The sequence below is a fragment of the Rhinolophus sinicus genome, chromosome X (assembly GCF_036562045.2).
Source record: "Rhinolophus sinicus isolate RSC01 chromosome X, ASM3656204v1, whole genome shotgun sequence".
NCBI classification, from domain to species: domain Eukaryota; kingdom Metazoa; phylum Chordata; class Mammalia; order Chiroptera; family Rhinolophidae; genus Rhinolophus; species Rhinolophus sinicus.
Genome location: NC_133768.1, coordinates 83,032,382 through 83,104,470, shown reverse-complemented (window position 1 = coordinate 83,104,470; position 72,089 = coordinate 83,032,382). Strand labels below are relative to the sequence as shown.

Here is a 72,089-nt window from a genome sequence, read left to right as displayed (position 1 = left end):
AAAAATGTAAATCAAAACCACAACAAGCTATCTCCTCACACCCATTAGCATGGCTACTATGACAAAAACAGAAAATAACAAATGATGGCAAAGATGTGAAGAAATTGGAATACTTGTGCCCTGTTGGTAGGATTTTAAAATGATGCAACTGCTAGGGAACACAGTATTGTGGTTCCTCAAAACATTAAAAATAGAACTACCATAGGATCCAGCAATCCCATTTCTGGATATGTATCCAAAAGAATTGAAAAGAGAATCTCCAAAATAAATTTTCACACCCATGTTCATAGCAGTACTATTCAAAATATCCAAGAGGTGGAAGCAACCCAAATGTCCGTTGATGGAAGAATGGAAAAACAGGGGCAGACAGATAGCTCAGTTGGTTAGAGTGCGAGTTCTGGGCAACAGGGCTGCCAGTTCGATTCCCACATGGGCCAGCGAGCTGCGCCCTCCACAACTAGACTGAAGTCACAGGGCTGCTGCTCAGCTCCCGGGTGGCCAGATGGCTCAGTTGGTTGGAGCGAGGGCTCTCAACCACAAGGTTGCCAGTTGGACTCCCACAAGGGATGGTGGGCTGCACCCCCTGCTGTGCCCCCTGTAACTAAGATTAAACATGCCATCTTGAGCTGAGCTGCTGCTGAGATACTGGATGGCTCAGTTGGTTGGAGCGCATCCTCTCAACCACAAGGTTGCCTGTTGGACTCCTGCAAGGGATTGTGGGCTGCGCCCCCTGCTGTGCCCCCTGCAGCTAACAACAGCAACTGGACCTGGAGCTGAGCTGTACCCTCCACAACTAAGATTGAGAGGACAACAACTTGACTTGGAAAAGTCCTGGAAGTCCACACTGTTCCCCAATAAAGTCCTGTTCCCTTCACCCCCTCAAAAAGAAAGAATGGAAAAACAAAGTATGGTATATACATACAATCAAATATTATTTAGCCTTAAAAAGAAAGGAAATCCTGTCACATGATACAACATGGATGAACCTTGAAAACATTATGCTAAGTGAAATAAGCCAGCCACAAAGAGACAAATGCTGTATGAGTCCACTTATATGAGGTATATAAATTCATAGAAACAGAGAGTAGAATAGTTGTTGCCAGGGGCTGGTGGAGAGGGGGAAAAGAAGTTTCAGATTTGCAAGACAAAAAAGTTCTGAAGGTCTGTTTCACGACAATGTGAATATACTGAACACTACTAAAATATACATTTAAAAATGGTTAAGTTGTTAAATTTTATGTTACGTATTATTTTTTTTTAAATTAAATTTATTGGGGTGACAATTGTTAGTAAAATTACATAGATTTCAGGTGTACAATTCTGTATTACATCATCTATATATCCCATTGTGTGTTCATCACCCAGAGTCAGTTCTCCTTCCATCACCATATATTTGATCCCCCTTACCCTCATCTCCCACCCCCCACCCCCCCTTACCCTCTGGTAACCACTAAACTATTGTCTGTGTCTATGAGTTTCTGTTTCTCATTTGTTTGTCTTGTTCTTTTGTTGTTTTTGGTTTATATACCACATATCAGTGAAATCACATGGTTCTCTGCTTTTCTGTCTGACTTGTTTTGCTCAGCATTACTCTCTCAAGATCCATCCATGTTGTCACAAATGTTCCTATATCATCTTTTCTTACTGCGAATAGTATTCCATTGTGTATATATACCACAACTTCTTTATCCATTCATCTATCGAAGGACATTTTGGTTGTTTCCATGTCTTGGCCACCGTAAACAAAGCTGCAATGAACATTGGAGCACATGTGTCTTTATCTCTAAATGTTTTCAGATTTTTGGGTAGATACCCAGGAGAGGGATTGCTGGGTCATATGGCAATTCTATTCCTAATTCTTTGAGGAACCTCCACACTGCCTTCCATAACGGCTGCACCAGTCTGCATTCCCACCAACAGTGTATGAGGGTTCCTTTTCTCCACAGCCTCTCCAACATTTGTTATTATTTGTCTTGTTGATGATAGCCATTCTGACTGGGGTGAGGTGATATCTCATTGTGGTTTTGATTTGCATTTCTCTGATGATTAGTGATGTTGAGCATTTTTCATATGTCTATTTGCCATTTGTATGTCCTCTTTGGAGAAATGTCTCTTCAAGTCCTCTGCCCATTTTCAATTGGGTTGTTTGTTTTTTGTTGTTGAGTTGCATGAGTTCCTTGTATATTCTGGATACTAGCCCCTTATCGGAGGCACTGTTTGCAAAAATCTTCTCCCATTCAGTTGGTGGCCTCTTTATTTTGTCAATGGTTTCTTTTGCTGTGCAGAAGCTTTTAAGTTTCATATAGTCCCATTCGTTTATTTTAGCTTTTACTTCCATTGCCTTTGGAGTCAAGTTCATAAAATGCTCTTTGAACCCAAGGTCCATAAGTTTAGTACCTATGTTTTCTTCTATGCAGTTTATTGTGTCAGGTCTTATGCTTAAGTCTTTGATCCATTTTGAATTAACTTTGGTACATGGTGACAAATAGCAGTCCAGTTTCATTCTTTTGCACGTGGCTATCCAATTCTCCCAGCACCATTTATTGAAGAGGCTGTCTTTGCTCCATTGTATGTTTTAGCTTCTTTGTCAAAAATTATCTGTCCATATTTATGTGGTTTTATTTCTGGGTTCTCAATTCTATTCCATTGGTCTATGTGTCTGTTTTCTGCCAATACCATGCTGTTTTGATTATTGTAGCCCTGTAGTACAAGCCAAAGTCAGGAAGTGTGATACCTCCATTATTGTTCTTTTTCCTTAAGATTGCTTTGGCTATTCGGGGTCTTTTGTGGTTCCAAACAAATCTGATGATTTTTGTTCTATTTCTTTAAAATATGCCATTGGGATTTTGATGGGGATTGCATTGAATCTGTATATTGCTTTGGGTAATATGGCCATTTTAACTATGTTGATTCTTCCAATCCATGAGCACGGAATGTCTTTCCATTTCTTTGTGTCTTCTTCAATTTCTTTCAAAAATGTCTTATAGTTTTCAGCATATAGGTCTTTCACATCCTTGGTTAAGTTTATTCCTAGGTATTTTATTCTTTTTGCTGCAATTGCAAAAGGAATTGTTTTTGTATTTCTTTTCTGAGATTTCATTGTTAGTATATAGGAAGGCAATGGACTTTTGTGCGTTGATTTTGTAGCCGCAACTTTACTGTATTAGTTGATTGTTTCTAATAGCTTTTTGGTGGAGTCTTTAGGGTTTTCTATATATAGCATCATGTCATCTGCAAAGAGTGATAATTTAACTTCTTCATTCCCAATTTGGATGCCTTTTATTTCTTTCTCTTGCCTGATTGCTCTGGCAAGGACTTTAACACTATGTTGAAAAGCAGAGGTGATAGGGGACATCCTGTCGTGTTCCTGAACGTAGAGCAAAGGGCTTCAGTTTTCTCCATTAATTATGAGATTAGCAGAGGGCTTGTCATATATGGCCTTTATTATGTTAAGGTATTTTCCTTCTATACCCATTTTATTAAGTGTTTTAATCATAAATGGATGTTGTATCTTGTCAAATGCTTTTTCTGCATCAATTGATATAATCATATGATTTTTGTCCTTTATTTTGTTTATGTGATGTATCACATTGATGGATTCGTATGTTGAACCATCCTTGTGCCCAGGGATGAACCCCACTTGGTCGTGATGAATAATCTTTTTAATGCATTGTTGTATTCGATTTGCTAGAATTTTATTTAGGATTTTTGCATCGGTATTCATCAGAGATATTGGTCTGTAGTTTTCTTTTTTGTGCTGTCCTTACCAGGTTTTGGTATCAGGGTAATGTTGGCCTCATAAAATGAGTTAGGGAGTACTGTCTCTTCTTCAATTTTTGGAAGAGTTTGTGCAGAATTGGTATTAGATCCTCTTTGAAGGTTTGGTAGAATTCACTAGTGAAGCCATCTGGTCCCGGACTTTTGCTTTTGGGAAGGTTTTGGATGACTGATTCAATTTCGTTACTGGTGATCGGTCTGTTTAGATTTTCCAGTTCTTCATGGTTCAGCCTTGGAAGGCTATATGTTTCTAAGAACTTGTCCATTTCTTCTAGGTTGTTGAATTTGGTGGCATATAGTCCTTCATAGTATTCTTGGATGATCCTTTGTATTTCTGTGGTGTCCGTGATAACTTCCCCTTTTACGTTTCTGATTTTGTTAATCAGTGTCTTCTCTCTTTTTATCTTAGTAAGTCTAGCCAAGGGTTTGTCAATTTTGTTAATCTTTTCAAAGAACCAGCTCTTTGTCATATTAATTTTTCTATTGTCTTTTTGTTCTCTATTTCATTTAGTTCTGCTCTAATTTTGTTATTTCCTTTCTTCTGCTGACCTTGGGTTTTACTTGTTCTTCTTTTTCTAGTTCTTTAAGGTGTAACATGAGGTTATTTATTTGGGAGTTTTCTTGTTTCTTGAGATAGGCCTGTAATGAGATAAATTTCCCTCTTAAAACTGCTTTCGCTGCATCCCAAAAATTTTGGTAGGATGTATTTTCATTGTCATTTGTTTCTATGTATCTTTTGATCTCTCCTCTAATTTCTTCTTTGACCCAGTCCTTCTTTAAAAGTATGTTGTTTAATCTCCATGTATTTTTGTTTTTTCCCGCTTTCTTTTTACAGTTGATATCCAATTTCAAAGCCTTGTGATCAGAGAATATGCATGGTATGATTTCAATCTTCTTAAATTTGTTGAGACTGATTTTATGTCCCAATATATGGTCTATCCTTGAGAATGTTCCATGTACACTAGAAAAGAATGTATAGTCTGATGTTTTAGGATGAAGTGCTCTATAAATGTCAATTATGTGTTACGTATTATTTTACCACAATAAAAAACAAACAAACAAAAAAACAACTACCGGACAATCAAGTCTAATGCATCTTTTGGAGCAAAAATTAATATAAAGCCCAGTATTATATTATATTATGTTATGTTATGTTGTGTTTATTATGTTATATTGTATTATGTTATATTATATTATACCCGGTCTTATATTATAGTAAAGTAAGACTTGGTCTTATATTAATTTGTGCTCTAAAAGATGCATTAGAGCTGATTGTCCAGCTAGGTCTTATTTTTGGGGAAACACGGTAGCTTTGTGATTTCTACCAGGCAGCCCTGGGCCAGTCACAGGCAAAACTGAAATTGGCCTGCATGGGAGCCCCTCCCAAGAGATACCAGAAATAACACACCCAGAGGCCAGCTTCAGACCACACCAGAGCACTACTTGGTTAGCCACACAAGCAGCACACCCAAAGGGTGGTCTCAACAGGCACAAGAACCTGCAGCAGCAGATCCTCCACTGAGGAATCACCCCCTACACAGCAGCTCGTACACTGTGGGCATAGCCAATCCTCACAGTCATCCTGGGAGTCAATCTCACCCATTGCCAAAAGCAATCAAGGCTAAACTACAACAGGAGAATACACACAATACACACAAGGGACACTATTGGAATGCATGCAGAGGATATCAGGGAGACTGCACCATTGGACCACACAGGACACATACTACAGAAGGCCACCCAGAAAAGACTAAGAGACATGAGAGATCTACATAATACATAGAAGTAAACACAGAGAGGCAGCCAGAATGAGGAAACAAAGAAACATTTCCCAAATAAAAGAACAGGAAAATCCTCCAGAAATAGAACTAAATGAAATGGAGGCAACCAACCTACCAGAGACAGAGTTTCTTTTTTTTTTTCTTTTTTATAATTTATTGGGGTGACAATTGTTAGTAAAATTACATAGACTTCAGGTGTACAATTCTGTATTACATCATCTATAAATCCCATTGTGTGTTCACCACCCAGAGGCAGTTCTCCTTCCATCACCATATATTTGATCCCCTTTACCCTCATCTCCCACCCCCCACCCCCCTTACCCTCTGGTAACCACTAAACTATTGTCTGTGCAGAGACAGAGTTTAAAACATTGGTTATAAGAATGCTCAAGGACATAGTGAGAATTTCAAAAAGAGATAGTGAAAGTAAAGGACATAGAAACCATAAAAAGAACCAATCACAAGGGGGGTGGGGGGTGGGGAGTGGGAGATGAGGGTAAGGGGGATCGAATATATGGTGATGGAAGGAGAACTGACTCTGGGTGATGAACACACAATGGGATTTATAGATGATGTAATACAGAATTGTACACCTGAAATCTATGTAATTTTACTAACAATTGTCACCCCAATAAATTTAATTAAAAAAAAAGAACCAATCACAAAGAATACAATAATTGAAATGAAGAATACACTAGAAGGAACCAACAACAGATTAGATGAAACAGAGGATCAAATCAGTGATTTAGAAGACAAGGTAGCACAAAACATCCAATAGGAAAAACAAACAAACAAACAAAATAATAATAAACTAAGATAATTTAAGGGATTATTTGAACAACATGAAGCATAACAGCATTCTCATCATAGAAGTACCAGAAAAAGAAGAGAGGGAGCAAGGGACCAAGAACCTATTTGAAGAAATAGTGATTGAAAACTACTCTAACCTGGTGAAGGAAATAGACATACAAACCCAGGAAATACTGAAAGTCCCAAGCAAGATAAACCCAAACAGGCCCACACCAAGACACATCATAATTAAAGTGCCAAAGGTTAAAGAAAAAGAGAGTACCCGAAAAGCAGCAAGAGAAAGAAAACTAGTTACTTGCAAGGGAGCTCCCATAAGCCAATCAGCTGATTTCTCAACAGAAACTTTGCAAGCAAGAAGGGAGTGGCAGGAAATATTCAAAGTGATGAAACACAAGGGCCTACAACCAAGACTACACTACTAAGCAAGGCTATCATTTAAAACTGAAGGAGAGATAACGAGCTTCCCAGACAGGAAAAAGCTAAAGAAATTCATTACCACCAAGCCAGTATTACAAGAAATGTTAAAGGCCTTCTTTAAGCAGAAGAAAGGAGAAAACAAACAAACAAATGAAGATCAAAACTATGAATAATAAAATGGCAATAACTATGTACTTAACAATAATAACTTTAAATGTAAATACATTAAATGCTCCAATCAAAAGGCTGAGTGGATAAGAAAACAAAACCCATGCATATGCTGTCTACAAGAAACCCACCTCTGATCAAAAGACATATGGAGACTGAAAGTAAAAGGAGGGAAAATATATTTCACACAAATGGAAATGAGAAAAAAGCTGGGGAAGCAATACTTATATCAGACAAAACAGACTTTAAAACAAAGACTATAACAAAAGACAAAGCAGGACATTACACAATAATAAAGGGATCAATCCAACAAAAAAACATCACCCTAGTAAACATTTGTGTACCTAATGTAGGAGCACCTAAATATATAAAGCAAATACTAATTGACATAAAGGCAGAGATCAATAGTTACACAATCATAGTAGGGGACTTTAACACCCACTGACACCAATGCACAGAGCTTCCAGACAGAAGATTATCAACATGGAAACAGCGGCCTTAAATGACACACTGATCCAGATGGATTCCATTGATGTTTTTAGAGCATTTCATCCCAAAGCAGCAGAATATAGTCTTTTTAAGTACACATGGAACATTTTCCAAGAAAGACCACACGTTAGACCACAAAACAAGTCTCAGTAAATTTAAGAAAATTGAACTCATATCAAGTGTCTTCTCTGATTGCAATGGTATGAAACTAGAAATCAATTACAAAACAAACAACAACAAACCACACAAAACTGAAAAACAAACAAATGCATGGATGTTAAATAACATGCTACTAAATAATGAATGAGTCAACAATGAGATCAAGGAAGAAATAAAAAGATACTTCGAGACAAATGAAATGAAAATACAATGACCAAAGATCTATGGGACACAGCAAAAGCAGTCCTAAGAGGGGAATTGATAGCAATGCAGGCCTACCTAACGAAACAAGAAAAATCTCAAATAAACAGTCTATCTTCACACGTAAGAGAACTGGAAAAAAAATAGCCCAAAGTGAGTGTAAGGAAGGAAATAATAAAGATCAGGGCAGAAGTAAATGAAATAGTGGCTAAAAAAGTTACAAAAGATCAGTAAAACCAAGAACTGGTTCTTTGAAGAGATAAAGAAAATTGGCAAACCTTTAACCAGACTCATCAAGAAAAAAAGAGAGAGGCTCCAAACAAATAAAATCAGAAATGAAAGAGGAAATGTGACAACAGACATCACAGAAATACAGAAAAATTTAAAATAATATGAGCAAATATACGTGGTCTGACAATTAAGTTTGCGAACTTGCTGCAACGATGTTGCTAACTTCTTTGATATCAGAGGGATTATTCGTTATGAATTTGTACCAACTGGACAAACAGTTAACCAAGTTTACTGTGCATTATTTGGAAGTGCTGAAAAGGCTGCGTGAAAAAGTTAGATGACCTCAACTTTTTGCCAACAATTCATTACTCTTACATCACAACAATGCACCACCTCACACGCCACTGTCTGTGAAGGAGTTTTTAGCCAGTAAACAAATCACTGTATTGGAACACCCTCCCTACTCACCTGATCTGGCCCCCAGTGACTTCTTTCTCTACTCAAAGATAAAGGAAATATTGAAAGGAAGACAATTTGATGACATTCAGGATATCAAAGGTAATATGATGACAGTTCTGATGGCCATTCCAGAAAAAGAGTTACAAAATTGCTTTGAAGGGTGTATTAGACACTGGCATTGGTGCATAGCTTCCCAAGGGTAGTACTTTGAAGGTGACCATAGTGATATTTAGCAATGAGGTATGTAGCTCTTTTTCTAGGATGAGCTCAGGAACTTGTCTGACCTCATATGCCAACAAATTGGACAATCTCAAAGAAATGGATAAATTCCTCCAAGCATCCAATTTTTCAAGGCTGAATCAAGAAGAAACAGAAAATCTGAACAGACCAATTACTACCAATGAAATTGAATTGCTAATCAACAAGCTCCCCAAAAATAGAAGTCCTGGAGCAGATCGCCTCACAGGTGAATTTTACCAAGCATTCAAAGAAGAATTAAAACCTATTCTTCTGAAACTATTCCAAAAAACCCAAGAGGAGAGAAGGCTCCCAAGCTCACTTTATGAGGCCATCATTACCCTGATTCCAAAACCAGACAAAGACATTACTAAAAAAGAAAACTATATCCCTAATCAACAGAGGCAAAAATTCTCAACAAAATATTAGCAAACAGAATTCAGCAATACATTAAAAATGTCATACACCACAGTCAAGTGGAATTCATTCCTGGGATGCAAGGCTGGTTCAATATCTGTAAATCAATTAATGTGATACATCACATAAACAAAATGAAAAATAAAAATTACATGATCATATCAATAGATGCAGAAAAAGTGTTTCACAAAATCCAGTATCCACTTATGATAAAAACTCTCAGCAAAGTGGGAATAGAGAGAAGATATCTCAACATAATAAATGAATTTAGTAAAGTAGTGGGATGTAACATTGATATTCAGAAATAGGTTGCTTTTTTTATACACCAATAATGAACTATCAGAAAGAGAAATTAAAAAAACAGTCCCATTTACAATTGCATCAAAATAAAATAAAATAGGAGTAAATTTAATCAAGGAAGTAAAAGACCTGTGTTCAGAAAATTATAAGACATTGGAAAGATAAATTAAAAAGATACGAATAAATGGAAACATATACCATGCTCATAGACAGGAAGAATTAATGTAGTTAAAATGTCCATGCTACCAAAGCAATCTATAGATTCCATTCAATCCCTATCAAAATACCAATGGCATTTTCCACAGAACTAGAATAAATAACACTAAAATTTATATGGAACCATGAAAGACCCCGAATAGCCATTGCAATCCTGAGAAAGAAGAACAAAGTGGGAAGTATCACAATACCTGATATCAAAGTATACTACAAGGCCATATTAAACAAACCAGCATGGTATTGGCCTAAAAACAGACACTTAGATCAATAGAACAGAATAGAGAGCCCAGAAGTAAATCTATGCCTATATGGTCATTTAATTTATGAAAAAGAAAGCAAGAATTTACATAGGGATACATAGGCCAATCTATTCTATAAATGGTGCTGGGATAACTGGACAGATACATGCAAAAAAAGAAAAAAGAAATTGGACCAATCATATACAAGAATAAACTCAAAATGGATTAAGGACTTAAATGTAAGATTCGAAACCATAAACCTCCTAGAAGAAAATATAGGAAGTAAACTCTCAGACATTAACCTTAGTAATGTATTTATTGATATATCTTCTTGAGCAAGGGAAACAAAAGAAAAAATAAACAAATGGGATTCCATCAAACTAAAAAGTTTTGCCACAGCAAAGGGAAACCATCAACAAAAAGGCATCCTACTGAATGGGAGAAAATATTTGCCAATGATATATCTGACAAGGGGTTAATATATATTATATGCTGAGTTATATATATCATATAACTCAACACCAAAAAAACAAACAATCCAATTAAAAAATGCACAGAAGACCTGAATAGACATTTCTCCAAATAGGACATACAGATGGCCAATAGATATGTGAAAAGGTGCTCAATATCACTAATCTTCAGAGAAATGCAAATGAAAATCACAATGAGACACCACCTCACTCCTGTTAGATGGGCTATTATCAATAAATCAACAAACAACAAGTGCTGGGGCAAGGATGTGGAGAAAGGGGATCCCTCATACACTGTTGGTGGGATTCCAAATTGGTGCAGCCACTATGGAAAACAGTATGGAGGTTCCTCAAAAAATTAAAAATAGAACTACCTCACTTCATAGACTTTGTAGATGCATGACCAATGCACTGTACAACTGAAATTGAAGTAGAATAATATTGTATGTCACCTATAAGAAAAAAATATATATATAGTCATGGGAGGTGGAGTATAACATAAGGAAGATAGTCGATGGTATTGTAACAGCTATATAAGATGTCAGAGGGGTAGTAGCTTGGGGGAGGGAGGTTATCACTTTGTGAGGGGTATAAATGTCTAACTATTATGTTGCTTTGTACACCTGAAACTAATAAACAAATTATCCTTTAATAAACATTGTATTCTATGTTGTAAAAAAAAAAAATAGAACTGCCATATGACCTAGCAATTCCACTCCTGAGTATTTATCTAAAGAAATCCAAAAAACGCTGATTTGAAAAAAAAAAATGTATGCACCCCTATGTTTACTGCAGTGCTATTTGGAATAACCAAGATATGGAAACAACCAAAATGCCCATGAATAGACGATTGGATAAAGAATTTGCAGTACATTTATACAATGGAATATTACTCTGTCACAAAATAGAATGAAATCTTACCTTTTGCAACAACGTGGATGGACCCAGAGGATATTATGCTAAGTGAAGTTGGACTGAGAATGACAAATGCCATATAATCTCACTTATATGTGGAATCTAAAGAACTACTAAGCTGTACACCTTAAGCTAATATAAAATAATACTGAATACCAACTATTATTTAAAGATATATAGTCATGGGATGCAAAGTACAGCATAGGAAATATGGCCAATGATATTGTAATAGCTATGTATGGTGTCAGGTAGATAGTAGCCTTGGGGTTCTCACTTTGTGAGGGGTGTAAATGTCTAATCATTATGTTGTTTTGTACACCTGAAACTAATAATAATTAAAAACAAAAACAAAAAGAAAAGAAGAAAGATACAATTCAATGACCTAAGCTTCCATGTTAAGGAACCATAAGAGAAAATTAAACCCAAAATGATTAATATTAATAATGATAATAATAATAGTAAAAACAGAAATCAATGAAGAAGAAAACAGTGAAACTATAGAGGAAAATCAATGAAATCAAATGTTTGTATTTAAGGAAATCAATGAAATTGATAAACCTCCAGCCAGACTCATTAGGGGGAAAAAAACTAAAAGACACAAATTACCTACATAGGAATGAGAGAAAATACATTACTATAGATTCATACAAACATTAAAATAATTGTAAGGAAATATTGTGAATAAATTTATGCCACTAAAAATGACAATGTAAAGTATATTTTGACATACCAAGATATATTTTTTCCTCTAAATCTGGATCTGAATATCATGGCTGGTGTTACCATTTGGGTTCTCCAGAAATAGGTGGTGAAATGGAGTAAGGGTGAAAGATGATTGTTAGAGATTCACACCTGTAGAAGGCGGATAAAGAGGGATTGGGCCAATGGAGAAGCTGACGTATGATGTAAGCGAAACAAAAGACTTGTGTTACCCCACAAAGAGCTCTGGAATGAATATTGGTCCCATCAGAGTGGTCCTATGTCAAACTTGCTCAGGTACTAGATATGGGCTGCCCCAGGAAGGATGTAACTTGGGCAAAGAGAGACTCTGCAGCTGAGGCACACCCTGAAGAAGCTGACAGCTGCATAGTCTGCTAACTGCCCTTTCCAGAGTTGAGCAGCAAATTCACCCTTGAAAAGGGATCTAGGTAGTGTATCTCTTTGTCTACCACAATACACCATTTGTGCCACTTGGATACATTTCTCTATAAATAGTTGAGGAGCAGATTCTACAGGACTCTAGAGGGTTGCCTCCTCATGAGGGCAAACTTAAAAGAGAGCAGTTAGCATTACAAACTACAACCAACATTATAGAAGTCGGTCTTGGGTTCACAATTGATAGTCATCATTTCATCTTCCTCTACTATCCATTCTAAATTTCTTTCACCCTCCACTTACCACCTCTGCTGCCTCAGTGGCTTACCTAGCAGTGGGCATGGTTTTGATTTGTATTTCCCTAATGCCTAATGATGTTTCACATCTTTTCATATTCCTATCTTCATTCATATATCTCTTTGGGGAAATATCTATTTAAATTCTTTCTACATTTTTACTTGGTTTATTTGTCGTTTTATTGTTGAGTTGTAAGTATTCTTTATACATTCTGGTTATTATAGACATATCATGGTGATCATTTATTTTTTATTGGCTTTTATTTTTTTTAAGATTTGTATTAAAAATATAGCTAACATACAATATTATATTAGTTTGAGGGGTACACCATAATTATTCAACATTTATATACCTAAAGAAGTGATCACCACAAGTCCAGCCACTATCTGACACCATCCTATGCTATCACAATATTATTGACTATATTCCCTATGCTGTGTATTACATCCTCATGATTTATTTATTTATTTATTTATTTATTTATTTATTTATTTATACCCAAACAGACAACTCTTTATTCCACCTGCCATAAGCAACAAATTGCTGGCAGGTCCAGGGAATTTTCCACCCTGCCCTGTTGCCTCCATGGAGATGTTCCCTGTGGCTCAGAGCTTGAATTGAAGATAACAGATACTCCACTGGGCAGTGCCTGGCTTTGTGCACCTATGTGGTCTTGGCCCATGTCCCAGGACTAATGTCTCCCACCTGGTTGGAGAACAGTCCTGAGAGGCACGTTGATCTGAATACCATCAAGTCTGGCCCCTGGGACAGAGGCTGGTTGTCCTGAGGTCTCCTAACCATCCTCATGTGGGTGAACCATTTCTCCAAGGCAGCAGGCTGGGCACTTCTGGCATTCAGATGTCCTCCAGTGAAGCGAACTCCCACACCATGTCTGCCCGCAAACTCCCCATCTCTCAGACGCCCATGGAGGAAGCAGCAGACAGGCTAACAGCTAAGTGGAACCAAGAGGCGGGAAGCGCAGGTACGATGTGCCAATGGCCACATCTGTGATCATTATCTGAAGAGGCAGGACAGCAAAGTACTGGGGGAGGAGAAGTAGATCATATTCAGGCTAGAAAAGGTGGAACAGAAAAGACAGAACCCACGTGGGGAGACAAGAATGACTTATTTATTTTATACCTGGAAATTTGGACCTCTAATTGTCCTTCAACTTTTCCCCCCTTTTTCAAATTTTCAATTAGAGTTGACATTCAATCTTATACTAATTTCAGGTGTACAGCATAGTGGTTAGACATTTATATAATTTAAGAAGTGATCCCCTTGACTACTCTAGTACCCACCTGGCACTATACATAGTTATTGCCATATCATTGACTACATTCCTTATGCTTTAGTTTACATCCCCATGATTGTTTTATACCTACTAGTAATTCTTAATCCCTTCATCGTTTACGCCCTGCCCCCTACCCCTCCCAGGCATCACCCCCAACAAATCTAGTACCCATCTGACACCATACATAATTATTATAATATTATTGACTATATTCCTTATGCTGTACCCTACATCCCCATAACTACTTTGTAACAACAAGTTTTTACTTCTTAATCCCTTCCCCTTTCTTCACTCACACCCCCAACTCCCATCCCATATGGCAACCATCAAAATGTTTTCTGTATCTATGAGTTTGTTTCTGTTTTGTTTATTTTGTTCTTTAGATTCCACATATGAGCGAAATCACATTGCATCTGTCTTTGTCTGTCTTATACTCCACTCATCTCCATGCCATTGCACATGGCAAGAACCCATTCCCTTACATGGTCAAGCAATATTTCATTATATACATATACCACCTCCTCTTTATCCATTCTTTCATTGATAGACACCCAGGTTGCCTCCATATCTTGGCCATTGTAAACAATGCTGCAGTAAACGTATGGATGCCCATGTCCCCTCAAAATAGTGTTTTGAGTTTCTTCGGATAAATATCAGAAGTGGGATTATTGGGACCTTCTTTGTCTCAAGTTATAGTCTATGTTTTTTTCTGATTAGTTCATTCATTTATTCTTTTCTTTAGATTCCACATGTAAGTGAGATCATATGGTATTTGTCTTTCTCTGTCTGACTTATTTCACTTAACATAATGTTCTCTAGGTCCATCCATACTGTTGCAAATGGTAAGATTCCATTCTTCTTTATGTCTGCGTAATGCTCCATTGTATAAATATACCACAGTTTCTTAATCCAATCGTCTACTGATGGCCATTTCAGTTGTTTCCATGTCTTGGCTATTGTGTATAGTGCTGCAATAAACATAGGGGTGCATAATTTTTTTTGAATTAGAGTTTTGGATTTCTCTGCATATTTACCTACGAGTGGAATTGCTGGATCATAAGGTAGTTCCATTTTCAGATTTTTGAGATATGTCCATACTGTTTTCCATAGAGGCTGCAAAAATCTGCAATCCCACCAACAGTGCATGAGGATTCCCTTTTCTCCACATCCTCACCAGCACTTGTTGTTTGTTGATTTATTGATGATAGCCATTTTGACTGGGGTGAGGTAGTATCTCATTGTGGTTTTTATTTGCATTTCTCTAATGATTAGTGAGGTTGAGCATTTCTCATATGTCTGTTTGCCATCTGTATGTCCTTTTCAGAAAAATGTCTCTTCATGTCCTCTGCCCATTTTTTAATTAGGTTGTTTGTTGTTTTGGAGTTGAGTGAGTTTTTTTTTTATAAATTTGGGATATGAACCCCTTATCGGATGTATCATTGGCAAATATCTTCTCCCATTCAGTAGGATCCCTTTTTGTTTTATTGATGGTTTCCTTTGCTGTGAAAAACTTCTTAGTTTGACGTAATCCCACGTGTTTATTTTTTCTCTTACTTCCCTTGCCCAAGGGGATATATCAGTAAAAATCTTACTCTGGGTAATGTGTGTAAACTGTCTTCCTATATTTTCTTCTAGGAATTTTATGGTTTCAGATCTTACATTTAAGTTTTTAATCCATTTTAAATTTATTCTTGTATATGGTGTAAGGAGGTGGTCCAGCTTCTTTTTTTTGCATGTGTCTGTCCAGGTTTCCCAGCACCATTTATTGAATAGACTGTCTTTACCCCACCGTACATTCTTGCTTCCATTGTTGTAGATTAAATGGCCATATAGGCATGGATTTATTTCTGGACTCTCTATTCTGTTCCATTGATCTATGTGTCTGTTTTTATGCCAGTACCATGCGGTTTTGATTACTGTAGACTTGTAATATAGTTTGATGCCAGGTATCGTTATACCTCCCACTTTGTTCTTATTTCTCAAGATTGCTGAGGCATTCTGGGGTCTTTCATGGTTCCATGTAAGTTTTAGGATTATATGTTCTATTTCTGTGAAAAACGTCTTTGGTAGTTTGATAGGAATTGCGTTGAATCTGTATATTGAGTTAGGCAGTATGGACATTTTAACTATATTAGTTCTTCCTATCCATGAGTATGGTATGTGCTTCCATCTATTTGTGTCTTCTTTAATTTCTCTCTTCAGTGTCTTATAATTTTCTGAGTACATGTCTTTTACTTCTTTGGTTAAATTTATTCCCAGTTATTTTATAGTATTTGAAGCAATTCTAAATGGGATTTTTTTTTCTTAATTTCTCCTTCTGATACTTTATTATTGGTATATACAAATGCAACTGATTTCTGAATATTAATTTTGTATCCTGCTACTTTACTAAATTCATTTATCAGTTCTAATAGTTTCTTGGTGGAGTCTTTAGGGTTCTCTATATATAGTATCATGTCATCTGCATATAATGACAATTTTACTTCCTCCTTAACTATTTGGATGCCTTTTACTTCTTTTTCTTGTCTGATTGCTGTGGCTAGAACCCCTAGCACTATGTTGAATAGAAGTGGAGAAAGTGGGCAACCTTGCCTTGTTCCTGATCTTAAGGGGAATGGTTTTAGCTTTTCCCCAATGAGTATGATGTTAGCTGTGGGTTTATCATATAAAGGGCCTTTATTATGTTGAGATAGGGTCCCTCTATTCCCACTTTCTTAGGAGTCTTGGCTCCTAAGAGCTAATGGCGGCTGGATTTTGTCAAATGCTTTTTCTGCATCTATTGATATGATCATATGATTTTCATTTTTCATTTTGTTAATGTGGTGTATCACATTAATTGATCTGCGGATGTTGAACCACCCTTGCATACCAGGAATGAATCCCACTTGATCATGGTGTATGATCTTTTTAATGTATTGCTGAATTCTGTTTGCTAATATTTTCTTGAGTATTTTTGCATCTATGTTCATTTGGGATATCGGCCTGTAGTTTTTATTATTATTATTATTTTTGTAATGTCTTTTTCTGATTTGGGGATCAGGGTGATAATGGCCTCATAAAAAGTGTTTGGGAGTCTTCCCTCCTTCTGGATTTTTTGGAATAGCTTGAGGAGGATAGGTGATAATTCTTTTTTGAATGTTTTGTAAAATTCACCTGTAAAGCCATCTGATCCAGGGCTTTTGTTTGTTGGGAGATAGTTGATTACTGATTCAATTTCCCTGTTGGTAATCAGTCTATTCAGGTTTTCTGTTTCTTCTTGAGTTAGCCTTGGAAGGTTGTATACTTCTAGAAAATTGTCGATTTCTTCACAATTGTCTAACTTGTTGGCATATAATTGCTCATAGTAATTACTTAATTTTTTTTGTATTTCTGTGGTGTCTGTTGTCACTTCTCTTCTTTCATTTCTGATTTTCTTAATTTGGGTACGCTCTTTTTTTTTAATGAGTCTGGCTAAAGATTTGTCGATTTTGTTTATTCACTGAAAACCAACTCTTGGATTCATTGATCCTTTGTATTGTTTTTCTGGTTTCTATATCATTTATTTCCTCTCTGATCTTTATTATCTCCTTTCTTGTACTTCCTTTGGGCTTATTTTGCTGTTGTTTTTCCAGATTACTTAAGTGTGAAGATAAACTGTTGAATAGTGATTTTTCTTGTTTCTTTAGGCAGGCCTGCAATGTTATGAATTTCCCTCTTAGGACTGCTTTTGCTGCATCCCACAGATTTGGGGTCGTGGTGTTTTCATTTTTATTTCTCTCAAGATGTCTTTTGATTTCTTCCTTGAGCTCATAGTTGACCCATTCATTATTTAGTAACATGTTATTCAGCCTCCATGAATTGGTGTGTCTTCCAGTTTCTTTCCTGTAGTTGATTTATAATTTCATAGCACTGTGGTCAGAGAAGTCAATTGGTATGATTTCAATTTTCTTAAATTTATCAAGACTTCTTTTGTGCCCTAACATGTGGCCTATCGTGGAAAATGTTCCATATGCACTTGAGAAGAACGTGTATTCTGCAGCTTTGGGGTGAAATGCTCTGAAAATATCGATTAAATCCAACTGGCCTGAGCAGAGAACGGAGCCTTAGGCACTGAGACTAGCCGCCCCCTCCCTCCCCTCCCAGAGCTCGCCCCGCCCCCACCTGCCCGGTGCTAGAAGCGAAACAGTAGTAGTGTCAGATCAAAACAACAGAAAATTTGCTATTTTGAGAACTGTGTACCGCAGACACAAATTCACAGCCCAACTACTTCCGGCAAAGGGGAGAGACCTGTGGAAGCAGGACCGGCTGTGGTGGTGGTCGCCGCCATTGCTCTGGGCCACCTCTCACAACTCACCCCGCCCCTGACCCCACCTAGCTGGGTGGATCCCTGCAGGAGTAAACAGAACTGCTGAAACATACGGGCTCTGAATCAGGAGCTGGAAGAGCTTTGGAACATCGAAAGCTCTCCGCATACCCACCGGGACACTGCGCCTGTGACCTAGACAAACTATTAACAGAGGAGAAGCCCGTCTCCCAGGGAATCCCCCATTGTGTGAGAAGTTGGAATAGTGCAGAGAAAACATAGCACTACCGTGTGGGAGAAGAAAATAAGTTGCAGTTGGAGAAATAATAAAACATTCTACCAACAAGTACTGGCAAACAAAAGAAAGACCGCTTCCTATCAACCTGTTGCAGAAGTCACTCCTGTAGATGTCTAGGAAGAGAAATAGTAAACCAGTAATTGCCATGAATAACCAAGGCAACAAGATAGCTCAGAAAGAAAGTGAAAAATCTCCAGAGAAGGCACTTAAAGATACAGAAATATGTGACTTAAATGACAGAGAATTCAAGATTGCAGTTCTGAAAAAACTCAACGAGATACAAGAAAACACAGATAGGCAGTTAAATGAACTCAGAAACTCAATCAAAGAACAGCATGAGCATTTTACGAAAGAGATTGAAATCTTAAAAAGAACCAAATAGAATTTCTGGAGATTAAGAACTCAATAGAAGAAATTAAGAATGAAATAACCAGCTTAGGTAGTAGAGTTGATCAGATGGAGGAAAGAATCAGTGACATCGAAGATAGAAACCTGGAAATGACACAGATGGAAGAAGAAAGAGAGTTGAGACTTAAAAGAAATGAAAGAACTCTACAAGAACTTTCTGACTCCATCAGAAAGAGCAATATAAGAATAATGGGCATACAAGAAGGAGAAGAAACAGAGAAGGGAACAGAGATTATGTTCAAACAGATTGTCGATGAGAACTTCCCAAATTTGTGGACAGAACTGAACCCTCAAATCCAAGAAGCAAATAAAACACCTAAATACCTCAATCCCAACAGGCCTTCTCCAAGGCACATTGTATTGAAGCTGTCTAAAATCAACGACAAAGAAAGAATCCTCAAGGGAGCCAGGGAAAAGAAGACGGTAACTTACAAAGGAAAGCCCATTAGATTATCATCAGATTTTTCAGCAGAAACTCTACAAGCCAGGAGGGAGTGGAACCAAATATTCAAACTATTGAAAGAGAGAAATCATGAGCCAAGAATAATATATCCAGCAAAGATATCCTTTAGATATGAAGGAGGAATAAAGACCTTTCCAGACATACAGAAGCTGAGGCAATTTTCTAATACACGAGCTGCACTACAAGAAATACTAAAGGAGGCTATTCGACCACCATCAACAGGGACAATTTGTGGCAACCAAAACTCAAAAAGGGGAGAGTAAAGGCCTGAACCGAATATGGGAATGGAGAAAGTAAGCGTGCTGAAGAAAATGGAATACTCTAAATATCAAACTTTCTTTTACATAAACTTAAGGGTAACCACTCAAAATAAATCCAGAATTGAAATATATACTGAAATAAAAGAAGAAACAGAGGAAACATCATAGAATACCACCACACAGAAATAATAGACAACAACAAAAGGCAAAGAAACAATGGAGACACAGCCTTACCAGAAAACTAAAGATAGAATGACAGGAAATCCTCACATATCAATAATCACCCTAAATGTAAATGGACTGAACTCACCAATAAAAAGGCACAGAGTAGCAGATTGGATCAAAAACTAAACCCAACCATATGCTGTCTCCAAGAGACACATCTCAGCTACAAGGACAAGCATAGACTCAAAGTGAAAGGGTGGAAATTGACACTCCAAGCAAATGGTACCCAGAGAAAATCAGGTGTAGCCATAATGATATCAGATGAAACAGACTTCAAGGTGAAAAAGATAACAAGAGACAAAGATGGACATTTCATAATGGTGAAGGGACTGTACAACAAGAAGACATAACAGTCATCAATATTTATGCCCCCAATCAGGGAGCACCGAAATACACCAAGCAACTACTAACAGAACTAAAGGGAGAAATTGACCAAAACACAATTATACTAGGGGACTTAAATACATCATTGACAGCTATGGATAGATCATCCAAACAGAAAATAAATAACGAAATAGTAGCCCTAAATGACACATTAGATGAAATGGACATAATTGACATTTATAGAGCACTTCATCCTAAAACATCAGACTATACATTCTTTTCTAGTGTACACGGAACATTCTCAAGGATAGACCATATATTGGGACATAAAATCAGTCTCAACAAATTTAAGAAGATTGAAATCATACCATGCATATTCTCTGATCACAAGGCTTTGAAATTGGATATCAACTGTAAAAAGAAAGCGGAAAAAACAAATACATGGAGATTAAACAACATACTTTTAAAGAAGGACTGGGTCAAAGAAGAAATTAGAGGAGAGATCAAAAGATACATAGAAACAAATGACAATGAAAATACATCCTACCAAAATTTTTGGGATGCAGCGAAAGCAGTTTTAAGAGGGAAATTTATCTCATTACAGGCCTATCTCAAGAAACAAGAAAACTCCCAAATAAATAACCTCATGTTACACCTTAAAGAACTAGAAAAAGAAGAACAAGTAAAACCCAAGGTCAGCAGAAGAAAGGAAATAATAAAAATTAGAGCAGAACTAAATGAAATAGAGAACAAAAAGACAATAGAAAAAATTAATGTGACAAAGAGCTGGTTCTTTGAAAAGATTAACAAAATTGACAAACCCTTGGCTAGACTTACTAAGATAAAAGAGAGAAGACACTGATTAACAAAATCAGAAACGTAAAAGGGAAGTTATCACGGACACCACAGAAATACAAAGGATCATCCAAGAATACTATGAAGGACTATATGCCACCAAATTCAACAACCTAGAAGAAATGGACAAGTTCTTAGAAACATATAGCCTTCCAAGGCTGAACCATGAAGAACTGGAAAATCTAAACAGACCGATTACCAGTAACGAAATTGAATCAGTCATCCAAAACCTTCCCAAAAGCAAAAGTCCGGGACCAGATGGCTTCACTAGTGAATTCTACCAAACCTTCAAAGAGGATCTAATACCAATTCTGCACAAACTCTTCCATAAAATTGAAGAAGAGACAGTACTCCCTAACTCATTTTATGAGGCCAACATTACCCTGATACCAAAACCTGGTAAGGACAGCACAAAAAAGAAAACTACAGACCAATATCTCTAATGAATACCTATGCAAAAATCCTAAATAAAATTCTAGCAAATCGAATACAACAATGCATTAAAAAGATTATTCATCACGACCAAGTGGGGTTCATCCTCAGGGCACAAGGATGGTTCAACATCCGCAAATGCATCAATGTGATACATCACATAAACAAAATAAAAGACAAAAATCATATGATTATATCAATTGATGCAGAAAAAGCATTTGACAAGATAAAACATCCATTTATGATTAAAACTCTTAATAAAATAGGTATAGAAGGAAAATACCTTAACATAATAAAGGCCATATATGACAAGCCCTCTGCTAATCTCATAATTAATGGAGAAAAACCGAAGCCCTTTGCTCTACGTTCAGGAACACGACAGGGATGTCCCCTATCACCTCTGCTTTTCAACATAGTGTTGGAAGTCCTTGCCAGAGCAATCAGGCAAGAGAAAGAAATAAAAGGCATCAAATTGGGAATGAAGAAGTTAAATTATCACTCTTTGCAGATGACATGATGCTATATATAGAAAACCCTAAAGACTCCACCAAAAAGCTATTAGAAACAATCAACGAATACAGTAAAGTTGCTGGCTACAAAATCAACGCACAAAAGTCCATTGCCTTCCTATATACTAACAATGAAATCTCAGAAAAGAAATACAAAAAACAATTCCTTTTGCAATTGCAGCAAAAGAATAAAATACCTAGGAATAAACTTAACCAAGGATGTGAAAGACCTATATGCTGAAAACTATAAGACATTTTTGAAAGAAATTGAAGAAGACACAAAGAAATGGAAAGACATTCCGTGCTCATGGATTGGAAGAATCAACATAGTTAAAATGGCCATATTACCCAAAGCAATATACAGATTCAATGCAATCCCCATCAAAATCCCAATGGCATATTTTAAAGAAATAGAAAAAAAAATCATCAGATTTGTTTGGAACCACAAAAGACCCCGAATAGCCAAAGCAATCTTAAGAAAAAAGAACTATAATGGAGGTATCACACTTCCTGACTTTGGCTTGTACTACTGGGCCACAATAATCAAAACAGCATGGTATTGGCAGAAAAACAGACACATAGACCAATGGAATAGAATTGAAAACCCAGAAATAAAACCACATAAATATGGACAGATAATTTTTGACAAAGAAGCTAAACATACAATGGAGCAAAGACAGCCTCTTCAATAAATGGGGCTGGGAGAATTGGATAGCCACGTGCAAAAGAATGAAACTGGACTGCTATCTGTCACCATGTACCAAAGTGAATTCAAAATGGATCAAAGACTTAAGCATAAGACCTGACACAATAAACTGCATAGAAGAAAACATAGGTACTAATCTTATGGACCTTGGGTTCAAAGAGCATTTTATGAACTTGACTCCAAAGGCAATGGAAGTAAAAGCTAAAATAAACGAATGGGACTATATGAAACTTAAAAGCTTCTGCACAGCAAAAGAAACCATTGACAAAATAAAGAGGCCACCAACTGAATGGGAGAAGATTTTTGCAAACAGTGCCTCCGATAAGGGTCTAGTATCCAGAATATACAAGGAACTCATGCAACTCAACAACAAAAAAACAAACAACCCAATTGAAAAATGGGCAGAGGACTTGAAGAGACATTTCTCCAAAGAGGACATACAAATGGCAAATAAACATATGAAAAAATGCTCAACATCACTAATCATCAGAGAAATGCAAATCAAAACCACAATGAGATATCACCTCACCCCAGTCAGAATGGCTATCATCAACAAGACAAATAGTAACAAATGTTGGAGAGGCTGTGGAGAAAAAGGAACCCTCATACACTGTTGGTGGGAATGCAGACTGGTGCAGCCGTTATGGAAGGCAGTGTGGAGGTTCCTCAAAAATTACGAATAGAATTGCCATATGACCCAGCAATCCCTCTCCTGGGTATCTACCCAAAAATCTGAAAACATTTAGAGATAAAGACACGTGTGCTCCAATGTTCATTGCAGCTTTGTTTACGGTGGCCAAGACATGGAAACAACCAAAATGTCCTTCGATAGATGAATGGATAAAGAAGTTGTGGTATATATACACAATGGAATACTATTCGCAGTGAGAAAAGATGATATAGGAACATTTGTGACAACATGGATGGATCTTGAGAGAGTAATGCTGAGCGAAACAAGTCAGACAGAAAAAGCAGAGAACCATGTGATTTCACTGATATGTGGTATATAAACCAAAAACAACAAAAGAACAAGACAAACAAATGAGAAACAGAAACTCATAGACACGGACAATAGTTTAGTGGTTGCCAGAGGGTAAGGGGGGTGGGGGTGGAGGTGAGGGTAAGGGGGATCGAATATATGGTGATGGAAGAAGTGACTCTGGGTGATGAACACACAATGGGATTTATAGATGATGTAATACAGAATTGTACACCTGAAATCTATGTAATTTTACTAACAATTGTCACCCCAATAAATTTAATTAAAAAAAAAAAATCCAACTGGCCTAATGTGCCATTTAAGGCCATTGTTTCCATATTGATTTTCTATCTGGAAGACCTGTCCCATGTCAGAGGTGTGTTGAAGTCCCCTGTATGCTAGCGTTACTGTTGATCTCTGTCTTTATGTCAGTCAATATCTGTTTTATATACTTAGGTGCTCCTATGTTGGGTGCATAGATGTTTATTAGGGTTATGTCCTCTTGTCAGATCGATCCTTTTACTATTATATAGTGCCCACCTTTGTCTTTTAATATGTTCTTCATTTTAAATTCTATTTTGTCAGAAATAAGTATTGCAACTCCAGGTTTTTTCTCATTTACATTTGCATGAAATATTTTACTCCAACCCTTCACTTTCAGCCTGTGTGTGTCTTTTGATCTGAGGTGAGTCTCTTGTATACAGTATTTACAAGGATCTTGCTTTCTTATCCACTCAGCCATCCTATGACTTTTTTTGGAGCATTTAATACATTTACATTTAAAGTGATTATGGATAGGTGCATAGTTATTGTCATTTTTTAAATTTGTAGTCAGATTGTTTTCATCATTCTTCTATCTACAGAAGCCCTTTTAATATTTCCCACAATGCTGGCTTGGTGGTAATAAATTCCTTTAGCTTATTCTTTTCTGGGAAGCTCTTTATCTCTCCTTCAATTTTAAATGACAGCCTTGTTGGATAAAGCAATCTAGGTTGTAGGCCTTTGTTTTCCATCACTTTGAGTATCTCCTGCCACTCCCTCCTGGCCTGCAATGTTTCTGTAGAAAAGTCATTTGATAGCCTTATAGGAGTTCCCTTGTATGTAACCCACTGTCTTTCTCTTGCTGCTTTTAGGATTCTCTCTTTGTCTTTAACCTTTGCCATTTTAACTATAATGTGTCTTGGTGTGGACCTGTTTGGGTTTATCCTGGTTGGAACTCTCTGCACTTCCTGGGCTTGTATGTCGGTTTCCTTCACCAGATTAGGGAAGTTTTCGGGCATTATTATTTCAAATATGTTCTGGGCCCCTTGCTTCCTCTCTTCGCCTTCTGGTATTCCTGTGATGCGCATGTTGTTGCGCTTGATGTTATCCCAGAGGTCTCTTAAACCATCTTCATTGTTTTTAGTTCTTTTTTCTTTCTGTTGTTCTGTTTGGGTGATCTCTGCTAACTTGTCTTCTAAGTCGCTGATTCGATCCTCTGCCTCTTCTAACCTCCTGGTAGTTCCTTCAAGTGTGTGCTTTATTTCAGTTATTGTATTCTTTTGTTCTAATTGGTTGTTCATTATGATTTCTCTATCCTTCTTTATGTCACCACTAAACTCCTTAAACATTCTTATCATCAGTGTTCTGAACTCTGTCTCTGATAAGTTAGTTAACTCTATTTCATTTGGTTCCAATTCTGGAGGTTTCTTCTGTTCTTTTATTTGGGACATGTTTCTTTGTTTCCCCATTCTGGCTGACGCTCTCTGTTTGCTTCGATGTATTAGGTAGATACCTTAGGGTTCTTAGTTTTTGCTGGGTTATCTTATGTAGTATGTGTCCTTTACGTTTGGCTTGCACACTTCCTTCTTCTCCTGTGCGTGTGCTCCAAGAGTGACTCTTGTGTTGTGTATATTGTCCTGTTAAAGTTGATCTTTAATTGCTTTTGGCTTGTCAGTAGTTGGAGTTTACTCCTAGGCTGAATAGCTGTGAGACCTGGCGCTGCCCACAGTGGATGATCGGCTACGTGAGGGTTGACCGCTTAAATGAGGCTTGGCCCCTATGGGCTCTTGTGCCTGTAGAGAATTCCCTCTGGGTTTGTCACTTGTAGGTCAAACCCGGTAATACTCTGGTTTGCTCTGGAGTTGGCCTCTGGGTGTGTTGAATCTTATGCCTCTTGAGCTGGGCCCTGGTGTAGAGCAAATTCAGAACAAAGGAAATTACCAAGCACAACAACAACAACAAAGAAAAACAAATACACTCACATGTAAAAACAACCAATAACCCACACTCAACACAGGCAAAAATGTCAAAAATACAGAAAGAAAACAAAACAAAAAAAGCAGGACCAGTCTTGGCTTAAGCCCACCAAATAAACTCGAGGTTGTCCTCTGCTGTACCAAAGAGTCCTCTTCGTCGTGTGCAGGCAGAGCTGGTCACGCTGGAACTGCAGTTTTAGATGCGTGGGGCTATGGGTTCTGGATGGTAGTTTTGACAGTCAGTGCAGTTTCTGCTCTAGCCTGCACATATGCGCACTGAGAGTAACACAACCAGCCCTGTGCCCACGTCCCCTGAGTCTTAGGGTACTTTTTCATGTGTGTGTTTGTGTGTGTGTGTGGGGGGTAGGGCAGGAGATTTCTGAGCTGCTGAAAGCCTAGAGCTGCGTCTGCCACCTACTGCTGACCCCTGGAGTGTCTCCAGTGTCTCCGCAGTTGTAATTGCCCTGCCCTAGGCAGGTCAGTAAAGTGCAGGCCGGGGATGGAGGTCTTCTCTTCCCAGCCCAGCACTGTCCCACGCTTCCCAGCCTCTTTCCTGGGTCAGAGCTGCAAGCAGGGTCTTCCCAGATCCTGAGTGATAAGGCTCCTTTGTAATCGGACACTACCCCTCAGTTCAGGGGCCAGCTTGAGTCTCTGGAAGGATGGAGGTAGGATTGGGAGAGTGGGGTAGGGGCCCAGGTATGGTGTTTATGTCCTTTGTCTGACCTGGGGCCCAGCTGGAGGTCTCAGCTGAGGTTACTGCCTCAAATGCTGGGTATGCTGCTTTCTGGGCAGGAGAGATCAGCTGTGAGACGCAGGGAAAAAACTCACCTCCTGGCTCTTGTGGTCTCTGTTCTGTCCTGGGACCCTCTGCGTCTCCACACCTTGGATGCAGGCCACGGTCTCCACTCTGCTTCCTTCCCTCTACCCCTGCTCACCCAGTTTTCCCACCTTCAAGTAATACTCTTAGGAGTCTCTTAGCTGTTCTGTATGATGAGCAGAGAGTTCTTTGATGGGTTATAGATGTTCAATTTGTGGTAAGTTCTGGAGGACAACTCAAGAAGACCACCTCGCTGCTGCCATTCCTATGACGTCAATACTAGTCTATGTTTTAAAGACTATTTTGTCTAGTATAAGTATTACTATGCAACTTTTCTTTCTTTTTCTTTGTTTGTTTGTTTCTGTTTTCATAAAATATATTTTTCTATCCCTTTCCTTTTCCTCCATTCTAACTAGGGTGAGGTGATATCTCATTGTAGTTTTTGTTTGCATTTCTCTGATCATTAGTGATGTTGAGCATTTTTTCATATGTGTATTTACCATTTGTATGTCCTCTTTGGAAAAATGTCTCCTCAGGTCCTCCACCGATTTTTCAGTTGGGTTGTTTGTTTTATTGTTGTTGAGTTGCATGAGTTCCTTGTGTATTTTGGATATTAGCCCCTTATCGGAGGCACCATTTGCAAAAATCTTCTCCTATTCTGTTGGTTGCCTCTTTATTTTGTCGATGGTTTCTTTTGCTGTGCAGAAGCTTTTAAGTTTCATATAGTCCCATTCGTTTATTTTAGCTTTTACTTCCATTGCCTTTGGAATCAAATTCATAAAATGCTCTCTGAACCCAAGGTCCATAAGTTTAGTACCTATGTGTTCTTCTATGCAGTTTAATGTTTCAGGACTTATGCTTAAGTCTTTGATCCATTTTGAATTAATTTTGGTACATGGTGACCGATAACAGTCTAGTTTCATTCTTTTACACGTGGCTATCCAATTCTCCCAACACCATTTAGTGAAGAGGCTGTCTTTTCTCCATTGTATGTTTTTGGCTTCTTTGTCAAAAATTATCTGTCCATATTTATGTGGTTTTATTTCTGAGTTCTCAATTCTATTCCACTGGTCCACGTGTCTGTTTTTCTACCAATACCATGCTGTTTTGATTATTGTTACCCTGTAGTACAAGCTAAAGTCAGGGAGTGTGATGCCTCCAGCATTGTTCTTTTTTCTTAAGATTGCTTTGGCTATTCGGGGTCTTTTGTGGTTCCAAACAAATCTGATGATTTTTATGTTCTATCTCTTTAAAAAATGCCATTGGGATTTTCATGGGGATTGCATTAAATCTGTATATTGCTTTGGGTAATATGGCCATTTTAACTATGTTGATTCTTCCAATCCATGAGCACGGAATGTCTTTCCATTTCTTTGTGTCTTCTTCAATTTCTTTTAAAAATGTCTTATAATGTTCAGCATATAGGTCTTTCACATCCTTGGTTAAGTTTATTCCTAGGTATTTTATTCTTTTTGCTGCAATTGCAAAAGGAATTGTTTTTTAATTTCTTTTTTCTGAGATTTCATTGTTAGTATATAGCAATGCAATGGACTTTTCTACATTGATTTTGTAGCCAGAAACTTTACTGTATTCGTTGATGGTTTCTAATAGCTTTTTGGTGGAGTCTTTAGGGTTTTCTATATATAGCATCATGTCATCTGCAAAGAGTGATAATTTAACTTCCTCATTCCCAATTTGGATGCCTTTTATTGCTTTCTCTTGTATGATTGCTCTGGCAAGGACTTCCAACACTATGTCAAAAAGCAGAGGTGATAGGGGACTACCCTGTTGTGTTCCTGAACATAGAGCAAAGGGCTTCAGTTTTTCACCGTAAATTATGAGATTAACTGAGGGTTTGTCATATATGGCCTTTATTATGTTAAGGTATGTTCCTTCTATACCTATTTTATTAAGGGTTTTAATCATAAATGGATGTTGTACCTTGTCAAATGCTTTTTCTGCATCAATTGATATAATCATATGATTTTTGTCCTTTATTTTGTTTATGTGATGTATCACTTTGATGGATTTGCGGATGTTGAACTATCCTTGTGCCCCGGGGTGAACCCCACTTGGTCGTGATGAATAATCTTTTTAATGCATTGTTACATTTGATTTGCTAGAATTTTGTTTAGGATTTTTGCATTTGTATTCATCAGAGATATTGGTCTGTAGTTCTCTTTTTTGTGTATTCTTACCAGGTTTTGGTATCAGGGTAATGTTGTCCTCATAAAATTAGTTAGGGAGTACTATCTCATCTTTATTTTTTGAAAGAGTTTGAGAAGGATTGGTATTAGATCCTCATGGAAGGTTTGGTAGAATTCACTAGTGAAGCCATCTGATCCCGGACTTTTACTCTTGGGAAGGATTTGGATGACTGATTCAATTTCGTTACTGGTGATCAGTCTGTTTAGATTTTCCAATTCTTCATGATTCAGCCTAGGAAGGCTATATGTTTCTAAGAACTTGTCCATTTCTTCTAGGTTGTTGAATTTGGTGGCATATAGTCCTTCATAGTATTCTTGGATGATCTTTTGTATATATGAGGCATCTGTGATAACTTCTCCTTTTTCATTTCGGATTTTATTTATTAGTGTTCTTCTCTCTTTTTATCTTAGTGAGCCTAGCCAAAGTTTTGTCAATTTTGTTAATCTTTTCAAAGAACCAGCTCTTTGTCACATTAATTTTTTCTTTTTTCTTTTTTTTTTTTTTTTGGCCTTTTATTTTTTCATTTTTTAAATTAATTTATTTATTTTTAATTAGTTTCAGGTGCACAAGACAAAGCAAAACTTAGACGTTTATCATTTATATCCCTCACACTGTGAACCCCTCCCCATCCACTATCCCTCTGTACGTTCCCCAAATTAATTTTCAACCCCCATGACCATCTTGTGGTTACCGACTATTTTTCAAAACCTCTCACCTTCCCTTATCCCCACCCCCGCCCTCTAGCAACCCTCTGTTTTTCCTCCATGTTTCCAAAACTGTCTCTGATTAGTTCATTCACTTATTCTTTTCTTTAGATTCCGCATATAAGTGAGATCATATGGTATTTGTCTTTCTCTTTCTGACTTATTTCACTTAACATAATGTTCTCTAGGTCCATCCATGTTGTTGCAAATGGTAAGATTTCTTTCTTCTTTATGGCTGCGTAATACTCCATTGTATAAATGTACCACAGTTTCTTAATCCAGTCATCTACTGATGGGCATTTCGGTTGTTTCCAGGTCTTGGCTATTGTGTATAGTGCTGCAATAAACATAGGAGTGCATAAAGATTTTTGAATTGGAGTTTTGGATTTCTCCGGATAGATACCTAGGAGTGGGATTGCTGGATCATAAGGTAGTTCCATTTTCAGATTTTTGAGATACCTCCAAACTGTTTTCCATAGTGGCTGCACCAATCTGCATTCCCACCAACAGTGCACCAGCGTTCCCTTTTCTCCACATCCACGCCAGCACTTGTTGTTTGTTGATTTATTGATGATAGCCATCCTGACTGGGGTGAGGTCGTATCTCATTGTGGTTTTTATTTGCATTTCTCTGATGGTTAGTGAGGTTGAACATTTCTTCATATGTCTGTTTGCCATCTGTGTGTCCTTTTTAGAAAAATGTCTCTTCATGTCCTCTGCCCATTTTTTAATTGGGTTTTTTGGTTTTTTGGAGTTGAGTTGAGTGAGTTTTTCATAAATTTGTGATATTAACCCCTTATCAGATTTATCATTGGCAAATATCTTTTCCCAATCAGTAGGATCCCTTTTTGTTTTATTGATGGTTTCCTTTGCTGTGAAAAAGCTTTTTAGTTTGATGTAATCCCACATGTTTATTTTTTCTCTTACTTCCCTCATGAGGATATATCAGTAAAAATCTTACTCGGGTAATGTCTGTGAAGTTTCTTCCTATATTTTCTTCTAGGAATTTTATGGTTTCAGATCTTACATTTAAATCTTTAAGCCATTTTGAATTTATTTTTGTATGTGGTGTAAGGAGGTGATCCAGCTTCATCTTTTTGCATGTGTCTGTCCAAGTTTCCCAGCACCATTTATTGAATAGACTGTCTTTACCCCACCGTACATTCTTGCTTCCATTGTCATAGATTAAATGGCCATATAGGCATGGATTTATTTCTGGACTCTCTATTCTGTTCCATTGATCTATGGGTCTGTTTTTATGCCAGTACCATGCTGTTTTGATTACCGTAGCCTTGTAGTATAATTCGAAGTCAGGTATTGTTATACCTCCCACTTTGTTCTTATTTCTCAAGATTGTTGAGGGTATCCGGGGTCTTTTGTTATCCCATATAAATTTTAGGATTATATGTTCTATTTCTGTGAAAAATGTCGTTGGTAGTTTGATAGGAATTGCTTCTATTGTGCTTTTGTTCTCTATTTCATTTGGTTCTTTTCTGATTTTTCTTATTTCCTTTCTTCTGCTGACCTTGGGTTTCATTTGTTCTCCTTTTTCTAGTCATTTAAGGTATAACGTGAGGTTATTTATTTGGGATTTTTCTTGTTTCTTGAGATAGCCCTGTAATGATATAAATTTCCCTCTTAAAACTGCTTTTGCAACTACCAAAAAAAAAAAGGTAGGATGTATTTTCATTGTCACTTGTTTCTATGAATCTTTTGATGTCTGTCTAATTTCTTCTTTGACCCAGTCGTTCTTTAAAAGTATGTTGTTTCCCTCTCTGGCAACCACTAAACTATTGTCTGTGTCTATGAGTTTCTGTTTCTCATTTGCCAGAGGGTAACGGGGGCGGGGGGTGGGGGGTGGGAGATGAGGGTAAGGGGGATCGAATATATGGTGATGGAAGGAGAACTGACTCTGGGTGATGAACACACAATGGGATTTATAGATGATGTAATACAGAATTGTACACCTGAAATCTATGTAATTTTACTAACAATTGTCACCCCAATAAATTTAATAATAAAAAAAAAGTATGTTGTTTAATCTCCATGTATTTGTGGGTTTTCCTGCTTTCTTTTTGCAGTTGATATCCAATTTCAAAGCCTTGTGATCAGAGAATACGCTTGGTATGATTTCAATCTTCTTAAATTTGCTGAGGTTAGTTTTATGTCCCAATATATGGTCTATCCTTGAGAATGTTAAATGTACACTAGAAAAAAATGTAAAGGCTGATGTTTCAGGATGTAGTTGTCTATAAATGTCATTTATGCCCATTTCATCTAATGTGTCACTTAGGATTGCTATTTCATTATTTATTTTCTGTTTGGATGATCTATCCATAGCTATCAATGATGTGTTTAGGTCCCCTAGTATAATTGTGTTTTGGTCAATTTCTCCCTTCAGTTCTGTTAGTAGTTGCTTGGTATATTTCTATGCTCCCTGATTGGGGGCATAAATATTGATGACTGTTATGTCTTCTTGTTGTATAGTCCCCTTTACAATTGTGAAATGTCCATCTTCATCTCTTGTTAACTATTTCACCCTGAAGTCTGTTTCATCTGATATCAGTATATAGCTACGCCTGATTTTCTCTGGATACCACTTGCTTGGAGTGTCCATTTCCACCCTTTAACTTTGAGTCTATGCTTGTCCTTGTAGCTGAAATGCGTGTCTTGGAGACAGCATATTGTTGGATTTAGTTTTTTGATCCAATCTGCTACTCTGTGCCTTTTTATTGGTGAGTTCAGTCCATTTACCTTTAGGGTGATTATTGATATTTAAGAATTTCGTATCATTCTATCTTTAGTTTTCTGGTAAGACTGTGTCTCCATTGATTCTTTGTCTTTTTGGTGTTGTCTGTTATTTCTGTGTTGTGGTATTCTATGATGTTTCCCTCTGTTTCTTCTTTTGTTAGACTATGTATTTCAGTTCTGGGTTTTTTTTCTTTTCTTTTTTTTATACTTATTTTTTTTATTATTAAATTTATTGGGGTGACAATTGTTAGTAAAATTACATAGATTTCAGGTGTACAATTCTGTATTACATCATCTATAAATCCCATCATTCTGGGTTTTTTTTTCGTGGTTACCCTTAAGTTTATGTAAAACAAAGTTTGATATTTAGAGTATTCCATTTTCTTCAGCATGCCTACTTCCTTCATTCCCATATTCCGGTTCAGGCCTTTACTCTCCCCCTTTTTATGGCTTGTTGCCACAAATTTTCCCTGTTGATGGTGGTTAAATAGCATCCTTTAGTATTTCTTGTAGTGCAGATCGTGTGTGAGAAAATTCCCTCAGCTTCTGTATGTCTGGAAATGTCTTTATTCCTCCTTCATATATAAAGGATATCTTTGCTGGGTATATTATTCTTGGCTCATAATTTCTCTCTTTCAATGATTTGAATATTTGGTTCCACTCCCTCTTGGCTTGCAGAGGGAGTGGAAATCTGAAATCTGCCAAGAAATCTGATGACAATCTAATGGGATTTCCTTTGGAGGTTACCGTCTTCTTTTCCCTGGCTACCTTGAGGATTCTTTCTTTGTCATTGATTTTTGACAGCTTCAATATAAAGTGCCTTGGAGAAGGCCTGTTGGGGTTGAGGTAATTAGGTGTTCTATTTGCTTCTTGGATTCGAGGATCCAGCTCTTTCCACAAGTTTGGGACGTTCTCATCAACTCTTTGTTTGAATACAGTCTCTGTTTCATTCTCCATTTCTTCTCCTTCTGGTATGCCCATTATTCTTATATTGCTCTTTCTGATGGAGTCAGAAAGTTCTTGTAGATTTCTTTCATTTCTGTTAAGTCTCAAGTCTCTTTCTTTTTCCGTCTGTGTAATTTCCAGTTTTCTATCTTCGATGTCACTGATTCTTTCCTCCATCTGGTCAAGTCTACTACCTTAGCTGGCTATTTCATTCTTAATTTTTTTCTTGAGTTCTTATTCTCCAGAAATTCTATTTGGTTCTTTTTTAAAATTTCAATCTCTTTGGTAAAATGTTCATGTTGTTCTTTGATTGTGTTTCTGAGTTCATTGAACTGCCTTTCTGTGTTTTCTTGCATCTCATTGAGTTTTTTCAGACCTGCAATCTTGAATTCTCTGTCATTTAATTCACATATTTCCATACCTTTAAGTTCATTTTCTGGGAACTTTTCACTTTCTTTCTGAGCTGTCTTGTTGCCCTGGTTATTCACGGCAATCACTGATTTATTATTTCTCTTTCTAGACATCTACATTAGTGGTTTAGGCAACAGGTTGATAGGAAGGTGTCTTTCTTTTGTTTTCCAGTACTTGTTGGTAGAATGCTTTATTTTCTCTCTGACTACAGCCTTTTTTTCTCTCTCACAGTGTAGTGTTATATTTTCTCTGCACTATTCCAGCTTCTCACACATTGGGGGGATTCCCTGGGAGATGGGCTTCTCCTCTGTTAACGGTTTGCCTGGGTCATGTGGCACCGTGTTCCTGTGAGGATGCGGAGAGCTTTTGAAGTTCCGAAGCTCTTCCTGCACCAGATTCAAAGCCCGTGTGTTTCAGCATTTCTGTTTACTCCTGCAGGGATCCACCCAGATAGGTGGGGAGAGGGCGGGGTGGGTTGTGAGAGGTGGACCAGAGCAATGACAGTGACCACCACCACAGCCAGTCTTGCTTCCACAGCTCCCTCCCCTTTGCCGTAACTAGTTTGGCTGAGAATCTGTGTCTGCGGACCACAGTTCTCAGAACTGTAAATATTCTGTTCTTTTGATCTGACACTGCTACTGTTCTACTTCTAGCATTGGGTTGCTGGGGGCGGGACGAGCTCTGGGAGGTTGGGGAGGGCGCGGCTAGTCTCAGCCCCTAAGCCTTCCGTTCTCTTCGGCAGTGAGGGCTTAAACCACTGTTGTCAGCCTTCTTCCCTCAGTCTTTGCTCCGAGGTCTCTGCTGTGAGCGTTGGGTTCAGCCATGTTATATGCTGTCCCCTCAGCCTTGTGGGCCATAAACGGTGCCCTAGCAGTCCGAGTTCTTCCCTCTCCAGCAGCTGCAGTAGTTTTGGGATACAGCAAGCTTGTAGCACTGAGCTACGTCTGCGTCCTGCGCCCGCACGATCTGTCTCCTCACTTCTCCCTTTCCTCCTCTCCTGCTCGCACAATTTGTCCATCTTTAGGTATATCGAGTAGTGAGAGTCTTCGTCTTGCCTGTTGCTGTGGAGGGAGTCCTTTGTGGAGTTATAGTTGTTGTATTTGATGTAAATTCCAGGGGAGATTTCCAGAGTCTCACCTCACACCGCCGTTTTGATGATGTCTGTGATTGTGACTTTGCATATGAGAATTTCTCTGCTACTATCCCAGCTGGAGTTAATTTTCCTCATGTTCCCATTGCATTTCCACATCCTAATTTTATAACTCTTATCACATTACATTGTAGTTACTTCTTCACTTGTTTGTCTTTACTACCAGACTGCCATTTCCCTGTTTGAGGAGAAGGTAAACATCATAGAGGAGATTCAGACTCTGTATGCTTCTAGGTGGCATTTAAGCTTGTTTCACACCCTGAGACACTGTTATTCTCTAATGCTCACTTTTTCTCCTTGTCCCAGCCCTCCCCCTGGTAGAAGTGTGAAGCAGTAGAATGGCCACATGGCCAAAAGTAAGGCAAAGCAGCCGTGCTGATCCACAACCTGGATAAACATCTGCCTCATATTATTTTTTAAGTAAATGAAAAACTGGCTAATGGGCCTTGGATTTAGACTGGCTTGGCAGGAGCTTTCTGTCTTACCATATATCAGTTGGCAGACTCTGATTTCAATCCCAAGAGCTGGGGGGTCAACACACCCATCCCTTGTGGTCTCAAGGAATATCACACTACTACCAAACAAATAGTACAAGAAAAAATAGCTGATGGAGATCTTCTTCCTTGTTCTCTCCTCTTCCTGAAGCTGAGACAACCCTGTTCGTGGAATGCTTGCTTTTGGATGATTACACCGGAGATCAAGGAATCAAATACCCATCACATCCCCATGGTAGGTGTTCTCCCCCATTGCAGTGGGTCCCACCTCCCAAAAAAAGTCATAGGGAAAGTGTTCATTTCTATCCAGAACCATACCCAGTTAGCACTGCTTTCTGTCCCAGTTAAAGATAACCTAGTCTTTGAATCAGTATTTAGTTGCCAATGCGAGTCAGCCAGTTTTTCAAGCATCCTTGGATATATAGCTCCCTAGGTATGGTGGCCCTAGGTTTATTCTGGAGTGGTCTGATTCCCATGGAAGGACCTTGCCAGGCAGGTGAGAGAAAAGGGGGAGGGGGACTAGTTATCAGCCTGGTTGGGAGGAATTTCAGCTCTAAAAATAACAAAGTTTTAGAAAACATGATGAACTGATAATCATCATAGAAAATTTCCCTCATTGATATTGTGAATTTTATCAGATATTGTGTTTATACTGCAGTGAGATGTGTAGCAGCAAGACTGGGTTTTAGTTTAAGTGGTGGGGAATGGAAATTAATATAATCTACTTGTCATCAGGAGAGACCACTTTTGAAAAATCAAATAGCTCCCACAATGTCATTTCATACATATGTCAAAGGCAAGGAAAGATGATCTTAGGTGCTCATCTGGCTGTGTCTTGATTGAAGAAAAAGAATTCAGGTGCTATCAGGGGTAACATGAAATAAAACAGAAACATAACTGCTGGGTGTGGTCTCCTGAAGTTCTTAGGTTTCTATGTTCAAAGTAAAGATTACCTTACCCACAAAACAATTATTGATGCCATCATTTATGATGCCTTTGCCCTTCAGTTGGCACTGCACAGGCACGGCTTAGTTCTTCACCACATCTGTAAAGTGCATTGCCGCCAGCATGGAGGTGTAGTTAACCTGTATATGGAAGAATAATGATTTCTAAGTGTGAGGAGGGGTGGCTGTGTGGGAGGGTAATAAGATGGAAATGGTCAGATATTCAGTGCAGGATGGGATAAGCTCCAAAAGGGAAATGAGTAAATCCCATGATGCCAAGTCATAAATGGCTAAAGCAAATGACATGCTTTCTCTGCCTTGGGACAGTGCAAAAATTATACATTTCTCTCAGAAGTCACTGTCAGAGATCTGATTGTCCTCTGGGGAAAACTAATTCTAACTAAGTATGATGTGACTTTTTGGATATCAGACCACAAATCAAACCAGAACTAGTGTTTGTCAAGTCTCTGTGTTAAAGATGAAGGCTTCACAGCCCCAAGGCCTCAAATGGGAGAAAAACAGAAGTAGGATTATTTGGGTATAACTGAGTGTAATGGGAATGATTTTGTCTGCTCCTGGCTCTGCCACCGATTAGTTATGTGTAATGGGACAAGTCACTTCTCTCTGAACTCTAATTTCTCCATCTGTAAACTGAATGAGTTACACCAGACTATATCCCAGATTCCTTCAGATATGGAAAGGAGTGATATAAATTGATAAGGTGGGCTACCACCCCTCTGTTACTGCCTGCTGCTCCCTAATTCACATAGATCCCAGCCAGCCCTTCCTTTGCCTCTGAGCCCTTTCTGACAGCAAAGAGTGAAGGGGATATAGGCTTACGTGAGTCAGTTTGCTGTAGTAAGAGTAGTAGCAGAGGTCAAAAGAAGCTGACTCTGGGTAGTAACTGATGGATCAGATGTTGTTTTCATTGCCTCTCTGTAAGTAAAAGCAGATATATGTGGGGTGCTGGGTCACTCATTTGGAGCCTGAACTAAAGGGGCCTGTACCCCAGGTGAAATCACTGTGTGACCCACAACCAACTGTCCCAAGAAGATCACAAAAGCAGAATGTGGCATATCTCATCCTGGATGTCCCCAGAGGAGCATTTCAGGGAGAGACTATGCCTTGGCTTTTCAGTTCAAAAAACAGTTAATGGAAGGCCCTGGAGTGAGGAGACTGAAGGTGCTCAGTATGGTTCTGTGCTGGTTCCTAGGGGACCCAGACAGAAGGCTCCAAAGCACTTGCAGTATCTGGTGCTGCTCTGGCAAGAGGGCAAGAGGGCCTACCATGCCAGCCCCTCTCCAACGGATCATACTGGATCTGGCTCCCAGTGTTGGACTTTGGAGCTGAGGCAGGCGTAATTTGGAACATGTTTAATAAATCCCATTCCACAACAACTTGTGCACTGTGGGCTCAGTTCTTTTGGAAGTTAGACCAGGTGCACAGTTCACTTACCTAAACTCATATCTCTGACCACATTCTCTGTAGTGCTTAAGTACAGTAGGTGGAGTCTGGAGGATAAGGAAGAGGGGCCCATTACTGGAACTGATTAAATAAACAAGTCTATCCTCATCATATCATGTCAGGTAGGGGATTGTCCATTCTGCCTATGCATTAGTTTTGCCCTAAATAGCAGAGATCTGGGTCTAATAAGGGACAATTATTCATCACTATTAGCAAATCACTCACTAGGGTCATGTGATGACTTCTGTCAATATACTATAATCATTCTTAGTATAAGCTAAGTTCTTTTTTTTGGCGGGGGGAAGGGGAACAGGACTTTATCGGGGAACAGTGTGCACTTTCAGGACTTTTCTCCAAGTCAAGTTGTTGTCCTTTCAGTCTTAGTTGTGGAGGGCGCAGCTCAGCTCCAGGTCCAGTTGCCGTTGCTAGTTGCAGAGGGCACAGCCCATTATCCCTTGCGGGAGTCGAGGAATTGAACTGGCAACCTTGTGGTTGAGAGGACATGCTCCAACCAACTGAGCCATCCGGGAGCTCAGTGGCAGCTCAGCTCAAGGTGCCATGTTCAATTTTAGTTGCAGGGGGCACTGCCCACCATCCCTTGCGGGAGTCGAGGAATTGAACTGGCAACCTTGTGGTTGAGAGCCCACGCTCCAACCAACAACTGAGCCATCCGGGAGGCAGCTCAGCTCAAGGTGCCGTGTTTAATCTTAGTTGCAGGGGGCAGAGCCCACCATCCCTTGCAGGACTCGAGGAATTGAACTGGCAACCTTGTGGTTGAGAGCCCACTGGCCCATGTGGGAATCACACCGGCAGCCTTCGGAGTTAGGAGCATGGAGCTCTAACCGCCTGAGCCACCGGGCTGGCCCCATAAGTTCTTAATTTATTCTTGTAATTACCTCATCCTGCTTGATTTCCACAAGTGGGCGTGGAGTTGACCAGTATTGATTAGTATAGAATGTATAAAGACTCTTAATATTTCTTTTTTATATATAAAAGGACAGTTCTCAGCAAAGTTCGATGCAAGCTGAAAAGTGAATGCCTTCCACTAGGGAACTATAAGCAGGATTCAATCCAATTAATATGCTAGTTTGAGACTGAGTTGGTCTTTATGGTGTGTTTACATATTCTGAAAAACAATGAAATTCATTTTTCATTAATGGTCTGTGGAATCAATTCCACTAGTTTGTAGTCACACCTCACATGTGGGTATATTTATTTACGTATAGTCACGTACATGTGAACAGAATGAATGTCCTTCCTACCTTGTTCATCTGGCAAACATGGCCTCATCTTTCAAAGCTCATCTTCAGCATCACCACCCCCTATGTGGAACTGACCTCTTTCTTATCAATATCCCTACCTCACCTTTCATAGCACCTGCAATACTTGATTGCCCTGATTTCAGAGAGTCATATTTATCTTGGCACTTCCAACACCTAGCAAAGTACCCAGTCTGTACTAAGTGATCAATAAATGCTTGCTGAATGTGGACCATTGGCTGAATAAATGCTGCCTTTTGCTCCTTTCTGATCTGCCACCATCAAGATTGGAGTTTTGAGTTGTATTTCTAGTACTGAGAACAGAGTTACCTGGCTTCACACATTTGCAAGACAACTGTCCAGGGCTGGGGGTGCAGTTGATGTTGTCAAACAGGAGGGTGCTACAGCCAGTTTAAGAAGCAAACCCCAAGTCTAGGGGTTTTTCCTACAAAGGAGCTAATTGGTGTAGAGGAGATAGCAATTAATGGTCCCTCCAACGACAGTTAATTAGCATATTAGTGGAGTTCTGTTTACACTCCCTTGTAATCATTTGTTATTATAACACCAGTGCCACTGGTCATTGCTGCAGAAAGTTAAATCCAGTTTTAAAAGCAGGGACTTTACCAGAGTGTAAGGAGAGAGGTGGTTGGTAGATGAGGGCAAAGGGGATCAAATATATGGTGATGGAAAGAGAACTGACTCTGGGTGGTGAACACACAATGTGATATATAGATGATGGATTACAGAATTGCACACCTTAAATCTATGTAACTTTGCCAACAATTGTCAGTCACCCCAATAAACTTGAATTTTAAAAAAACAACAATAAAAACAGGGACTAATGACTAACGGCTGTTTGTTTAGTTCAAAGAATCAAGTAATTAGAGCTAAAAGCAAAAGTGTAAACAGAATCCCAGTTAATGACTTGGCACATTGTTGTTCCCTGCTATGGCCCTTAGCTGAGGTTCAGGTTTTGGCTTTCTCAGGTATAAATCAGCACATACACATACACACTACACACAAAACCACACAGGAATTGAATGCTTTCTGGAAATAGGAGACTTGAGGTTACCAAAGGGAGGTGTAATTATGACAAGATTAACCCTTTCCTAACCCATAGTCAACTATCCATGGTCAAGCCCTTGAAAGGGATGAACCACATTTTTACATGAAACAGATGTGCTAGCAATGCTTACTCAAAAAGGCATTTTACCTGAACTTTGCAGGAAACCTTCACAGGATTTCCAAGCTCAGGACAAAAGCCTACCATCTATCAAAAGAAAACCAGCATTTTTTAAAAAAAAAACAAAACAAAACATAAAACAAGATTTGACAGTAAAAATAGGTCTTTTATCTCCCTTGAGTCATCCCTTCCTTAGGCATAAGCTTAATCTATTTTGCCCTCTCAGAAAAGTTACAAAAAGCAGAAAATGAAAAATATCTTCAGCACTGTGCAGGTCAGCTTACTCCTTTTTGTGCCTGATATTCATACAATAGTAACTGCAGCAAGATAACCTGAGATGTAAAGAAAGAATTTCCTGGTTTCAAGAGGGCTCTCCCACACATATGGCAGGAGAGAAGGAAAATGCATTTTTTTTTTTAAATTTTATTAAATTTATTGGGGTGACAATTGCTAGTAAAATTACATAGATTTCAGGTGTACAATTCTGTATTACATCATCTATAAATCCCATTGTGTGTTCACCACCCAGAGTCAGTTCTCCTTCCATCACCATATATTCGATGCCCCTTACCCTCATCTCCCACCAAATTGTCCCCCACCCCACCCCCATGTCAATTCCCTGTTACAAACAGCTCAGGATCTCATTCCTGACAGAGGGCATCAAATGGCAAGTTTGGAGGTGTGGGAGAAGACTAGAAATAGGAAGTGTTCAAGGAGGAAAAAAGAATTATTGCTTGATAGTTTGTCTGGTTGTTTATATTACTGACGATGTCAGTAAAAAATGGCCAAATTTGCAGTGTGTAAAGACAGAGCCCAAGAGAAATGGAGTGTCCAGAGACTTCCTACCCAGCTCATCCACTTATCATCACCAGAGTGTCAAGGGTAAATATACCCTGTTCATCTTTAGAAGGATGCAGGGTTGTCCAGTAGAGTAGCCAAAAGTAGGTCTTCCAGGCCAGAGCAGTTCTTCAGGAAGGAGCGCTTAAATTGGCAGGCCTTCTTGTCCTCATCCTCATTGCCATCTTGGATGAAGTACTGCCCTGGGGTACAATCTACATTTATTTCTTTTTGAAGACTGTCATTATAACCTAATGTGTGTGTGGGTGACAAAGGGTCATGTTAGACAGCTACTATACGGGAAGGCCATGTTTTCATTAGTCCTTCTCCCTAGTTTCAAATTTTTTCCAGCTTGCTTGTGATCCTTGGAAAGCCCACTCAATCTGTCTTAGGCCCTGTGACATGACATCAAGTGCCCAAGGCCCTTCATCAGCAACATGCCTCCAGGAAGACTTCCTGGCTAGTTTCCTCAGCCCACATTGATTGCCTGTCCCCTTGTTTCTCATTCCCTTGGAACTTTTGGATATCCATTTCTAGGTCATATGTTAATCACTTTATAATTTCTACTTTCCATTATTTCTTTTCAGATATGGTATATTGTATACATAGAGAGTTGCCTCTTCTACTTCTGGGAGAGGAATAGGCATGTAGTAGGCAGATTTTGGAGGAGGGACTGGATCATGTTAAGGCATGGCATTTATAAGGAGGCAAAGCTCCTGGGTTAAATCTCTTTAAGTTCAGCCTTGAAAACATCTCCCTTTGAGGTCAATAGAGGCACCTGATGCAAGAGAGTGAGAAGTGTGTTTTGTGGGACAGGAGGAAGGGGGAGGAAGAAGAAAAGGAGGAGGAGGGGAAAAAAGAAGAAGAAACAGAGAAGGAGGGGGAGGAGGAAGAAGAAATAAACCATCTCCTCATTCTTTACTGAGGACGTTAGCACTGCAAAATAGAAACTTAGATTGAAAGACAGAAACAAATGACAACCATAACATCTCCACCAAGAGTGTGAAGGCATGAGATCTTGTCTACTGAGACCTGAAGCACTCAGAGTTAAGTGTTCCTTTACATTGGATGGAATGTAACATGTGTCCAAGTTACACATATCCAGGGAAAGAGCTGAAAGGGGCTATCTGTGAGCTGATCTTTGGGCTACTAAATGCCATAGATCTAGGCTTTGGAAATTACTGCATTATTTCTCATTTGGTTCTAAATGATGGAGTCAGATAATCCTGTTAGATCCAACCCCCATGTGTTCATGTTCCAAGTAGCTCAGGTTTTCAGAGGAGATTGTGTATCTGTGATCCACCAGAGGCAAAAGTCCAAATGTATTGCTGGATCCTCATCTAGACATGGTTGTGACCTGGGTTTGATATTATGAAGAAGCAACTCAGAGTTTTAAATCTATTCCAGTTATGGCTAATCCTTTATTATTCCTCAGACAAAGCTATAACTATGTTCAAATAATAACTTTCTAAATATAATCTAATGATGTGCTCATTGTTTCTCTTGAGGTAGTTCCATTAAAAATAATGTGACATGTGTCTATGAGTTTCTGTTTCTCATTTGTTTGTCTTGTTCTTTTGTTGTTTTGGTTTATATACCACATATCAGTGAAATCACATGGTTCTCTGCTTTTTCTGTCTGACTTATTTCGCTCAGCATTACACTCTCAAAGGGTAAGGGGGGTGGGGGGTGGGGGGTGGGAGATGAAGGTAAGGGGGATCAAATATATGGTGATGGAAGGAGAACTGACTCTGGGTGATGAACACACAATGGGATTTATAGATGATGTAATACAGAATTGTACACCTGAAATCTATGTAATTTTACTAACAATTGTCACCCCAATAAATTTAATAAAAAAGTAAATAAAAAATAAAAAATAATGTGACATGGGTATGACCATTATTGCAAAATCCCAGTCCTCATGGGAATGAAATTGATACTCTGGGATGTCTATTTCAGACGTATGTTCCTTTTAAACAGGGCATATTACCTATGCTTAGGAATGAAAAATGCAATGCTTTTCCTAACGTTCCCCACCTCTGTCATCAGATCAGAATTGGTATTTCTCCACCTACTAGCTTCTCAGAGGGATTTCTGCATCAGAGATTCTGGCAGTGCATTTGCAATAACTCACAAGCATTTTGAAAATAAAGGAGATACTGTACTGGCTATGATGTCCAAGACATTTGGGGGCCCAAAATGGAACTACATGGACTCATAAAGAACCCCCCCTCATTTTGCAGGTGAGGATTCTGAAGCTTAGACTTACCAAAAGTAACACCAAGCATTACTAATACAAAGCTGAGTTTCTAACTCCCGGTCATATGGCAGCAGCAAAAGATTATGAAAAGCAGCCCTTCCTTCTCAAGCTTTAAAGGTCATACAAATCACAGGCGGATCTTGCTAAAATGATCCTGATTCAACAGAGGCCTGAGTGTCTACCTCTCTAACAAACTCCCAGGAGATGCTGATGCGGCTAGACCCTGGATCATGCTTTGAATGGCAAGGATGTGAAGAATATGAATGCTGGTTTAAATACTGGTTCACACAATGGGATTTATAGATGATGTAATACAGAATTGTACACCTGAAATCTATGTAATTTTACTAACAATTGTCACCCCAATAAATTTAATTAAAAAAAAAAATACTGGTTCTGCTGCTGGGAGACTTTGATCACATTACTTCCTCTTTCTGAGCCTGTTTTCCCATTTGTAAAATGGGGATGATAGACTCTGCTATGCAGGGTTAAATTTAAAGGACACAATTTATGCTTTTAAATAACACTTCCTGTCACATAAAAGATTGTTTTCCTCTTACTTAAGTGCATGTTCTACTGGCCACTCCCAACCCATCCCCCACTTCAGCTAGGCCAGGCCAACCATATTAGTCTAACTGGCTTTTTCCCACAAATGATAGATCAGTAATGTAAACCCACTGGAGTTCCTGTTTGATAGCTGGATAAATATAGCTATCTGTGTTTAACCCTAACCAAGCTGCTACCTCAGTTTTCACCCTGTGGAATGGCTTCTCAAAAAGCCATTCATTTGTTCCTGAAAATATATATGATGACGGTATAGAGATAGGCATCTTGAAAACACTTCCGATCACAATGTTGGAGTCTGCCACCTCTGGGTAATTTAAACTCCCTCTAACTACTTTCTGAAATGCTGTTAAATTAAGACCCTTGCTCTCTGACTTCAAGATGGCTGATCTCCAAGAAATGAATCCTCTTAGCTTGAGAAACTGTAAGAGACAGAGATCTTCCAGCTCTGGAGAACACTCTTCTTTTTTCACCACTACCTCCCCCCAAGATTATTTTTTTTGTAATCGATCATTATTGAGTCATCTGGATGTGCTCAGGACATAACTAGGTTCTGTAAGGTGTTCAAGAAGAGAAGACAAGTTCTCTGCCTCAATGGACTTACCGTATTGCTGGAGAGTTGGCTTATATGCTTTCAAAGCAATATACAACCATAAATTTTGATTGTATTTACAGGTGCTGAGGAGGATGCAAGGTAAGGAAAGGCTAGGATGGGCTGGGGTTAGTAAGAGTGGGATTTCTGAGCCAGGTGAATTTTGAATCCACACCCATCACCTTTCTAAAGATATTTGCACCGATTGGAGGAACTTACCCTGCAGAAAGCCATTTAGATTAATCACATAATGCTGCCAAGTGTCAGGTTCAGAAACGTTGAAGTTGAAGTTAAGGCTATGGGTGAAGGGTCTGATCATAACTCCTGGCAATGGAAACAGGTCTTGTATATATTAACCCATTCTTGGGATAATTTTTTGGTATTGATTCCCATGAAACCATTTCCCCCTGGGCAATCAAAATGAAAAAGACCATAATTTGCGAAGTACCATTTTACTTTTACTCTTAATAATTGAATCCCTAAGTCATTACTGGAAGAACCAAAATTAATTGAAGCTGAACATACTGTGTAAGCGGATTTCTGTCTAGCAACTTCTGACAACACAGGGCATTTGGGCACTCACCAGGAGGCTTCACCCTCTCAGTGAAGGTCAGCATGTAAGGACAGATGGTCAGAAATAGCGTGTACATGCAGAGGATGATCACAGCAGCCAGGGAGGTGTAGAAAAAGAAGTAAATGACTAAGGTCACACCTGCAGAACAAGATAAGAGTGGTCAGTACTTGCCAACAAGTGCTGCCTCCTCACTTGAACTCATGAGCCAGAATCAACCCAAACACATAAGATGGCTTTTTAAAAGAATTCCCAGATTCAGTATATCCTTGCACATTCAGATTTCACCAATTTGTAATTGGTGAGAATTGTGTTAGAGGTCGGATTGCAGTTTACATTTACAGCCATCTCTGATGGAAGGGCTTGCTGAGCAAATGATGACCATGAACAAGATTACAGGGGAGTTTAAAGTACTGCAGAGGGCAAATTTCTTGGTAGTCCTCTGGGCAAGAGTTGATGTCCTAAGTATAAATCATTCTTTGCTATTCATTAAAGCAGGTGCCCTGAAGAGTCCTAGCAACTTGGTTCCAGTGATTGTATGTATTTGCAAGGAATGAAAACAGTATTTCTTTTCACATAGTCTATAATTCAAACTTTTGATTAATTTCCAATTGGACTTGCCTCTAATCAAAGCAAAGTGAGGTTTCACCCCACTTATTTGAAATCTTATTCATTTTTAGCAAAAGTTTAAGTGCCTCTGCTATTCAAAAAGAACTCTAACACAGGACAAGGAAGGGAGGAGGAGGAATCTGTACTTAATTATTGACACTTGCTACCTGTGATCTCTACCTGTGAACTTAGGCAAGTTACAGAACCTCTCTGCACCCCATTTTCCTCACAGGTAAAATGGGAATAAGTTTATCACTTACCTCATATTCTTCTCTATATCTGTAACAATACAGTAATCCCCTCTTATCCACGGCTTTGCTTTCTGTAGTTTCAATTACCTGCTGCAGTCAACCTTGGTCCAAAAATGTTAAGTGGAAAATCCCCAAAATAAACAATTCATAAGTTTTAAATTGTACATCGTGATGAGTAGCGTGATGAAATCTCACGCTATCCCACTCCATCCTGCCCAGGATGTGAATCATCCCATTGCCTAGAGCATCCATGCTGTATATGCTACCCACTTATTTGTCACTTAGTAGCTGGCTTGGTTACCAGATTGACTGTCTCAGTTATCACAGTGCTTGTGTTCAGGTAACCTTATTTTACTTAATGCTACATTCACATAACTTTTATCACAGTATATTGTTATAATTGTTCTGTTTTATTATGTTATTGTTGTTAATCTCTTACTGTGCTTAATTTATAAATTAGGTATGTATGTATAGGAAAAAACATAGTATATATATATATATATATATATATATATATATATATATATGGTTTAGGTATCCACTAGGGGTCTTGGAATGTATCTCCCATGGATGAGGAGGGACTACTGTATCTGAAATTCAGTCTTTCCTTGCATCCTATCCTGACCTTACCACTTCCTAGCTTTTTTTTTTAAATTTTATTTTATTAAATTTATTGGGGTGACAATTGTTAGTAACATTACATAGATTTCAGGTGTACAATTCTGTATTACATCATCTATAAATCCCATTGTGTGTTCATCACCCAGAGTCAGTTCTCCTTCCATCACCATATATTCGATCTCCCTTACCCTCATCTCCCACCTCCCACCCCCCACCCTCCACCCCCCTTACCCTCTGGCAACCACTAAACTATTATCTGTGTCTATGAGTTTCTGTTTCTCATTTGTTTGTCTTGTTCTTTTGTTGTTTTTGGTTTATATACCACATATCAGTGAAATCACATGGTTTTCTGCTTTTTCTGTCTGACTTATTTCGCTCAGCATTACTCTCTCAAGATCCATCCATGTTGTCACAAATGTTCCTATATCATCTTTTCTTACTGCCGAATAGTATTCCATTGTGTATATATACCACAACTTCTTTATCCATTCATCTATCGAAGGATATTTTGGTTGTTTCCATGTCTTGGCCACCGTAAACAAAGCTGCAATGAACATTGGAGCACACGTGTCTTTATCTCTAAATGTTTTCAGATTTTTTGGGTAGATACCCAGGAGAGGGATTGCTGGCTCATATGGCAATTCTATTCGTAATTTTTTGAGGAACCTCCACACTGCCTTCCATAACGGCTGCACCAGTCTGCATTCCCACCAACAGTGTATGAGGGTTCCTTTTTCTCCACAGCCTCTCCAACATTTGTTACTATTTGTCTTGTTGATGATCGCCATTCTGACTGGGGTGATGTGATATCTCATTGTGGTTTTGATTTGCATTTCTCTGATGATTAGTGATGTTGAGCATTTTTTCATATGTCTATTTGCCATTTGTATGTCCTCTTTGGAGAAATGTCTCTTCAAGTCCTCTGCCCATTTTTCAATTGGGTTGTTTGTTTTTTTGTTGTTGAGTTGCATGAGTTCCTTGTATATTCTGGATACTAGCCCCTTATCGGAGGCACTGTTTGCAAAAATCTTCTCCCATTCAGTTGGTGGCCTCTTTATTTTGTCAATGGTTTCTTTTGCTGTGCAGAAGCTTTTAAGTTTCATATAGTCCCATTCGTTTATTTTAGCTTTTACTTCCATTGCCTTTGGAGTCAAGTTCATAAAATGCTCTTTGAACCCAAGGTCCATAAGTTTAGTACCTATGTTTTCTTCTATGCAGTTTATTGTGTCAGGTCTTATGCTTAAGTCTTTGATCCATTTTGAATTAACTTTGGTACAGGGTGACAGATAGCAGTCCAGTTTCATTCTTTTGCACGTGGCTATCCAATTCTCCCAGCACCATTTGTTGAAGAGGCTGTCTTTGCTCCATTGTATGTTTTTAGCTTCTTTGTCAAAAATTATCTGTCCATATTTATGTGGTTTTATTTCTGGGTTCTCAATTCTATTCCATTGGTCTATGTGTCTGTTTTTCTGCCAATACCATGCTCTTTTGATTATTGTAGCCCTGTAGTACAAGCCAAAGTCAGGAAGTGTGATACCTCCATTATTGTTCTTTCTTCTTAAGATTGCTTTGGCTATTCGGGGTCTTTTGTGGTTCCAAACAAATCTGATGATTTTTTGTTCTATTTCTTTAAAATATGCCATTGGTACTTCCTAGCTTTTTAATATTCAACATGCTGTTTACCAATCTGGACCTCAATTTCCTCATCACTAAAATGAGGACAATAATAGTGCTTGAATAATGCATATAAATAGCATAGCACAGAAGCTGGCAGATACCAAGTGCTCTATAAATGGCAGTGTTTATCATCGTTATTACTAGTATTATTATTATTAGAAGACCAGACACATAGTTGTGTGAATTCCTCCTCTGTGGGCTATATTAAGATTAGGTTTGCCCCAGGATTAGGCTGCACAGAGTGAGGTGAATGAGAGTGAGATTGTTGCTGAGAAGCTCTTTTCAAGTCCTCTTTGGGGCTCTCTCAACCAATAATATCTGGCTGTACTCACAAGTGACATGATGTTGGAACTACAGATTTACACTGAATCATGAACCAGAAACTGAAACAAACCACCTAACTTTTCTGTACCTCAAACCTAATCCAAATATTAACTTTTAAATCGAACCATGAACCAAATAAAATTAACTGGAAAAAAAATGAGTGGACAAAAGGAGAAAAAATTATTTAGTAATCCCACTAGAAATGGAACCTTTGTGTTTCATAGGATAAACTAAAGCAGAACTGGAACATGAACACTTTGATTCAGCTGGAGTCCCTCAAGAAGAAACAGTAACACCTGTCTGCCTATGATATGGTGACTGCCCACTGGCTGTCCTAATGTGATGTGCGCTGTGCCACCTCCTCCTTTCCTTTACCCTTATCCCTATCCTGGGAGTGGATCAACAGATGGAGACGTGCTAGGGGACCGGAAGACTCAGATCTCCCTTCGAGATCTCTTCCTTCTTGCCCAGGATGTGTGGCCAGGAAACTATAGATGGAGAATGGCACTAGCAATGAGTCCCCTCAGCCTTACCCAGTATTTTGTGCCCTGGAGTCTGTGATAGGCTAACTAACTCAGTCACACACACCCCAGGCAAAACCAAACAGTATATACATCTGAACCCATTGACCTCTCCAACCTTCCCAAGGCTCTCTCCTGAATGCCCCACCCAAACTTGGGTAGAGCTGGATATCTTGGATAGACTTGGTACCCATAATCCCGATTCTTCACTCCTTCCACCAAAACACCCTATCAGTTCCTGTGGCCCTACCCATCAGGGCATTGCCCATTGCTATAGTTCATGAAGACGGTGTGGTGTTCTGGCAAGAGTCCAACCTGGGTTTGACTTCCAGTGCTGGTACTTATTAACTATGCGACTTCAGACAAATTACTTACTATCTCTAAGCCTCAGTTCCTGCATCTGTAAAATGGGGATAATAATATTACTACCTCATATGGTTCTTGTCAATATCCAATAAAATGACATATAGTTCCTAAGAATAGAGGTTGTTCAGCCACCAAAGGAAACTTTTGGAATATAATAATAGGCAGGTGAATATGTTGGTCATGTTATTGTTCAGGCTCAAGTGGGCACCTAGTTTTCAAGCAAGAAGGCAGCAAGGCGTATGCCTGGTGGCTTAGGCATTAGGATCACTATTTGCCCTTTGTCCATAGATAGCCAAACAGAAGAAGCCATAATTCCTGGGCTCTCCTTAGACCCACTACCCAGAGGCCTGGATATGGCCTATCGTGCAGTGTTCCCAATGCCATATCTTCCCTGGGCACTTGAACATTCCTCCCTAATCGCCATTTATTGGTCTGTGGATTGTTCTCCCCTTGAGCAATTTGGATCATTTCCTCTGGTGAAGTTCCAAATGACTGGCTGTTAAAGGATTAAGGTATGGCACCCTCTCCCAGAATCACACTTGCATTTCACAAGGCCTGTTTTTCCAGTTCTCTTTAGGCAAGGAAGAAACAGCTGTGTATCCTTTGGAGCCCCAATGAGTGTCCAACATTTGTCTGCAGCTTCCAGAATGTCGGAATGTTCCTTGAATGGCACATTTGTTCCAGTTGAGAGTTCAAGGGATGGGCAGGGGTGGGGCTAAGAACTAAGGAGGGGTGAAAGGAGATGGATGTTGTTAAGAGCCCCACACCCGCTATACCTAATTCCAGGAAACAGGGTTGGCTGTTTCACTCTGACTGAACCTTTGACCCTTGACACTAGGGAACTCTTATTTCATCCATGGCATCCTCTATTTTTTCTTCTGTGGGTTAACTGAGTTCCAAACCAGCAACAGCTCTGTTTCTGGGCTATGCAAAGAGTGTGGCAAGTGTGAATTTTGTGGCTAGTGTGAATTTGACCACAGGCAAAATCTCCTGAGGATTTTGTTCTATACCAACTCAGCATTAATAATAGTTCAAGAGGTGAGTAGGACCCTGGGAGAGAAGTGCTGGGAAGTTATGAAGTCAAAGAGTTGGCAGCATGTGAGACAAAAAGGGAATGCTAAGGAATGTGATTCCACTATTGATCAAGTGATATGGGGGCTCAGCCTTAATCACTAGAAATGATCCCTTTAAACCTAATTTCTCGAACTTCCGGAAAAATGGCGGCGTGAGGTGAGCCTCTGTAAAGCTCCCCTGGAATTTACAACGAATCGAACAACAAAAACTCCACAAAGGACTCCCTGCACAGCACACAGGCAACACGAAGAGGCCCACTACCGACTGAAATCACCTACAGGTGGGAGATTCGCGTGAGTGGAGGGAGGAGGAAAGGGAGAAGTGCGCGGAGACGGAGACGCGCGGGTGGAGGACTCAGACCTAGCTCAGTGCGCGGAGGTCGCTGCTTCCCGGAACTACCGCAGCTGCGGGAGAGGGAAGAACTCGGACTGCTAGGGCTCCGCCAGGGCTCCACAGGGCTGAGGGGACAGCATATAACACGGCTGAACCCAACGCTCACGGCAGAGACCTTGGAGAAAAGACTGAGGGAAAAAGGCTGAAAACGGTGGTTTAAGCCCGCACTGCCGAGCAGAGAACGGAGCCTTAGGCACTGAGACTAGCCGTCCCCTCCTCCCTCCCAGAGCTCGCCCGCCCCCACCTGCCCGGTGCTAAAAGCGAAACAGTAGCAGTGTCAGATCAAAACAACAGAAAATTTGCTGTTTTGAGAACTGTGGACTGCAAACACAATTTCACAGCCCAACTAGTTCCAGCAAAGGGGAGAGAGCTGTGGAAGCAGGACGGCTGTGGTGGTGGTTGCCGCCATTGCTCTGGGCCACCTCTCACAACTCACCCCGCCCTGACCCCACCTATCTGGGCGGATCCCTGCAGGAGTAAACAGAACTGCTGAAACCTACGGGCTCTGAATCAGGAGCTGGAAGAGCTTTGGAACATCAAAGCTCTCCGCATACCCACGGGACACTGCGCCCTGTGACCTAGACGAACTATTAACAGAGGAGAAGCCCGTCTCCCAGGGAATCCCCCATTGTGTGAGAAGTTGGAATAGTGCAGAGAAAACATAGCACTACTGTGTGGGAGAAGAAAATAAGTTGCAGTTGGAGAAATAATAAAACATTCTACCAACAAGTACTGGCAAACAAAAGAAAGACCGCTTTCTATCAACCTGTTGCAGAAGTCACTCCTGTAGATGTCTAGGAAGAGAAATAGTAAACCAGTAATCGCCATGAATAACCAAGGCAACAAGATAGCTCAGAAAGAAAGTGAAAAATCTCCAGAGAAGGCACTTAAAGATACAGAAATATGTGACTTAAATGACAGAGAATTCAAGATTGCAGTTCTGAAAAAACTCAACGAGATACAAGAAAACACAGATAGGCAGTTAAAGGAACTCAGAAACTCAATCAAAGAACAGCATGAGCATTTTACGAAAGAGATTGAAATCTTAAAAAAGAACCAAATAGAATTTCTGGAGATTAAGAACTCAATAGAAGAAATTAAGAATGAAATAACCAGCTTAGGTAGTAGAGTTGACCAGATGGAGGAAAGAATCAGTGACATCGAAGATAGAAACCTGGAAATGACACAGAGAGAAGAAGAAAGAGACTTGAGACTTAAAAGAAATGAAAGAACTCTACAAGAACTTTCTGACTCCATCAGAAAGAGCAATATAAGAATAATGGGCATACCAGAAGGAGAAGAAAGAGAGAAGGGAACAGAGAATATATTCAAACAAATTGTCGATGAGAACTTCCCAAATTTGTGGACAGAACTGGACCCTCGAATCCAAGAAGCAAATAGAACACCTAGTTACCTCAATCCCAACAGGCCTTCTCCAAGGCACATTGTATTGAAGCTGTCTAAAATCAACGACAAAGAAAGAATCCTCAAGGCAGCCAGGGAAAAGAAGGCGGTAACTTACAAAGGAAAGCCCATTAGATTATCATCAGATTTTTCAGCAGAAACTCTACAAGCCAGGAGGGAGTGGAACCAAATATTCAAACTATTGAAAGAGAGAAATCATGAGCCAAGAATAATATATCCAGCAAAGATATCCTTTAGATATGAAGGAGGCATAAAGACCTTTCCAGACATACAGAAGCTGAGGGAATTTTCTAATACACGACCTGCACTACAAGAAATACTAAAGGAGGCTATTCGACCACCATCAACAGGGACAATTTGTGGCAACCAAAACTCAAAAAGGGGGAGAGTAAAGGCCTGAACCGGAATATGGGAATGGAGAAAGTAAGCGTGCTGAAGAAAATGGAATACTCTAAATATCAAACTTTCTTTTACATAAACTTAAGGGTAACCACTCAAAATAAATCCAGAATTGAAATATATACTGAAATAAAAGAAGAAACAGAGGAAACATCATAGAATACCACCACACAGAAATAATAGACAACAACAAAAGGCAAAGAAACAATGGAGACACAGCCTTACCAGAAAACTAAAGATAGAATGACAGGAAATCCTCACATATCAATAATCACCCTAAATGTAAATGGACTGAACTCACCAATAAAAAGGCACAGAGTAGCAGATTGGATCAAAAACTAAACCCAACCATATGCTGTCTCCAAGAGACACATCTCAGCTACAAGGACAAGCATAGACTCAAAGTGAAAGGGTGGAAATTGACACTCCAAGCAAATGGTACCCAGAGAAAATCAGGTGTAGCCATAATGATATCAGATGAAACAGACTTCAAGGTGAAAAAGATAACAAGAGATAAAGATGGACATTTCATAATGGTGAAGGGGACTGTACAACAAGAAGACATAACAGTCATCAATATTTATGCCCCCAATCAGGGAGCACCGAAATACACCAAGCAACTACTAACAGAACTAAAGGGAGAAATTGACCAAAACACAATTATACTAGGGGACTTAAATACATCATTGACAGCTATGGATAGATCATCCAAACAGAAAATAAATAACGAAATAGTAGCCCTAAATGACACATTAGATGAAATGGACATAATTGACATTTATAGAGCACTTCATCCTAAAACATCAGACTATACATTCTTTTCTAGTGTACATGGAACATTCTCAAGGATAGACCATATATTGGGACATAAAATCAGTCTCAACAAATTTAAGAAGATTGAAATCATACCATGCATATTCTCTGATCACAAGGCTTTGAAATTGGATATCAACTGTAAAAAGAAAGCGGAAAAACACAAATACATGGAGATTAAACAACATACTTTTAAAGAAGGACTGGGTCAAAGAAGAAATTAGAGGAGAGATCAAAAGATACATAGAAACAAATGACAATGAAAATACATCCTACCAAAATTTCTGGGATGCAGCGAAAGCAGTTTTAAGAGGAAATTTATCTCATTACAGGCCTATCTCAAGAAACAAGAAAACTCCCAAATAAATAACCTCATGTTACACCTTAAAGAACTAGAAAAAGAAGAACAAGTAAAACCCAAGGTCAGCAGAAGAAAGGAAATAATAAAAATTAAAGCAGAACTAAATGAAATAGAGAACAAAAAGACAATAGAAAAAATTAATGTGACAAAGAGCTGGTTCTTTGAAAAGATTAACAAAATTGACAAACCCTTGGCTAGACTTACTAAGATAAAAAGAGAAGACACTGATTAACAAAATCAGAAAGCGTAAAAGGGAAGTTATCACGGACACCACAGAAATACAAAGGATCATCCAAGAATACTATGAAGGACTATATGCCACCAAATTCAACAACCTAGAAGAAATGGACAAGTTCTTAGAAACATATAGCCTTCAAGGCTGAACCATGAAGAACTGGAAAATCTAAACAGACCGATCACCAATGTGAAATTGAATCAGTCATCCAAAACCTTCCCAAAAGCAAAAGTCCGGGACCAGATGGCTTCACTAGTGAATTCTACCAAACCTTCAAAGAGGATCTAATACCAATTCTGCACAAACTCTTCCAAAAATTGAAGAAGAGACAGTACTCCCTAACTCATTTTATGAGGCCAACATTACCCTGATACCAAAACCTGGTAAGGACAGCACAAAAAAAAAACTACAGACCAATATCTCTAATGAATACCGATGCAAAAATCCTAAATAAAATTCTAGCAAATCGAATACAACAATGCATTAAAAAGATTATTCATCACGACCAAGTGGGGTTCATCCCGGGGCACAAGGATGGTTCAACATCCAAATCCATCAATGTGATACATCACATAAACAAAATAAAGGACAAAAATCATATGATTATATCAATTGATGCAGAAAAAGCATTTGACAAGATACAACATCCATTTATGATTAAAACACTTAATAAAATGGGTATAGAAGGAAAATACCTTAACATAATAAAGGCCATATATGACAAGCCCTCTGCTAATCTCATAATTAATGGAGAAAAACTGAAGCCCTTTGCTCTACGTTCAGGAACACGACAGGGATGTCCCCTATCACCTCTGCTTTTCAACATAGTGTTGGAAGTCCTTGCCAGAGCAATCAGGCAAGAGAAAGAAATAAAAGGCATCAAATTGGGAATGAAGAAGTTAAATTATCACTCTTTGCAGATGACATGATGCTATATATAGAAAACCCTAAAGACTCCACCAAAAAGCTATTAGAAACAATCAACGAATACAGTAAAGTTGCCGGCTACAAAATCAACGCACAAAAGTCCATTGCCTTCCTATATACTAACAATGAAATCTCAGAAAAGAAATACAAAAACAATTCCTTTTGCAATTGCAGCAAAAGAATAAAATACCTAGGAATAAACTTAACCAAGGATGTGAAAGACCTATATGCTGAAAACTATAAGACATTTTTGAAAGAAATTGAAGAAGACACAAAGAAATGGAAAGACATTCCGTGCTCATGGATTGGAAGAATCAACATAGTTAAAATGGCCATATTACCCAAAGCAATATACAGATTCAATGCAATCCCCATCAAAATCCCAATGGCATATTTTAAAGAAATAGAACAAAAATCATCAGATTTGTTTGGAACCACAAAAGACCCCGAATAGCCAAAGCAATCTTAAGAAAGAAGAACTATAATGGAGGTATCACACTTCCTGACTTTGGCTTGTACTACAGGGCTACAATAATCAAAACAGCATGGTATTGGCAGAAAAACAGACACATAGACCAATGGAATAGAATTGAGAACCCAGAAATAAAACCACATAAATATGGACAGATAATTTTTGACAAAGAAGCTAAAAACATACAATGGAGCAAAGACAGCCTCTTCAATAAATGGTGCTGGGAGAATTGGATAGCCACGTGCAAAAGAATGAAACTGGACTGCTATTTGTCACCATGTACCAAAGTTAATTCAAAATGGATCAAAGACTTAAGCATAAGACCTGACACAATAAACTGCATAGAAGAAAACATAGGTACTAAACTTATGGACCTTGGGTTCAAAGAGCATTTTATGAACTTGACTCCAAAGGCAATGGAAGTAAAAGCTAAAATAAACGAATGGGACTATATGAAACTTAAAAGCTTCTGCACAGCAAAAGAAACCATTGACAAAATAAAGAGGCCACCAACTGAATGGGAGAAGATTTTTGCAAACAGTGCCTCCGATAAGGGGCTAGTATCCAGAATATACAAGGAACTCATGCAACTCAACAACAAAAAAACAAACAACCCAATTGAAAAATGGGCAGAGGACTTGAAGAGACATTTCTCCAAAGAGGACATACAAATGGCAAATAGACATATGAAAAAATGCTCAACATCACTAATCATCAGAGAAATGCAAATCAAAACCACAATGAGATATCACCTCACCCCAGTCAGAATGGCTATCATCAACAAGACAAATAGTAACAAATGTTGGAGAGGTTGTGGAGAAAAAGGAACCCTCATACACTGTTGGTGGGAATGCAGACTGGTGCAGCCGTTATGGAAGGCAGTGTGGAGGTTCCTCAAAAAATTACGAATAGAATTGCCGTATGACCCAGCAATCCCTCTCCTGGGTATCTACCCAAAAACATTTAGAGATAAAGACACGTGTGCTCCAATGTTCATTGCAGCTTTGTTTACGGTGGCCAAGACATGGAAACAACCAAAATGTCCTTCGATAGATGAATGGATAAAGAAGTTGTGGTACATATACACAATGGAATACTATTCGGCAGTGAGAAAAGATGATATAGGAACATTTGTGACAACATGGATGGATCTTGAGAGAGTAATGCTGAGCGAAACAAGTCAGACAGAAAAAGCAGAGAACCATGTGATTTCACTGATATGTGGTATATAAACCAAAAACAACAAAAGAACAAGACAAACAAATGAGAAACAGAAACTCATAGACACGGACAATAGTTTAGTGGTTGCCAGAGGGTAATTGGGGTGTGGGGGTGTGGGGGGGGAGGTGAGGGTAAGGGGGATCGAATATATGGTGATGGAAGAACTGACTCTGGGTGATGAACATACAATGGGATTTATAGATGATGTAATACAGAATTGTACACCTGAAATCTATGTAATTTTACTAACAATTGTCACCCCAATAAATTTAATTAAAAAACAAAAACAAAAAAAAAACAACCTAATTTCTCTGTGTACTCCATGGGAGCATAAAGCATCCAAAACGGGAGCGAGGGGCAGGCCTCATGACTCTCCTCTGACATTCCTAGGTGTAACGAGGAGGCTTTATAAACCTTTGGTCAGGTTAGCAGGGACTTGGGTCTCATATTCTAGAAATAGTTTTCTGCATAGTACTTTCAACTTTACAATTCTAACACCGTATTGGAGGCTCCAGCTGATCCTGTGAGAGCGTCAAGGCAGAGATTTGTTTCCCTCATTTGGCAGGAGAGGAAACAGAGACTCATAGAGGGTAAATGATGCACCCAAGGTCACACAGATAGAAAGTGAAAAGTCTGGGAACTAAAAACAAATTCTGTTCTATACCAACTCATTCTAGCTGTCTCTACATTGCAAATGATTTTGAGCCCAATGGATTTCCGCTACATAATCAAGTTTGTTCACTCACATCGAGTTTTTTTCTGATGGGATCTGCCCATAGCCCAGGCATTTCCCTAGGCATTGATCCTTTTACATGATATCTAAGGGAAGTTTGGATACAAGGCTATCCAACATATGGTAAACGAGTCCTGGACACCAAGCCAAAAAGAAAGGACACTCAACTGGGGCATTGGGACAACTGGGACTTACTCCAACTCTGACCTGTTCGGGCCAGAGACATCCTTTTCTCTAGATCCCATAGGTATTCGTTCACGATCTGCAATTTCCACCACCAAGTGTTGATTGTTGGCTGATCCTTTTCCTCCTCTTCTTCCTCCTCCTCCTCCAAATCGGGTACCATCATCACCCGAGCCTCTTCTGCTTCTTCCTCTTCATCTGCTAAGTAGTGCTGGTTTACTTCATCCTGATTGTCCTGGAACAGTGACAAAACAATCCACTTTTTGAAAAAAATTTACAATGGCACATCCCACGAGCCATTTATAAATAGAAAACAACTCAATATTTGGAGATGTTTCAAATTTCTACTTCCCCATAAACATACCCATTGTTACAAGGGCAGATTTTCTTTTTCTCTGTTCTTTTGGAGGAAATACCCTTTCTAAGGCCTATTTTGACCCAATATCCTTTCCATAGAGGTGCAAGTTTTGTTCTCAGCTTCGGGCATTTGGACTTTTACCCTAGGACTACTCATGTCACTACTCTGTCCTGTGGCCTTGGCCTCCCTCTGTACTTTGGCTTGTCAGGGCAGAGCTGAGCTCAACGCTAGAGGATGGAGTAGTTTTAGACACTTGTGTCCATGATGGCAAATCCTTAGCCCAAACCAGCTTCATCCTAACACCCTGTACACTTTCCGCTGCCCCATTTCACCATCCCAAGTTGTGGCTGAAAACTGGGATAGACATCAGGCAGAGAAGCCAGCTGCTGTACCCCTCCTCAAAACTTAGACTGCCTTCCCAACAGAAGCAAGAGATTGGGGGCTGTTTGCTGCTTTTCTGACTGTTGCATGATCTGGAACCTCTTTCTGCCTTAAGCTGGTTGAACAGACCACTGAGGGCTGGGACCCTCCACCCCCAAATCTCATACCATAGGCAAAAATCTGGACATATAGTAAGTGGTCAGCACATATTTGTTAATTGACTGAGTGTAGCCATTACTTGAGGTCTGAAATGGTAATCTTCTCTAAGTAATTCTAAGAAAATTAAACAACAACAAAGAAAAGAAAAACCTAGTATTCACCAAATGGTATTTCAAATGCCTCCCAGTCACAGGCTAGAGAGTTGGATCTTTGATCTTTGTGGGTCTGCTAAGGCTCACTGCAGCAGCAGAAAATGAAGGCACATTCCCTTCTCTCTGCTGTCCAAATCTGAAGAGTGGTGGGGCCTGTGCACCTGTTGGGGTTCAATGTGTCAAATTATAGAGTCTAGGGGCTCCATGTAGCCCCCTCCCTGCCTGATTCCTCAAACGCCATTTAGAGGACACTCAGCTTAAAAAGATGCCATTGGGGGGAGGATGCTAAGAAAATTGGATTGTTCGGAATCAGTAAAAATGATGTAGAATTATAAGGCTTTACTATCAGCATTCAGTCTGCCCAGCACTATGTAGCTCTTAATTATAAGCACTCTTTGGTTTCTCTCTAATTTGCTCAAATGTACAGCTTTATATCACACACCATATCAGAACTGACAGGGATCTTGAAGATTCACTTGTCCATCTGAAGCCCAGAGAGGGGACAGGATCTAACCAAAGGCACACAGCAAGTTCATGATAGAGTTGACAGTCCCAGAACCTATGTCTCTCGATACCCTGGACAATGATGTTCCTCCTCTATTCCGAGAGGTGGTTTAGCAGATTTATGGAGCACAACAATATGTTAGATTCTGTGTTCCCAAGAGATTGTAGATGCTTATAATCGAGGATTTCTGACTCTGACATGGACTCATGATGTAAGGCTTAGGAAAATGAACCCTATCACTCAAAGTTGAATGGATTAATAAATGTTCTTAAATCTTTTTCATTTGGGTGTGAACATATGTACACATTTGACCTCCCAAAGTACATTCTGAGCACCCAGGGAGTAGAGCTCATATTTTTAAACTCCTTAATGGCTTGCCACAGTGTGGAGCCCACAGCTAGGTAATCAGTGGGTACTGAACAAATGTCAATGATAACTGCCTGACTCTGGGGAAATGTTCTCACAGAACTTGTCACCCTACCCTCAGCAGTCATGTGGACTGCAGTGGGTAGTCATCATGGCCCCCAGAGAATCTAGTGCAACTGGGAAACTCAGAGAATTTGAAGTGTAGTGTTTCTTCATGGAGGAATTTATATTCCCTTTATATTTTCTGAACCACTTCCTTTTCTCTCCTTATTGCCTATATGCCTGCCCTCTACTTCTGTTCCACAGAGGAGGAGGCTGGGCTTGGCCTGAGCTTGATCTTATTTGTAGATAATGAGATCTCATGATAATCCCATTAAAGATAGCTTGTCTTTAAAGGTTTATGTTCCAAGGAAGAATTAATCTTCTCAGAGCTAATTTCGCTATGGCTCTCACAATACCTCAAGATCAGGAACCTCAAATACCTTTTTTCTTCTTTCCTGTTTCTAGGTATCAGAGAGCCTCACAATGTGCAAGGAAGGCACTTTTGTGCAAATAACTATTTAACAGAATCCAGTAGGGAATCATTTGGTAATGAAAAGGTCTGTTTTTGTCAGTTTCCCAAAGTGGCACTGCTCTCTTGTGATAGTGTGAGTGTGCTGGGATATAATAGTAGGTGCATGCTGGGCCCATCATATTGCCCTAAAAGGGAAGAGTGAAGGGCAGAGGGTGGCTCCATTTTGAGCACTTTATATATATAAACATATAAACAAATATATAAACAAACAGTATGACCCAAAGGATAAATTTGTGCCCTGCTTTGAGTAATGCCCTGTAAACATTTGAAGAGTTGGTTAATTTTAAAATAGAAATTAGCTTAAGATTATTCACTGCATCAAATAATTTCTTTTTAAATTTGATCATGTGTTCCCTACAAAGAACAAGACCCTTGATGCATTAAAAATCCAATCCATTTGACAAATCATTGGAATTATACACAATACTTTAGCAACATTACACAGAAAAGCCAAGTAAGGAAGTTATATGTGTCCTACAGATTGTGACTGCTTTAAGAGCTGGAAGGAACTTTGGGTATGTCAAAAGAAAGATTCTACGAATTGCTGCTGGAAAGTTAAAGGAAGCCTTCCACAGGTGGATATGAGATTAGAAGAATGCATGTTTTCCTCTGCTGGCTGTTGACAGTCTTCACTTAACTACCTGGTTATGTAAGTGGCCATTCCCAATGAAAAATAGATAAAAGCTTTTTCCTCCTGGGGCTCAGATCACAATCCTCTTTGGGAGATATTTCAGAATAAACCTCCCTTCAAAAAAGTACTGTGTGTGGCATATATTAATGAATTATAGCAAAGTAAATGCAAAGGAACTTTGGGTTCAAATAAATTTGTAATGCATCCTGGAGATAAACGGTGACATCAAAAGGGTGTGTGTGTGTGTGTGTGTGTGTGTGTGTGTGTGTGTGTGTGTGTGTTGGGCAGGGTGTGGTGGTAGGCAAGATGGCAATGGGTGGTGGAAGGTCAGAGGGTTGTGGAATTGCATACTGCAAATATAATGGAAAGAGCACAAGATTAGAAGTGAGAAAAACTTGCATTCTCACTCTGGTTCTTCCACTAAGTCTCTCCAGTGCTCTCAGCAGCCTCAGGAGCCTCTGCAGCCTCCTTTACATAATAAGGGGTTCTGGAGAGGTGAGGTCTAGGATTACTCCCAGCTTTTGTGTAGGATTCTATGATTTTAGCTATAGTTTGGAATTTCTGCTTTAGAAAAAGAGCAGGTGGGTTCCTGAGAAGGTACCACCCAAAGGGACTGAGACAACTGGGTAGGCAGTGCCTTTCATTTCCTCTGCCCCCTTCCCTTCTCTCTTCGCTAAATTTCCTGCTATCAGAATGAATCTTTTATTCTTGGACTCCAAAAGGTCTGTTCAAATTCCAGACTCCCAAGAAAATAATTTGGAAGACCTCTCATTCCCTGGCATCTTACCCTTCCCTTATCTTTGTTCCATAGGAAGAGGGGCTTCAACCCAGCAATTTAGGGTGCAATGGGATGCTGGGAGTCAATGCTTACTCTTGAAATTATAGGCTTCCTTAAACTTCACTATTCCTGCCCATCCCAAGGAGAACCAGCTGCAAACCAAGACCTACACAACCCCTAACCCACCCCACTAAAAAAGGGCAGCAAAGTATTCTGTTCCCTGAGACTCACAAGTCTGTAGCGATAACCATATGGAAAGGCCAGAGCCCTTCTGGGCCGGAGCTGCCTTCTCATGGCTGTTCAGTGAGCAAAGATGTGGCAGAGGCAGGCAAGTGGGTGAGAGTTCTGGAGCTTTTTCTGGTACAGAAGACACTAGTTCCTGGGGTCACTTGGCACCTAGTAAAAGTAAACCCTCCTGGCATGAGTCCTTCCCCAAAATAATCGAACATGCTCCTCTGTCATTTGTTGGCCTCCTCTCTGAATCAAAGGAAAGCCCTATGGAAAAGCAAGCTCATCATTACAGGAAGTGGGAGATATTCTTGGTCATGAGGATAAATGATACAACCCCCTCCCCCAATTCATGTCTCTTCTCACCCCCTGCCTTTCTGTAGGGCCTGAGATACTACGGGCCCAAAGGAAATCTTAAGTTGTGTTCTTCTCAAATGAAAGTTGGATATCAATGTATGCAGGGGGTGGGGTGTGGGTGGGAGTTGGGGGTAAGGGAAAATGGCCAAGAATAACTTCCTTTTTTCATAAAGCTGATCTCATGCAAAAGGATCTAAGATGTCAGGAAAGATTCCCTTTGCTCTCCTCATCCCCCCCCCCCCATACTTACACCAAGCCACCTACAATGTTCCTTATTTGTGTCAATCCAGGAACTCCTGAAAATGTGGATTATGAGTCCTGATTTTAGAGGCCAGGCTTTTGCTTTACCCTTCCCCACCCCGAAGAGGGTCTTGTACATAAAGAAGTCTTTTTCTAACCCCCATGTCAGAATGGCTCCATCAGTCACTGCTCCTCACACACACACCCCTTGGAATCCTGGCCAAATTTCTGTAGTGGTTGAGATCTATATTTATCCTTTAGCATCAGGTCAGGGAACAAGCCAGAACTTTGCAGTATCAATTTCCCAGACATATATAACTCCTGAAGCCAGTGTAGGACCCAACAAAAGAAAAATAAGAAGATACAGCCAAGAACATAATACAGTATTTTTGGCCTGTTTAGTCCACCCCACTGGAGCCTGGGTGGCTAAAAGACCTGGGTAGAGTTTGTAATCCTTCCTTCACAAATCACCCCCCTCCCAGCCACCCCATTACACACAGATGGCTGAGTATATTGCAGGTACTGAGATTCTGGGCATATTCATAACCAAGAAAATCAGGATATAACAGATAGATAGATTTATTCATAATTCCAAGTCTTGGATATTTCTGTTGCAGATAGTGGTTAATTTAAAATAAAGACTCCATTTACTAGATTGTTACTATTTGGGACTTTTTCTTAGCAGAATCTCTGCTCCCCACCTGCACCCCGTACCCCGATTTGAAGAGAAAGAGACCACTGACAAAAAAACAAACTTATTCCTCTTTTTGGATTTCAATAAAAGCAAAATATATTCCAAGGGATAATCTCATCTCTGTAGATATTGAACTCTACCTACCTTTTACACTTTCTCCACTCAAACCTTTTCTGTGATTCCTGGTTTTAAATATTAGAATCTTGAAGACTTAGAAGCCTCAAAAACCAAACAAAAGCCAGGTGAACTGGTTTTGTCTCACTAAGGCAGAAAAGACAGTACAGTCATGTTAGCAAGATTCCAAAAACCAAGAATGAGTGGCAGCACTATTCACAATAGCTAAGATATGGAAATAACCTAAGTGTCTGTCAACAGATGAATGGATAAAGAACACATACACACACACACACACACACACACACACACACAAACACACACACACACGATGCCAAAAAAAATGTATACACATTTTAAGAAAGGAAAACTGTATTAAAATTGTAATATTCAATATACACCAATAACAAAAGATGAATTCAAGTCACATTTGACTTCTGCAATTACAAGAGATGCTCAAAGCGGTTACCATCAGTGTCCAGACACTTGTGATTACGGCGAACTACTGCTTGAGCAACATTGACCAAAGTGTTCACTTGTATATATTTTAAGAGATGTTATCTATGTATTACTTTTCAAAGTTGTATTGAATTATAGTAGCAATGTGTAGTATGACATTCGGTCAAAAGATGGTGTTAATCAAATGAATGCTAGCATCACCATGTGACAGGCAGGACAGTCAAAGAAAACGGCGGAAACATGATTGTTGTTTGAGGAACACAAGACCATTTTGAAGTGGTATTTGGAATTCGAGAAAGTTATGGAAGTACAATGACAATGGACGCATGAGTACGCAACAGAACCTCCAATATGCCTAACAACTGCACACATTCATGATAAGTTTGAGACACATGGTACTGTGTGTGATGGGCACAAGGGAAGATCCCAGAGGCCTTGCACAGCAACAAGTCCTGCTTCTTCTGCTGTGGTGTTGGAACAGTTTACATGCTCGCCACAGAAGTCTTCCAAACAATGTTTGCTGTAGTCAGAAGTATCTGGACCCTGAGGGTAACTACTTTGAGCACCTCTTGTAATTGTAGAAGTCAAACATTCCTTGTATTCGTATTTTGTCATCAGTATATATTGAGTATTACAATTTTAATGTAGTTTTTTCCTTTCTTAAAATGTGTATACATTTTTTGATTCTCTCTCTCTCTCTCTCTCTCTCTCTCTCTCTCTCTCTCTCTATATATATATATATATATATATATATATATGTATGTATATATGTATATATATGTATATATGTATATATATATATATATGTATATATGTATATATATACATATATATGTGTGTATGTATGTATATATACGTATATATGTGAATGTTATTCAGCCATGAAAAATAAGAAAATCCTGCCATTAGTGACAACATGGATGGACCTTGAGGGCATTATGCTAGGTGAAATAAATTCAGAGAAAGACAAATACTGTATGATCTCACTTATATGTGGAATTCTAAAAAGCCGAATTCATAGAAACAGAGAGTAGAATGGTGGTTACCAGGGGCTGGGCGTGAGAGAACTGGGGAGATATTGATCAAAGGGTACAAACTTCCAGTTGTGAAATGAATAATTTTTGGGGATCTCATGTACAGCATGGTGAATATAGTTAATAATATTGTATTATATACTTAAAAATTGTTAACAAAGTAGATCTTAGGCATTCTCATCATAAAATATAAATGGTAATTATGTGACATTATGAAGTGAAGGAGTTAGCTAACACTATGCTGATAATCATTTTGTAGTATTTAAGTGTATCAAATCACTTAAGGTGTTGTACACCTTAAACTTACACAATGTTATATGTCAATTATAATCCCAATAATGCTGGATAAAACCCAAGGGTGGGAGGGCAAAAGGAGACTTGGAGTAATGTGAACTCAGGTAACAAAATATTTTATTCTCCAGAATCTCTCCTTCCCTAGTATTGTGGGTAATTTGGGGTTTGCTATGTACTTAATATATTTACAATGTATTTTGACTATACACAAGGCTGTCCTCAGGAATGCCATTTGTTGGGTGGGGTAAAATAACAAAATTTCTTAGGATCTCAAAGACAGAAATCTGTATGAGTCTGCACTCAAAAAACTCTATCTAAAGGATAAATCATTCCCACCGATTTTGGAAAAAAAGCAATCCGCTTAACAGCACAGCGACTAGAGCCAGAAGTGACCAATGGGGCCTCAAATGAAGCAGTGGCTACAGAGGCAAGAAAGGAGGGAGAAAGGATAGACTTTGAATGTAACAGTAGATTCAAAGGCAAATAATTCAAGTCTAAAACTATATGCCCGGTCCTTGAGCACAAGTGTTAACATCTGCTTCTATAAGCCCCCTTTCCTGGTTGCCTACTTTGGTAAAACCACATGGTTGCTGACGGGGAACAGAAACAATGTTATGGACTAGGTCCTTGTGTTCCCAAAGGAAGAGATGGTAGCACTTCAGAGAATCTTTGCCTCTACCATGAAATGGGCTAGTTTATGGCATCTGTTCTTGTGGGTTATTTTCACAATTGTGGAAGGCAGAAGGGGGAAGTGTGTCCTAGAGCCATCAAAGAGTAGTTGTGTACTTTCCCTACCTAAAGATTTGCTAAATCTCCAGTGAGTCTCTGGGAGGTCATGTGCAGTGCAGCTTAAGTGTTGTTTGCCCTTGGAGTCTATCCAGGCATTGTTGAGTGCTCTCAAGAGCTCCAGTCCCTTCCAGCATTTGTGACTTTGTGGACTCTGAAGTCATGGGTAAGGAAATTCCAGGTTGGCCTAGGACCTGAGGTTGCCCATGAATGCTGCCCAGTATAGAATGTCACCTTCAAAGTGCGTGGAGGTGGGGGTACTCATTTGGGGCTGCAAAGATCAGGGAAGGCTTCCTGGAATAGGCAGAGTTTGGGCTGGACATTGATGGGCTGTCCTTCAAGGTAGAACAGCTACTGCCCAACTTTGATGATGTCAGTATGGTCCCCAGAGCCCAAAGTTCCCCCTCCTGAACAGCTAGCCTCTGAGTAATGGTCAGCAGGTGTGTCCAGCAGGCTCACTGGCTAAGGCCAAAGGGTTTCCTTCATCTGAATGGTCCAGATAATGGCCCCAGATCCCTACTTCACTGGGTTCCAGGAAGAACCCTTATTGCATCACATTCCTGAACAGAGTTTCCATCTATCAAGTGCAGTTGTACAGTGAGAGATGCTTTCATTTCAAGGGACTGAGGGTCATGGATTTGTGACTGTAGAAGCCTAGACACATAGGGAAAAAAATGAAGGCTTAGGAAATTGTAAGGTCCTTCTGGAGATTCAAAACTATTTTCAGTGGCTAAAAGGAACTAATTAGTATAATGCAGGCAAGAGACATTGGTTCAGACAAACAACTAATTGAAATGAAGAGAAGTGTGCAGAGGCCCCAGATGAATGGGTATGCTAATAGGTCTTTGTTGCTAGCCCCTGGAGCTTTGGCTGTGACATAGACTAGCCTATTGGATGCCTGCTCTGTAATAGCTGCTGAATGCTAGGGCCCTTTATTGCCATGGTAACCCTGATGTCTAGAGTCTAGCTGAGCCTCAGATCTCTTAATTTACTACTCAGGCGGCTACAATTCTTTGGGTTTTATTATTCTTCATGCCCTGGGTACCAAAGTTGCAGTGAATCATGTTTATTCATCCTCTGTACAGCCCACGGTATCTTTGAATAATTCAGGGTGGCTCTTACTGTGTGTGATGAGCAGATTATTAAGTTAGAGCCTATTTCTGCCTTAGTTGGACTTGTGCCTCTCAGAAACCCAATGCACTTACTATCGAACCATTTTCTTACCTGCTGCATCAAATGGCTTTTGGCAAGCAGAATGATGGCACTGCAGTGGGCCCAGCCTCTCAGAAGCCTTGTGCTTGTTTGATGGGCAGGGAAGAGCAGAGTAATACGGGTGGGGCAGCACCCACTGGGAGAATGAACCTTGGAGACACATGCTATCAAAAGGGAGCAGCCGAAGGGGAAGAAGGGTCATTGCAGAAAGGGTCCTGGCTGGGAACCGTGCGCTAGAAGGTTCAGTCCCTCTAGAGTTAGGGGGTAGGGCTTGGGTGGAAAAGGAGATCCCTTGTTCTGAGTGACTCCGGAGGAACGAAGTAACCCCCAAAGGCTAAAAGTTACTGGTAAGATGGATTTCACCTTATTTTATAAAAGACTTTGGTTAAAAAAAAAGCTGGTCACAGAAACCAGCTGCCTCTGAAAATTAGTAAGCAGCTTATCACCGGAGCTGCCCCAAGTTTGGTCTCTCAGTATAGAGATCTTCTAAGTGTGCATGGCCAGGGGGTGAGGACTAGGATGGAAGGCTTTGCTAGATGACCTCTTAGAACTCTTCCAATTTTGAAATCTTCTGTGTCTATATACAATGCTGTTTCATTTATCAGGGCTTATTCTAAACTTGGATGACACTTTATATGTACATGTGCTTGCTCCAACAGCCCATATGCTAAAATTTGGGCAATGTTCCATACGTGTTTGTCTCTGTATACCTCCAGCCATAAATGAAACTTTGCAACAGGTGCAGAGATATTTTCCTGATGCCTCTGTTGCTAAGAAATGGGCAACCTGAAACTCAAGATAAATTTTGCAATAACACCCCTCCCTGCAAATTACAAATGACTTGCTAGTAAGACAGAGTCTTGGCTTTTGTGGGTTTTCATTTTTTCATTTCACTGCAGCCTTTGACTGGTATTCTTATGGGACAATTGGTAGACTAGAAAAAACTGTAAGCTCCACAAATTTGGAGCACATTTACAAGGCATATTTTTTTCCTGTTTATTGGGAATGAAGTGTAGGTTGGGGATGAGAGGTTTCTGTTGAGCTAACTAGAATCTAAAAGGTGACATTTTCCCCTGTGACAGGCTGGACAGAGAGCTGTAAACTGAAAGACAATCAATCAGGTATGTCAAGCACAGAAGGGGCTGTTAGGCAACGTTGGTCTTTTCCACCAAACCCTGCAAACCTGTCTATTATCAAGCAGCAGCATTTCCCCCACAAAGGACAGTGATATTAATCTAACCTGAACCCACTCTGTATTCAGCAAGGATCAGCCAGAAATCACAGTGGCTCTCAGCTGCCTTTTAAATCAAAACCAAATTCATAAGCAAGAGTTGAAGGTCTCTCTAACAACAGCCCAGTTACTCACTTGCTGTAAGACCACAGGATACCAGTTTATTTCTTTGTTGCACCATCTCTCCACCTTGAAAGAGAACAAGTCTAGTGTCCCTGCTTCCGCACTCTCAGTAATGTTGTGGGCCTAGAACTTCTCAGAAGAAAATGCTGAGAGAATTCTGAAGTCACATGGAATTATTGCTCATTATGGAGTACAGCATAGTGTTTAAAAGTATAGGCTCTGTAATTAAAACTGGATTTGAATCCAGTTCCCATTCTTAATAGCTGTGTAAACTTGGGAGAAATTATATCACTCTCTGAGCCTCAATTTTCCAAACTATAGAATCACTGGGTTGGAGTAAGGATTAAATTATGTAATTTACATAAAGTGCTTAGCTTAGTTCATTCAATAATAATAATTATTACTGATAATAATACAAAGAAAATAAGCAGACTAATAAACAAAAATACCTTGTCCTTTTTCAAGGGCTCTTCATCACAAGGCCAATGACTGAGTGGTAAAGAGAGCAAGCCCCCTCAGATAGAAGGCAGTAGCTCCATTTGGCCTCCTAATATCTCTCATGCTAGGGATTTGGGGCCAGGCAAGAGGGAGGGGATATTTGGAGGTGGAGTGAGAGGCAAATGGTGAAAGCAGACACACTAAGCCTGGGGTGAGTCAGTATTTTGGAGGTAGATAAGGCCTTTGAGGACTCTCATTCACATCATTCCATCTAAAACAATGGTTCAGACTTCAGTGCACTCAAGAATCACCATAAGAGTTTGGTAAATATGTGTATTCTTGATTACTCCACAGATTACTTATTAATTTCAAATAAAAATGTAATATTATAATAAAGAGTTCCAGAAGACATCACATTAAATAAGTGATCAAATTTAGCATCACCAATAACAGGCAATCACATGTGGAACTCCTGATGTGATTCAGTGAGAAGAAAAAACATTATTGCTTCTGTAGTGTTCTTGCCAAAGATTTTTAAAATGTATCTAATCATGAGGAAACAATCAGACAAATCCAGATTGTAAACAAGACAACTGACCTGGACTGTTTGAAAATATCAGTATCATTAAGAAAAAAAAGCCAAAGGTACTATTCTAGAATCTAGATTGAAAGAGACTAAAAACAAAAGACAATTAAATGAAATTCATTATTTTTTAAAAGATTTTTTATTAAAATATAGCTAACACAGATAATAGTTTAGTGGTTGCCAGAGGGTAAGGGGGTGGGGGGTGGGGGGTGGGGGGTGGGAGATGAGGGTAAGGGGGATCGAATATATGGTGATGGAAGGAGAACTGACTCTGGGTGATGAACACACAATGGGAATTATAGATGATGTAATACAGAATTGTACACCTGAAATCTATGTAATTTTACTAACAATTGTCACCCCAATAAATTTAATAAAAAAAGAGAAGTGATCACCATGATAAGTCCAGCAACCATCTGACACTGTACAATGCTATCACAATATTATTGACTATATTCCCTATGCTATACATTATGTCCCCATAACTTATTTCTGTTATACCTGGAAATTTTGATCTCTTATTTCCCTTCACCTTTTCCCCCTTTTAAAAATTTTTGATTACAGTTGATATTCAATATTATTTTATATTAACTTCATGTATACATTTATATAATTTTTATAGACATTTATATAACTATATAACTTAAGAAGTGATCCCCCTGGCTAGTCTGGTAGTCACCAGGCATTGTACATAGTTATTACCATATTATTGACTATATTCCCTATGCTTTACTTTATATCCTCATGAATATTTTGTAACTACTCATTTGCACTACTTAATCTCTTCAACTTTTTCACCGTGCCCCCCAATGCCCCTCCTATCTGGCAACCATCAAAATGCTCCCTATATCTATGAGTTTGTTTCTGTTTTGTTTGTTTATTTTGTTCTTTAAATTCCACATATAAGCTAAATCACATTGCATCTGCTTTTCTTTGTGTGGCATACCCCACTCAGCCCAATACCCTCCAGGTTCATCCTTGCCACTGCAGGTGGCAAGAACCCATTCCCTTCCAAGGCCAACCAATATTCCATTGTTTATATGTACCACTTACTTTTTATCCACTTGTCCTTTGACAGACACCAAAGCTGCTTCCACATCTTGGCCATTATAAACAATGCTGCAATGAACATATGGATGCGCACGTATTCTTGAAGTAGCATTTTGGGTTTCTTCGGATAAATACCCAGAAGTGGGATTACTGGGTCCTTCTTTTTCTTTTGTTACAGTCTTTGTTTAAAAGTCTATTTTATCTGGTATAAGTATTGCTACCCCAGATTTTTGTTTGTTTGTTTTCATTTTCATGAAATATCTTTTTCCAACCCTTTACTTTCAGTCTGTGTGTGCCTTTCAATCTGAAGTGAGTCTCTTGTAGGCAGCATATGTAAGGGTCTTGTTTTCTTATCTATTCAGCCACCTATCTTTTCTTTTTTTTTTTTTTAGTTTCAGGTGTACAAAACAATGTAATAGACATTTACACCCCTCGCAGAGCTATAACCCCCCTCTCCCAATCTACTACCCCTCTGACACCATAAATAGCTTTTACAATTCCATTGACTTTATTCCCTGTGCTGTACTCCACATCCTGTGAATATATATATATATATATATATATATATATATATATATATATATATATATATAATTATAGTTGACAGTTGACATTCAATATTATTCAGCTTCAGGTATACAGCACAGTGGTCAGGCATCTAAACAGTCCATCAAGTGGTCTCCCTAATAATACGAGTGCCCATCTGGCCCCCTACAAAATCTTTACAACATTATTGATTATATTCCCCAAACTGTATTTCATATCCCTGTGACTATATTGTGATTACTAATTTGTACTTTTAATCCTTTTACCTTCTCCCCCATCTCCATCCTCTTCCTGTGTAGCAACCACCCTATCTTTTGATTGGAGAATTTAATCCATTTATATTGAAAGTAATTGTTTTTATTTGTATGTTTTTTAAAAGATTTTATTGGGGAAGGGGAACAGGACTTTATTGGGGAACAGTGTGTACTTCCAGGACTTTTCCCAAGTCAAGTTGCTGTCCTTTTCAATCTTAGTTGTGGAGGGTGCTGTTCAGCTTCAAGTTGTTGTCCTTTCAGTCTTAGTTGTGGAGGGCGCAGCTCAGCTCCAGGTCCAGTTGCTGTTGCTAGTTGCAGGGGGCGCAGACCACCATCCCTTGTGGGAGTCAAACTGGCAACCTTGTAGTTGAGAGGACGTGCTCCAACCAACTGAGCCATCCGGGAGCTCAGGGGCAGCTCAGCTCAAGGTGCCGTGTTCAATCTTAGTTGCAGGGGGCGCTGCCCACCATCCCTTGTGGGAGTCGAGATGTCAAACGGGCAACCTTGTGGTTGAAAGCCTACTGATCCACGTGGGAATCGAACTGGCACCCTTCGGAGTTAGGAGCATGGAGCTCAAACTGCCTGAGCCACTGGGCCGGCCCGAAAGTAATTGTTGATAGATATGTAGTTATCGCCATTTTATTACTCATAATTTTGATCTTTTATTTTTTCATCGTAAAGAAGTCCTTCTAAGATTTCTTGTAATACTGGTTTGGTGTTGGTGAACTCCTTTAGTTTTTTCTTGTCTGGGAAGCTCTTTATCTGTCTTTCAATTCTAAATTATAGCTTTGCTGGATAAGGTAATCTTGGTTGTAGGTCCTTGCTTTT

General features: G+C 39.2%; 1 protein-coding gene across 1 annotated transcript; it reads right to left on the bottom strand.

Moving 5' to 3' along the window:
- Positions 1–36,352: 36,352 nt before the first annotated feature.
- On the bottom strand, positions 36,353–61,909 carry ATP1B4 (ATPase Na+/K+ transporting family member beta 4). The gene is given in 9 exon segments (XM_074324036.1): positions 36,353–36,514; positions 37,214–37,309; positions 40,310–40,366; positions 41,172–41,227; positions 41,230–41,367; positions 44,755–44,859; positions 45,119–45,247; positions 57,736–57,946; positions 61,847–61,909. Coding segments are annotated over 9 exon segments (1,017 nt in total).
- Positions 61,910–72,089: the final 10,180 nt, after the last annotated feature.